This window comes from Lissotriton helveticus, chromosome 10, assembly GCF_964261635.1.
Source record: "Lissotriton helveticus chromosome 10, aLisHel1.1, whole genome shotgun sequence".
Lineage (NCBI taxonomy): Eukaryota > Metazoa > Chordata > Amphibia > Caudata > Salamandridae > Lissotriton > Lissotriton helveticus.
In genome coordinates, this window is record NC_136071.1 from 129105835 (window position 1) to 129177923 (window position 72089).

Genomic DNA, 72089 nt, shown 5'->3' on the forward strand with positions numbered 1-72089 from the left:
CCCAATATATAACTGACCATCCAAGCAAGCGGTCATTTCTAAAAACCATTGTCAGAAAGCGCCATCACGGTGGTTCCTGCCAATGCATACTACTCGGTGAACAGTCTAAATATCGAGTTTTTCATTTCGACCTACAATAATATCGAGTTGGCAATATTGTAGGAACACAATACCAAAATCAAGAATATCGACGACCAGAATATCGACCTGAAGGTAAGAAATATTGTTTTTGTTAATATCGAAGTTAGTATTATCGATAGGAAAAATATTGGTTACTATTAACGATATTTATATTAGCGTTATGTATTTTATTATGTATTTTATAAGTATGTGTTTCTATTTTTGTTAATTATTGTACTAGTTTTAGAGTTAGTAATGTTTTTTAAAGTAAATATGCGTTTTAGTACCGTAGAGGGTTGTGGGTTTATAGGGGAATAGGGTGGGAAGTAATTTAATTACAGTAAATACATTTTATAATAATTAGGAATTAGTAATTATTTTTAAGTAAGTTTTGCGTTTTAGTTTTCTAGCGGGTTGTGGGTTTATAGGGGAACAGGGTGGGAAGTAATTTAATTGTAATTAAGTAATTATTTATTTTATTGTTGAGTATTGACCATTAATTGATTGTTAATTAAATATTAATTGGTAATACCTTTTAAAAAATTATTGTTTTTGTTTTGGAAATTAAAGTAGTGTTCATTAATTAATTATTGGTAATTAAGTTTGATTAATTATTATTTATTGGTATTTATCAATAATGTATTGTTAATTAATTTTTAATTGCTAAATATTTTTAATAATTGTAGTTTTTGGGTATTGGAAATTAATTTTTTGTTATGTAATTATAATTTGTTAATTCATTTTTTATAAAGATTATTTAATTGTATTTATCCCAAATGTAATTGTTAACTAATTATTAATTGGTAATTATTTTTAAGTAATTATTTATTGGTATCGTTAATTAATTTATCGTTATTTAATAATTAGGGGTCCATTAGGATGGCGGACGGATCGCCACTGCCATGCAGGCGGTGGCGATCCGTTCGGCATCCCTGCCCGTCCGCCACCTTTCTTCCCCCTGCCATATTACGATGGCGGGGGGGACAGTGGCGGAGGGGAAGACCATCCGTCGCTTTTCCGCCGCGGTCGGCTTGCGACCGCGGCGGAAAAGGCCTGATATGGTGGCGGTGTCTATCAGACACCGCCAGCCATATTAGGATGGCCGGTGAGGAATGCCTTTCCGTGGCGGCAATGCCGCCACGGAAAAGAATACGGTCTTTGCTTTGGAGGCCCGTTGCGGGCCCCCAGGGTGAAGGGGGGTGGGGGGTGCACATGGGGGGTACCTATGGTACCCCCCAGCATTTCAATGTACACCATGACAGGCACCGCGCGGTGCCTGTCATGTTGTGCATTGAAATGTACAACGTGCATTTTTTGCATTGCGGCGGCTGGTGCTTCAAGCACCGTCCGCCACAATGTAAAAAATGCGGGAATCACCTGCCACTGTGGCAGATGCATCCTAATTGGGGATACGGTTCCTCCGCCCTTGTGGTGGACGGTACCGGCCCCTGACAGGATGGCGGGCGAACTTTGCCCGTCCGCCATCCGAATGGACCCCTAAATGTTTATTTATTTAAAAAAAATGTTTTAATTGTTAGTAAGTTATTTTACCCTACGCTATCCAACACTTTCCCTGCTGTTGCACTCTCTGGAGTGAGAATAGTCATTTTTACCCCTACGCTATCAACACTTTCCCTACTGTCGCACTCTCTGGAGTGGGAATAGTCATTTTTACCCCTACACTATCCAACACTTTGCCTACTGTTGCACTCTCTGGAGTTGGAATAGTAATTTTTACTCCTACGCTATCCAACTCTTTCCCTACTGTTGCACCCTCTGGAGTTGGAATAGTAATTTTAACCCCTACGCTATCCAACACTTTCCCTACTGTTGCACCCTCTGGAGTTGGAATAGTAATTTTAACCCCTATGCTATCCAATACTTTCCCTACTGTTGCACCCTCTGGAGTTGGAATAATAATTTTAACCCCTATGCTATCCAACACTTTCCCTACTGTTGCACTCTCTGGAGTTGGAATAGTAATTTTTACCCCTACGCTATCCAACACTTTCCGTACTGTTGCACTCTCTAAAGCTGAAATAGTAATTTTTACCCCTACGCTATCCACTATTTACTGTTTGAATTAATGTAGTGTATAATTTATTTAAATTATTTTTTTTAGTTGTTATATATATATTTTATATTTTTATTTATATTATTGTTGTATGTGTGTGTATGTATTTATAATTTATAAAATGTTTTTAACAATTTATACGTTTTTACAATAATTAATTGTAAATATTATTAAGTATATATATTATATTTTATTATATTTTATATGTATATGTTTAATTTATTTTTTTACATTATATGTATTACTTATAATTTTAAACATATTTTTAACTATGTTTATTTTAAATATTTGTATTATTTACTTTATTTTACGTTTTTTTAAATATTTTTTATAAAACGATATTTTCAACAACAATAGTTTTGAAAATATTTTGTACTTACCATAATGTAAATAGGACTTCGATATTCTTGATCTCGAGATTTCGGCTCTGATATTTTTGACGTCGATATTTTTGACGTTGATATTCTGTCAGTGATTCTGTGCAATTAGCAGAACACTGCCCTGTAGCACAGTGATTGTTTTTTCTTTAGAAAAATAAAATCCAGAAATCAGATTACTTCTTGTAAAGAAAAAACATACTGCTCCTCTCACCATGGGAGTCTTCTCATTACAATGGTTTTACTTTTCCTTACAGCCAGGTTTTACCTGGTGGTAAGAAACAGTAAAAAAATGACTACATGACCGCCCATCTAAATTATGCAGGCGGACATGTAGCCATGTCTCTGATGGCCCTTACTCCCCAAGGCCATCACAGACATTTAGCCATGGCAGAGGCAGAGTAGTCTTTGCTGTGGCTAAACTGAAGGTCCACCGTCATTTAAATCAGGCAGGCAAACTTCCATGTTGGTGATGTGTATACTCCATTGCCATTGTGATGGAGCATGCATACTGCCAACATATAAAACACCCCGTTGTCTTCGAGCCAACACGAGGTATACAGATAATAAGTGCTCTCCAGCAAAATACATGGCCCTGAAGGACTGGAGATGCATGCTTAGAGTTGTCGTGCCCTTTGTAGAGTGCTGCTACTGCCTACTTATCAGGCTATAAAACCAGGCTAGTTCTTAGTAGAGCCTTATTTGTATGAGCATAGACGCAAAACCATTATACGGGTACTAAGGTGGAGTTGTAGAGACTCATTTAGTACCCCACAGCAGCGGTTCTTGACTTCCTCTGAGCGCCTATTGTGCGATTTTGCTTGCACGTTGTGGGCATTGGGACCATCTGCTGTATGAATAGTGCTGGGGTTGAGTACACACTGTATATGACACAGCTTTGTGGGTTACACCAACTGAGTTGATTTCATTAAAGCTTTTCTGTCCTTGGAGCAACAAATCAGGACTGCACCTAGGAGACCCCACAAATCAGGGGTCTCCCCTAAGACAATGCACTGGCTGAATATGGGTACACTGCACAGGCAGCCCTCATCTCAGCTGTCCCACTTTGAATGATTTCCCTGTGACATATCATTCCACATACTACTGATCATGTGGCGCTTCAGTCTCTCTTCCGAGTAGAAAGCGTAGAAAAAGACCTCCAAAGGGGATCAGTGCTCTGAGTGGCAAATTGTTTGAGCTTGAAAGGGCCTCCCTTTTTTATTGCCACTGGCTTTCTGCATGAGACCCTTGTTTGCCATAAATAGTGACCTTTCAGAGACAACTTACATTGACTTCAGATGCAGCTCTGCAGCATCACCTGAGAGAAGGGCTTGTAAAATGACCAGGACTTTGTGCCACAAGTGATAATAAAAAGCGTGTGAACGCTACTCCAGCGAGGGGGTGATAATATGTCACAGATGTCGGATGCTACCTTGTTCTATTTATTCAAGTTCTTCTACAGTTTTATTTGCCCAGGCTGAATATTAGGAGTCTTTACTCTTCCAACTGCTAGTTGCTGAACCTCTTTGTATACAAAGACGCTATGGGTTATGATCAGGCGAATTGTGTCTATGTAGTGGCATGATGCACAATCAAGGAGCCTCCCTACAAAATGTGATAATTGGTGCCTGAGTCTCCCACAGCTCACAGATATTTGGCATTGGGCTGAATGGTGACCAACTGAAGGTCTGGGCCCCACTGAAGTTTTGAGGGGCCCCTTGAGCCGCAGAGCTCAATTGGGCCAGGTTTATGCTGTTGTGTCTATGTAGCACCCCGAATGCAATTTCGCTCTCAGGTACCGTCTTCATGCTATATACAGCACTTCTGTTAGAAGGGGAAGGAGACATCTTAAGGATTTTGGGGACCCAGGGGCAAACATAATGTGGGGCCCCCTGCTCAGAACACCTTGAATTTATTATCCATTTTCAACTCATTTACACCTTCAGCAACTATGGTCGGATCATTGACAACCCTCTTCATTGGCCAGCCTACATCTGGGTCAGCGGTGTCCGCTCCTGTGAAGCAGCAGTGGAGAGGGAGAGGAGAAGAGGGGAGGGGGTTTAAAAAAATCTACTTACCTGCCGGCCAGCTAGCGGGCCGCTGCCCCTTCTACGTTTTCTTCCTTGCTTCTGTGCAAGCAGGAAGCTCCCGGGCTCCCAAGCTCCCCATAGCCAGTCACAATGCTGCAATCCAGTGTTGTAATTGGTCTGAGCGCCTCGGTTTTGCGCTCATCCAGGGACTGGGGACTGGGAATGTTTTCCACCTAGGCTGTAATGCAGCCTGGGTGGAGAACATGCAAATGTGCATGACTGTTTGGCCAGGCTGTGAGAGCCGGCCAAACAGTCATTGCACACCGTACAGAGTGCCCACCACACCTCTCCTCTGCTCTGAGAGCAGAGAAGCCCCACCCCATCCACAAAGCTGCCAAGCAGCAGGAACAGATAAAATGATAATAACGTCAAGTTATTATAATTTTATTTAGCCTTCTTTGCACTGCGGAAAGAAATGGGGCGACCTTCCTCCGCCTTAGCAGAGGAGCCGCCACTGAGGTACAACCTGGAACAAATAGTCTGTCTGTCTCACTGGCACCAGAGAAGCAGAAAGATGAGCAGCCAAAAAAGTCTGCTGCATGTGGTGCAGTGAACTGGTGCCTCGCCTTTTGAGCCTTCCTTTGCCTATTGGGGAATTTTTTTGTTCACCACACTCCATCAGTGCTCTCTGAGGAACAGGGTTTGAGCTAGGTGAAATCAGGCTGTATCGGCACCGGCCAAGCAGCAGCTCAGCATGGACAATGCGATCTTGGAGGGAACACATTATGTTGCTCTGCACTGCACATTGACACTCGGCCTACTATGAGACCATTTAGCGCTTTGAGACCCTCACTGGTGAGTAGCCACATTTTAAAAACTCTTGATTGATTGACCCTAGCAGAAACAGTCTCCAACTGGACTGCACTAGAAAAGCAGAAAGACTAGTGGTCTGGTGAAGTCTTCCAGCCACAATGTGTGGTGTAGCCAGCCTGCCAAAACCAGGCAGTGCTGATGGGTGCTTTCATCCTGAAGTAATTAAGTATGTGGTCTGTTAGGATAAGGGCGTTTCTAAGAGGATGGAATGTGCCTTTATATAAAGGCTGCCCAGGTAAGGTTACCACACTCAGCAGCTGGTCGCACACACGGTGGAGTCCTCTGCATGCCAACCATGTCTGTCCTAAACTTTCTTCTACAAAGCATGAGCACCAGCTCTCTGCTGTGCTTAGTCACTTGTATAGTACTTTTATTTTATTTTTGGAATGACTCTAAAAAGTCAGTGCTCAAAATGCCCCCAGGACCCGCCCCGCTGCCTTTCATTGGTAACCTCAACGTGGTGGATCTCAAGAACATGCACAAATCGCTAATGGAGGTAAGAGTCAAGTGACTGCGGGAGGAAAAACATGGAGTCTAGAATTTATTATTTATCTTTACCTACATTTAATATTAGCGAAGTACATTTCTTCAGGCTATCACAACACAATGTTTTTTAAACTTATCTTCACAGAAATGGGCGCTGTGATCCTTTCATGTATGTTTAAGTCTGTAGAGTACATCATCAGCTTTCTTCCAGTAGAGTGTACTTGCTGTCAAAGTAAACATTGGAAATTCGTATTCTAGGCACATGAAGTAATTGTCTGCCACTCTGTTGTCTAACCCACTATTTAGTATAGAAACTCCATACATAGGAAATGTGTAGAAACTCCATACATAGGAAATGTGGCCCGCGCCTGATTTTGTATGGGTAATATAAAGGTATACAATTAAAAATATACCCATTCAACATCTACATGGATTTCTTCAATATTGGGCATATTTGTTGTGGATTGTAATAATAGCTGAAGCTAGAGCAGTTTGCAGGAGAAGAAACTTTGTTTATCAGACATCACCTATTTGTTTAAATCCTGTTAAAAATTAATATGCTTGTTAGATACAATGTGATTTGGATCTCAGTGAGGTCTTTTACTAAAGAATTCCATGAAGTCATCTAACTCACTATTACCTTTACCATTTAGTGCACCTATACATATTGTTTTTAAGATAATCAGAGCTACTTATTGGCACGTCTACCTATCCATGTCTGTTTGCATAATGAAGATCAAATTAGGAATATTGAAATCTTAAAATTAAAATATAAATACAAGAAAATTATCAAGCTGTTGCCCTGGATGTCCCAAGTTCAGAAACATTGCATAGTTCTCGTTAGAGGTTGTTGTCTTCGTGAGTATTCTGTTTCCCAGATCATTGAATACTATCAAAATTACTGGTTATGGTTTGGGTCATAAGAATGATATACAAATGTTGTGTGTCAGGATGTACTCAATTCTGCACCAAAGAGGCAAATTATGCTGCATGTTATGCCAATATATTCAAATTATTGGGCATGTTCTAAGACATTATATCAGAATTGTCATCAATTTAAGAAATATAATTATTGACGTTAAAGCGATTGACCATCAATATGTTGCTTAGTAGAGAACCTCATACACATTCAGCAAATTCTATCCAAAATCCTATTAAAAATTAATTAATGATTTTGTCTTGTGTGGAATCACAGGAACGGCATTAGAGCAATATAGCAGCCAGAGGAAAATAGCAAGTATAAACATATATATCATATATACAAATGTGCAAAGTGAAATTGAAATATCCTATTTATTACCCCTGTTGAGTATGGGGAGGACCCATAACTCATAAGAGGTGAAGCCTCGAGTGAGATATGATGCCCCTCCTCTACCACAACAATGCTAATAAATAGATTATACCTTGCGCATCTGCATATATGGATTATGTTATGCTAGTTTTTCATATGTACTTGTTTTAACAAAAGGTATTAACCAGAATCAGGATGCATGGGGTTACATTTGTGCACTATGATAATAGACTGAAGACCCCAGGTGACCATTAGGAGAGTTGTTTCCCTGCGAAAAATAATTGTTACATGCAATCTGCAAAGCAGTCAAAAGTGCTTTTCTCTCATCAATTTTGATAAACTGCGATAATGAACTCAAAATTGACCTTTCACTGTAGTAATAAATGTGTGATTGTACCTTTATGAGTACAGATGGTCTAAATAACATGTTATTAGGTCAAATTTATTCTCACTTCTATGGCTTAAAAAATGAAGTATTGAGTAGAAAGCACGCATAGGTGCACACAGTTCTTGTATTAAAATGTGAATCTATTTTACTACTGGCAACCAAACTACCTTTTAAATCTACCCAGTGGAGCTCAGTTTCAGGTTGGTCTTTCCTCACTCTACAGGGCAACAAGTCTTTACAGCATGACACAAGCACAGTTGTATTGCACATTACAAATCTGTTACGTCACCTTATCACTATGAAGCTTTTTAGGTCAAAACAGTAGACCTTTAAAAGATATGTGAAACGTGAACTGCTGCTTTGAGAAGACAGCCCTGTAAACATGAATTTGAAAGAATGGTAAAGTAAGGCAAACAATAGGTAATCTATTTTTCCATTCTGGTTAAATAAAATGTTATCCTGAAAATCTCACCAGCTGACCCAATCCACACTCCAGTGATAGCCTGACAGTGTCTTCCACTGCTAGAAACTTTGGGCTTCTTTACAGACATCCATTAAAGGGCAATCCTACAGCACGCCTGAAAAAGGTTTTGTATTGAACATATAGAAGATCTTAGAAGGACATGAGTGATTATTGTCCGACTCGCCTAAAACAAACAAATATTATTGATCTTGTATGTCTAATTTCTTATAAATATGTACTTACACATGTGTGATAAATATCACAATGGCCCGACTCAGAGAGCCATCTTTAGTCGGTAAAGTAACTTTCATTTGAGAAATGACAGGATTTAAAATTAGGCATTTCACACTCCCTTGACCATCCCATTTGCAAGAGATTGCAAATTGTACTTTGAGAGTTGGAAAGACATTTTAGACTTGCAGAGTACCATTTGTACAGTGTGACTGCGTTGTACAATAGCAAACGCTGCGATTTTATGAGTCGCAGGCTATCCAATCCCAATACACTTACTTTTAAACATCTGGCCCTTGGTCACTGATATATGTTCATGACATTGTTTCCTGTTTAAAACATGTCTAACTAGAGCATTTCAAGTTCTCTTTATATTTTTATTCCAGCTCTCCGAGAAGCATGGCAATGTATTCACTGTACATTTTGGACCCAAGAAAATGGTGATCCTGACTGGATATGAAACCATTAAGGATGCTCTAGTTAATCAGGCTGACGACTTTGGAGACAGAGCAGAAATACCAATATTTCAAAGAATAACTGGAGGGCATGGTAACTCAACAGCACTTGCTTACTTCAGAGACAAACTGCCCTTGACTTTCATTTCTATTTAATCTTTGTTTCCTCACACAAGCGGTGACTGTTTCATTTCCGCATCTAGACCAGTTCCTACAAGGATCAAGGTGTATTCAGCGGAAGGTGATGATTAAATGTCTCTCGATACAAACTTTTAGGTGGATGTATTTGATTGAAAATATACCCTTTACATTACTTAGTACTTCTGATTCGTCCATGCACATTTTCAGGATATTCACATAAGATACATTTACAAACTATAACTCTAAATGGAGTTTACCTTGAAAATCTGTCGTGGGTTCAGACCTCCTGGATTTACAATAAACACTCTGGTCTAAAGGGAATATAAACTGTGATTTTGCTACAAAGTAAGGCTGAGGTGTTCCTGCTACACACCTTTAGATGAGAAATTTATATTTTTGGGGTTTTGTGAGAAGCCACCACCGCCTTCCTTTTAAAGGTCAAACACCACATGCCCTCTTTTATTCCAGAGAATAGCCTTCCAAACGACTAGGTACCGACAACGTTTTTAACAGAAGAAAGAAGGTCTAGGAAAGGTTGTTGAAGTGAGTGGAGAGTGACAAGTCTTGACTTAAGAGCAGACCTAGGTTATCAGGTTATAGACATGAGCTACAGGAGTTGGATTGGACGGAGTTGTGTGGGCTAGAGATGTGAAAGGGAAGCGGGGGTAAGCAAAGTTGAGCTATTGACTGAAACTATAATAATCTCTGTTTCGTTGGTCCTCAAATTGAATGAGTTACAATTCATCCAATAACAACATCGTGAAGACAGGCTTGTAAAAAATGGTAAGGATCCTCCAAACTTTTGTTGAAGGAAAGTAATAACTTTGGCCCTCATTACAATGTCAGTCGGACGAGCGTTCGACCGGCATCGTTTCGGGATCGGGACCGCTCGACAAGTAGGCGGTGGTTTCGACCTCCAAAGTACAATCCAACCGCCATGTAGGTGGTCAGAAACATGCCTTTTTGTATTGAGGATTGTGCTGCGGCCCAGAAAAGGGCCACAGCACAAGCCTCAAGGCAAAAAGGACTGTTTGGAAACATCCCTACACCTTGTGCAAGGCCCATGTGGTGCCTTGCACAGGGTGCATGAATATTTCAGGGGGCACCATAGCAGAAGCCCTGCTCGGGGCCCCAAAAGTCCCTTTCCGACAGACTTACAATGGTGGTCGGACCGCCATGGAAAGGCTGTCCAAAAGGGACAGGAGCTTGAGCAGGCACTGCCCCTATTGTAGGGTATTAAGCTCCGACCGACAGTCGACGCCTGCTGCCTCCAACCGCCTGCATCATAATGAGGAGGTCTGACTGTGGCACCAGATTTTGTACAGAACACCACCGACAGGCCTTCAATGGCAGTCCATCTGACATCGAAATTGGGACCTTTGTCTCATACACGTAACACATGAACTTGAAGCTATATGAGCGGATAAGATGAGCTTGAGGTCTCACGTACAGGTTATAAGGGATAGGGCTTAAAGCAGACCCCTGTAAAACTCTGGGTGAAAGGGGCTGAAACGTAAATTGGAAGGATCCAAGGGAGACTGCTTGATGTCAACCAAATAGATGAGACCTGATCCATGTTAAGGCCTGGCCTTAAACGCCAGCTTCCTCTAGCCATTGTAAAATGAAAGTGTGAGAGACCATGCAGAATCTGAAAGTACAAGGGCAGAAGTCTGTCCCTGGTCATCCAGCATTCTTGAGCCATCAAGCACTGAAAGCAGAGGAGACCCCATACCGTGACCAACATGGAGCCAAGATGTTGCAGGGTCCAGAAGACTACTGGATTCAAGGAATTAAAGGAGTTACTTATTAATTAATTTTTCCAGCAACTTAATGGGATAGGGAAGTAGGTATTTGGGTCAAACAATGTCTAGTATTGTGGGACCAGCTAAAACACTTTTAAAAAAGGGGGATCATAAGAGCCTTTCTTCCATGTGAAGGGAACACAAGCAGCAGAAATAGATTTGTTACGCAATGTGAATAGCATGTTGATGAGCGAAAGAGGGAACAATCACCAGATAAAAGAAGACAAGGGTCTAAAGAAGACCGAGAAGTCAAAGGCAAGATTAGCCTGCGTAAGTCAGAACTTGGAATGGAAGCATGATCATTTAGGGATGCGTCTGCAGTGAGATTCAGTGGTGAGCCTGATGGGCCCTGATGGGTCCATGGGAGCAGAGGATGGATGAATTATCATTTGATGACTATCATTTGAATCCAGATCCTGAAGTGTGATAAAAGAACTTAGCAGGGGAAGTATTGCAGATCTGCTTAATTGTATCTAAAGACTATCATAGAGAACCTGCAAGGGTGCCAGCTTAGAGGCCGTGTAAGCTGGAGTAGAGAGCAAATGTATGATGTAGAAGATTTCCTTGGTGATATTGCATGCCTTGAGGATCTTCTCCCCAACATAGTATGCTTTGAAAGACAGCACCAGTTTTTATAAGAGCATTGTGCATTGCACAGGTCACTGTGTTTGGCTGTAGAATAGTCTAATATCAATGAGCCTTCTAGTTTTTTGCAGCCTCTCTTGGCATCTCTTAGGGTGGTGCTGTATCAAGGGGCAGACAGGAGGAGGTGATTGAACTTAAAGGGGGTCTGTCTAGAGTTTGAACAATCCACGAATTGAAATCATGAGCATCATTGCCGATGGAAGAGTTTAAGTGGGGGCAGTTCGGATTGACAAGGGCATTCTTGAATGCATCCATACTGATTTTAGACCAGGTGATGTGTGAGACGTGCTAGAAATTTGAGAGGCAATAGACAAATTAATGGCCAATTGGAACAAAAAGTGTTCAATCGAGCTTGCAGATACGAAGAACCACAGTTTACTAAGCTTGGAACAGCAACATTTAAATTGATGCAGTGACCACGGATATGAGTGGGGCCTAAGTCTGTTTGAATGAGGTTAAGGCCATCCAAGGAATGCTTTAAAAGGGCTGAAGATGTTCTCCCTATGGCTTCAGCTCAGATGTTGAAGTAATCTAACACTAAAAACTATTTGTGGATAATGATTAAAGGAACAAGGAAGTCAGCCAATGTTAGGGTCGGTGCTTGGTGGGAGATAACAGAGGAGGCCTGCAATAGAGCTAGATGGAGAAAGGAACTTACAAAAGCCAAGACATTCAGCGTAATGAAAACCCTCTAGGCTTAAGCAAGAGATCTTGAGGAAATTCCTGTAAATTATTGTCTACCCTCCTCCTTGCCTGCCTACAGAGTGGGAATAGAAAGCTTTAAAATTGGGTTGGCAGGATGCCTCTAAATCAGGTGTGGTGGCCTCTTACGTCCAGGATTCAGTAATTAATAGGACATCCAGTCGAATAGCTAAGTTCATGAATCTTGAGTGAGTTTTTGGGTAACAAGCAAGTATTCACTAGTGTGCAGAAGAGGAATTAGTTCAGAATAGACTTTGAGTGAGTAGTTGAGTGACACAGAGATGAGGGAGAAGGTGAAGGTTTCGGGAGATAGGGGTCTAGTATTGTGGAAAACTGTGGCACCAAATTGAGGGGACATAGCGTTTAAAAGTTAGAAAGCATTTAATTTACCTGGATCAAGTAAAAAAAAAGCTTGCTTTTAATGTAGACTAGCCGGTTGGGGCCACATGGGGCAGTATCGCTGGCAATAAGTGCAAAAGTTGTGCTTAAGGGTGCAGATGGGCTTGTCTTAAGTGCCCACTGCGCACCTTCCGCTTCACATACACACAGCCAGCTTATTTAAATGGCTTCTAGTACTGAAAGAGGAGACATGGTCAAGGTGTGTTTCCACGCAACCATAAAGCGAATCTGCAACCGGGGAATCAAAGAGGGCAACTGAAAGCAAACTGAGCCCAGCAGAGTGGCAGAGTGTGTTACCTCATACCAGTTGCACTCATTTTTAGTGCCAGGTGTTTGTCCAGCGTTGTAAAATCAGTGCAAATGGTATCACACGCAGTGCAAGAGGGCACTGCTTCTTTCTGACACTTGAGTAGAAGCGTTGGATTTTACCCAGAGCATGGAGTGCAAAACACTTGCCAACTCCACGAACGGAGTGGAGTTCACCACCCAGGCCTAGTGCCTAGCTCCCTGAGGGACAGACCTACTAGAAAATAATAAAATATCATTACAATAACAACCCACCTGAAAGTGAGAATAAACCCATAAACATAATAAACAAGCAAACAAGCAAGAATAAAATTGCTCCCAAGTGAGAGCATTTGACAATACCACTTGAGCATGAGAGCAAGGCAGGCACTTTACTGAGGTTACAACGATGGCTGAATATAGATTAGAGCAAGGCAGACTGAATGCACAAGCAGACAGACAGATAGATTAACATAAATCCTGGTATGCATATATGCAGGAATTGGTCCATGAAGGCAGGCTTTGATCTCTTGTTTGTGGTATAGATGTGTAGTGCTCCTGTCTGTGGCAAGTAAGAGGCAGCTCGGGAGTGTGTGGCATGAGGGGCATAACCATGAAGCCTGCCCTGGCCATGAGAGGAGTCAATTGAGTGAGTGCTAGCTCTGATCTCTGTCATGAGTGAGGGATGACTAGGCATCTGGGGCAATTAAAGGGTCTGTCTGCCCTGATAAATGACATGGGGCCAGATGTATCAAAGGGTTTTGCCCATTCTGTGTCTATGGGTAAATGTATTGATACATATTGCCCCAGATCACATGCCTTGAGCTCTCACTGCATGACTGTGTCCCAGAAATGTAATTGTTGTATCCCTGTTCTTTGCAGCAGGTGCCCAGTGTCTTCAGAGTGCAATCCTTCTTTGCCGTACTGAATGAAAGAGTATAATCTTCAACAGTACTGGTTAGATACACATTACAGGACCAGAGTTCTCTCATAATCAAGAGTTGATTCATGTGGCTCTTGGCTTGGTTTTCGGCCAAGAAATACAATGCTTTTCTTCCACCAAGCTAATAAACAGGAGTGGCATTTCAAAATATGTTCTGCCTTAGATTTGTTACCACAACCTTATTAGGAAAGATGTTGTACATCAGAAATAATTTGTGTTTAGCATGAGGCTTGCAGATCACTGGTCACTGTAATTTAACTGATGCCAAGTGTGAATACAATTTGGGAAGAAAACCTTAAAACCACAAAGTTTCATTGATTCAGTGGAATCTCTCACAACAACACCCTGCCACCTCTCTCTCTCACACATACGCGCTCACACATGACCACAATGGAGTGTGTATTTAATATTTTAACTCCACTCCACTTTGATACAGGGCAAGCTATATAGTGGATCGAAGACAATGTAACAAACATTTTATGTATTTTTTTGTGTGTAACAAATTCAATTGATATTTTGTAGACATTTTAGTATGCTTTATCATGTTGCATGACATGGCATAAGTCTCATTAGCTCACCATGTCTAGCGGTCACGCCCCAGTGCCTCTATCGCTTGTATATTGTATTACATGTAAAAAATAAAATTTAAAAAAATACATCCCCCCTCTTTCTACCCCACATCTCTCACTCCCGGGCTGCCTTTTGTCCACATCATTTGCAATATTGGAGTCGTTTCTCACCCTCACAATGCATCCCCTGCTCAGACATTTCACCTTGGTGATCAGTTGTGTTGCAGGCCCAATGGAGGGCATAACCCGGTATATACCATGTCATCCAAGAGAGGTGAGGTACGGCTGCAGGGGGGGGGGGCAGATCTTCTCAAATTGTTTACTGTTGTCCTTCAGATTATAGGTTAGTTGTTTAGGGACAGTGTGTGCCACAGATTGTGTATCCACACCTCTGTTGGTGGTGGTGTTTCTTTTTCAAGGTCATGATGGTCAGCCTTTTGGCTGCCCCTAGAAGATGTCCCAGAACCGCCTTGCCTCCACCCCCCATTATAGCCCTGTCCCCTCCCTCCTCTTCCCTTCCACTTGCCATGGCAAAAATACCTGATGTATGCTCTCTGAGGACTGTGACCCCCTGTATTGTGGCTCAGGATGTCTTTCCAGAATTTCTGAATCGTCGGACAGGCCCACCAGATGTGAGTATATTGGTGCCCTTGTCTGTTCCACAAAGCCAGCAGCGATCTGAGGTGGGCGGGTACATGGTTTTGAGTCTGCTGGATGTGAGATACCACTGCATAAGTAGTTTATACTCTGCCTTTCTATGTTGCAGACTCTTAAACTTCTTACGTATTGCTTGCCATATTGAGGACCATATTATTTCTCCATATGCATGTGCCAGCTCACTTGCCCATGCCCCTCTACAGGCCCACTGCAGCCCCACCGTTTTGTCCATCAAGATTTTGTACAGTGATCCTATAAGTCCTTTTGTGGTATCATAGGTGCCCAGTAGTTTTTCAACCTGAGTGAGGGTTCTAGATGAAATTTGATAAACGGTTGCATGACCCAATGACATATTTGTGCGCATTGCAGTCTTTCCATTTGGGACAGCTTAAAATCTTTCCTGCTATCATTGAAGGACTTTATTTTGCCCTTATGAGACATGACCCTTATCATAAGGCACCCCCCTTTTTTCCAGTTCTGAAACCTACCAGTGTCGAGACCTGGAGTGAAGCTAGGATTAGCATGGATGAATGTGTACGGTGCCACAGGTGCGGAGCGACCTTGTGCAGTAATTGCGTTGTCCCATATTTCCAATGTTGTTTTGGTGACCGCAGATGCATAGAGAGATCTAAGTTGTTGAGGTTTGAGTATCTAGGGCCGGTCCCATAGATCTCTGCCCGCTGCTGCCTGGTCCATAAAAAGCCATGGCTTTTCGGATTCACGCATTGACATTCTATGAAAATGCAGGGGTGGGCCACTCGGTAATATTTGGAGATGTCTGGACGTGCCAAGACAAGACTCCCTTCTCTAGTGGAGCCACCAGTGTTACTTTATTGAGTCTCACTCTTTCTCCTTCCTCAACATTTTTAACAATGTGGTTGTGCAGGTCTTGTAGCTCATTGTTAGGTATGGCTGTGGGAATTGTTTGAAAAACATATAGCAGCCTGGGAAGTATATTCATTTTCACCACATTGATCCTCCCTAGCCACAAGATATATTGCCCCTTCCATCTTGTTAAGTCATCAATAATTTGCACCTTGAGTATAGGCAAGATAGCCTTGATCCAGGTGCCTACTGAATTGCTGATTTTAATTCCTAGGTATTGAATTGCATTTCTTGCCCATTTTATGGGACAGCTCTTCTCACATGCAGCAGGGAAAGACAAATTGAGTATCTCTTATTTATATGCATTTAACCTGAATCCCAAGATCATTTCAAACTTTCCCAGGCAACCATTGACCTCTTCTAGGGAAGATTCTGGTTCTATTAGAGTCAAGAGAATGTTGTCAGCAAATAGGCTGATGTTGTGCTCTTCACCTACGAAAAGCACGCCCTTTACCTCTGGGTGAGATTTAATTCTTATCACAATTCTAAAAAGCAAAAAGGAGAGGGAAAGGAGACAGACCAGGCATGTGCCTCTGTGCAGTATGAATTTATCGGAGGGCCTCCTATTGATCCTGATGCCGGCCTCAGGGTGCAGAAAGTTGCCTAATAACCAGCGTTTAATTTTGGGCCTAAGATTTATTCTCTCAATGATGGCTCGAAGATAGTCCCAGCCCACTCTTTCAAATGCCTTCTCTGCTTCTATGGTCGCCAGGATGGCAGGTATCTGGTATTGACTAAATTTTTCTACTATATAGGCAACTTTCTCCACATTATTCGTGCCTTGTCTACACTTGATAAACCCCACCTGATCTGGTTCCACTAGAGCTGGCAGAATGTTAGTGGAAATGTTCACATCAGTATCTAATAGTACAATGGGTCGGTATGATTTACATTCTGTTTTCGATTTACCTGGTTTAGGGTTCACTATCATGGCTGATTCTCTCAGTGTAGGAGTAACCATTCCCATTTCCTGGAACAAGTTATAGAGGGCTGTAAGGGGTTCTAGAAGCAAAGCTGAGAACTCCTCATAAAAAGATCCTGTCAGGCCATCCAGGCCTAGTGCCTTTTGGGATTTGAGGGATTGGATTGCGTTTAGCCCCTCTTGGGGTGAAATAGGCTCCTCCAGCCATTGTTTCCACTCTGAGGGAATTTGTGGCAATGTGAGGTTCTCGATGTAGGAGGAAATTGTCACTGGGTCTTCTCTTCCCGAGGACTAGAGTTATTTATATAGGTTAAGAAAGATCTCCTGTTTTCCTTCCTCGTCATGCACCTCCCTTCCCTCAGGTGTGGTCAGTGTGGGAATGTATTCCTTCATCCATTGTGCCCGGAGTTTCCTGGCACACTATTTATCTGTTTTGTTCTCCCTTCTCAGCCTTTTCAATTCTTAGGGACCTGAGTTGCCCCTGTAGATTTTTTCGCTCCCTTTCTGTCTGCCTAGTGGGTAGACGTTTATGTAGGCGGTCTAGTCTTTACGGCTCAATTAGGAGCTGCTATTCACTAAGTTTTGCTTGTCTCCTCTTGTCGGCCATTACTGATATGGCTGTTCCCCAAAAAGTGGTTTAAATGCATCCCGGTGTGTTCGTGTGGAGTGTCTTTTGGGCTCATTAATATTAACCCCTTCGATGCTCATGATGGAACAGTTCCATCATGAGCATCAGTCACGCTGTGCTCATGACGGAACCGTTCCGTCATGAGCACACCCGCGATTGGAATGTTCAGCACCGGGGGAGAGTCGGCGCTGCAGGCAAGGTGTAAAGTAGTCACAGTTGGGCTAATTGTTCACTGTGAACAATATCCCACACAATATCAGGTGGGATTCTTCAAATTTAGCTTACACCCGATCTGTCTCCCATCCACAGGGCCATTTCGCCATCGTCTGATATTATGCCCCCTTTATTATGAACTTTGGTAACCCGACAGACTAGGTCCCTGGGGAGAAAGAACATGTCTAATCCTGTATATGACTTGTGGACCTGAGAATAGATGGTGTATTCATCTGTGTGTGGATGGAAATGCCTATAGCAATCTATCATACCCAGTTCTTCAAATGTGTTATCAGTGTATGTGAAGCCCCTCTCGTGGCCTGTATGTTGTGTGAAGATCTATCCAAACCTGGGTACCATATCAGATTAAAGTCCCTTCCCAGGATAATGCTCCCCTCTACCAGCCCTACTAGCATGGATAGTGTTGGTTCTAGGAAGGCTTCCTGATAAGGGTGGCTGCCCACATATCAAGGAGTCTATGGAAGGATTAAACTTTCAATGCTAGACTTCCACCTCCCTTGTCTTTCTGTACCTGTTGTATTTGTATTGGGAAGCTCCTCTTGAAGAGGTTCACCACCCAGCTGTTTTAGTTTCCCCTGAGGCCCAGTATTGTGTTGGTTAGTCCTTGTGTTTCATTCTAATCTGATCCTGCTTCAAGTGATGTGTCTCCTGCAGGAGGAGAATATCGGCTTGCTACTGGTTCAAGTGGTGCCAGACTAGGCATTGTTTCATGGTGACCCCCATTTAGTCACCACTGGAAGCCGGGGACCCCAAAGCCATTTGTATCGAATTATTAAAGATTTTAGGATTTTATATTGAAAAAAATTGAAAAAAACAAAACATTTTAATGGGAAGGTTGGTGCTGCATCTCCGTGACTAACGTTTAAATGGTTGGTTTTATTTCGCAGTACGAGGCTCCTGTTCCTGCTCCTGCCAGGGCCACACTGGAAACGCAAAACAGCCCTGTCAAATGATTTCAGACCAGTCCCCATACGGTGCACACCAAGTGCAGTGAGTGAGCCTGACCACTACAAAGGGGGCTTTGGGAGGCTCTTCCTCCAAGAACATTTAGGAGACAATGGTGCATTCTGCAATACATTTATCATTATATATTGCATTGTATTAGCTTTTAAGGAAAAGTGAATGATGTCCTTACTATGCACCAGGATACGACAATCTTTGATGGGGTTCTTCAATGATTCCCTTATTATCACCCTTCAACGGTGCCTCCTCTCCCTTCATAGCCCCTATGTCATATGTGTTTCATTTGTTTTATAGCATCTCTCATACCATTGTAGGATATTAGAACACTTTACATCTCACACATATAGAGACAATGAATCATGGTAAATGAGTGTATAGAAAATATTACATGAGGCAAAGGGGACTGCAAGGTGTAGGATTCACATGTCTTTCAGTCTGGCAGGCATTTTTAAAGAGTGCTTGGTCTGGAAAAGCACAAACTCAGGTTTCAGAACATAGCACAGTGGTTAGCATTGATTTTAACAATAAAAATTTATTTTCACCCAAATAAACCTTTTTAGCAACATCAAGATGATAAAAGACTGGGAAAAAATATGTTACTAACTTGTACCATGCAGTTTGCCAGCAGCTCTTTGATGACAGTTTATATGTCACTGTGCTAGATTACGATTGTCACTTATGAACTGCACAGTAACAAAAGAATCTCTGTGACAAATGCAGTAACCCACTGACCTATGCACATAAAATACTGTTTTTTAAAATGCATGGAACACGTTCTTTGTAGTAGGCATATTAACCCTCTGTGCTACATTAGATAAGTCAAAGCTGACACTGGACACAACTCTCATCTCTGTCCAGCAGGTACATTAATCACTGGTGTTATCTTGGCACTTGTATATTTGCTCAAAAACTGCTAATTATACAAGGAACTTTGCAGTTCTTCTAAAACTGCTGCCTGGGGACCTCTTGGGAATGTGTCATGGACGCCTGGGGGTCTGCGGACCACAGTTTGGGAAACACTGCTTTAGGGTCTCAGGGGTGTTCGACCGGGCCAGTGCCACCTTGGCTGCTCGGGGGTTTTCATAGTCCACTCTTTAGTCACGGGGAGCAGTAGCTTGTGGAGGAGCAGGTCGCAGTGCATCCTACCCCACCGCCATCTTACCCGCAAGTCCGAAGTTTTTTGTTTTTTGCTGCACTCACTCAAAAAGTACCTAAACACACTGCAAGAACCTGTTTCCATGGGGAGCTGGTCCACACAAAGTTAGTATTTTTCTGGTTATGTCAGGGTTTACCTACACTATGGATACCAACATACCACTCTGATCTAGGCATGGGGGAGTTTTGAAGAGAGAGAGAGAGAGAGAGAGAGAGAGAGAGAGAGAGAGAGAGAGAGAGAGAGAGAGAGAGAGAAAAGGTGGGATGGACTGTTTTGGACATCTGAGCCAGGACAGCTATCATCCCAATTTCCAGCCTGGCTAAGGCCGGATTTTTACTCCAGCACAGTTCTAGCATAAATACATTTTTAAGGGTAGCTCATAGACTGAAACATCGTCAGATTCGAAGTAGGTAAATGGGAAGAGCTTTCTCCATGTTTCTCCAGAAAAAAAAAGAAAACAAAAAAAATGTGCAGTTCCAAAGGAGATCCAATGTCCACATGCGTGGTTCTCTGGTATGAAGAATTCCGTTTTGCGCGAGTGGAATTCGGATTGGAAAGCCACGTGACATTCCAGGAATCCTCTTATGGTTGTACTTGGTGCAGCTTTCTGTGCAGAATCCTGGAAATATTTGTGAATTCCAAAACGCAGTACATCTACACTAGGAAGTAGATTTAAATCTGCACGTGTAAAATCACTTATTTTTTTAAAAATCTGACCCAGTGTGTGCGCTTTGCAAGGCTTTTATCCTGCTGATAACCACAAAGCAGTTGCACATCAGACCTTTGGTATGCAATGTGTGTGTGTGTGTGTGTGTGGGGGGGGGGGGGTGATCTGCAGTGTAATATTATATTCAATCCACATGCTGAGAGAAATATTCAAATACAGCTATCATATCTGTTCTCTAGGTATTGCCTTCAGCCATGGGGAGCGATGGAAAGTTATGCGGAGGTTTACTTTATCCACTCTGCGTGATTTTGGAATGGGCAAGAAAACCATAGAAGACAAAATTGTGGATGAGTTACAGGCCCTTATTAAGCATTTCGAATCTCATAAGGGTAAGTCAGGAGAATTTCTCTAAAATTATAATATGGTTACTCTGAGATGTAATGAAGCTACTCAGTACTCTGGGCACAAGTTCTTATTGGATGAAAGAGTCTACGCCTTTAAGGGAACATAGAAGTATTGACTTGTGATATAGGGCCAAATGTATCAAGGCAAAATGGGTTCGCAAACGCCGAAATTCGCAGAATTCCGGCGTTTGCGAACTCATTTACGCTAAATGGTATGTATGAAACATTGTTGGTGCAAAATAAGGAATCGCTAAATTTGCCATTCCTTATTTTGCGATTGCATTTAAGGAATTGAAAATTTTGCGATTCCTTAAATGCAATGTATCAAGGAAAAAAACATTCCAAAATGCCATTAAGGAATCGCAAATTACCACCAACTTCTAGTTGGTGGTAAGTTGCGAATTCTTTTAAAAAAGCATTTTTTTAAAAATCAAAAGGTGCCATGTGACGCTCATACATGCCCTTAGGGCATGTATGTGCGCCATATGCGCACACATGTCATTTTCAGGGGTGGAGCAGGGTGTTCTTGAGACACCCCTGCACCCTTGAAAATATTCACAATTTGCGATTAGCAAATTGCGATTCGCAAATTTCCCCTTCATTCCTATGGGCCTCCTGGCCCATAGAAATGAATGGGAAATTATTCCTTAATTGCGATTAGCAATTTGCTAATCGCAATTAAGGAATTTTAAGGAATTGCTAAAAAGAAGCGATTTCCTACATACATACCATTTTGCGATTTCTAAATAGCGATTCCTTAAAAATCGCTATTTAAGAATCGCAAAACAGAATGTTGATACATATGGCCCATAGTCTTTGAATGCGTGTCTTAAACTTATTTCACTAGGTAAAGATTGGAATAACAATTTTATGCCGATAACACTTCAAAGAAAACTTCTGCAAACTCTACTGCGGTAAATATCAAGCTGGAAGGCTGAGTCTGCCTTCCCAGAACGAGAACATGTGACCTCCAGATCACGACAAAAGTTAACTCACTTTTTATGGCTTATTAAGTAGAGGTGATAGATAACCCGATTTAGAAAAAGATTGATTGTAACAGTAACAAGTCTGTGGTACTTGTGAAGTTATGTTGATGTGTACCCTTCTTTTTCATACGATTACCTAAAAAACATTACAAAAACTATAGTTTACATCTTCTTAAAGGTGAGTGGATGTTACATTTCCCAGATTTGTCAAAGGAATGCCGGAAACAGGGACACCTCTTTTTTTTAAACATCTGTAAAGTCTCAGAAATCAAAAAGGGTACATAAGAATCATTTTAATAGGATGTTCCCCAAGCATGATTTTCACATGACTGAAAACAGACATTAGGCACCCTGGTTTCATCTAGAAATCCTCACGCAAGATCTTGTTAAACCGACAGCAACTTTAAGGTACTCATATCAACATGCAGACCTACATTGAAAATGGTGAACTGGATGGGTTGAAGGATCCTGGCTTAGATAGAAAGGAACTATTTCTCTATCTAAATGTATGCACCAACATCCTAACTTGTTTCCAGCCGGGCCAAGATTGAATAAAGCAGTTTACTCCTATGTAGTCCATGCAAAAAGATGAAAATACGTGCCAGTGATACGGTGGGGAGTTTACCACCATAGTTACCCTCGTCCTGTTTAGTCTCCGTGTAAGATGTATGCCTTTGCTACATTACATGCATGATCTTTGGGCACTGTCTGTCTTAGTCACTTAGGGCCAGATGTTCGACCGCCAATTTGCGAGTAGCAAATTGCGTCTCATTTACGACTCGCAATTTGTGACTTGCAAATTGGGATGCACAACAGTGTCTGAGACACTGTTTGCGATTCCCAATGGGGTCACAAATTGTATACCTCATGCATATTAATGAGGCAAGCACAATTTGCGACCCCATTTGGGAATGGCTGTCACTCCCAGGGATGGTGGCCTGCTGGAGTCAGCAGACCATCATGTCTGGGACTACTTTTAAATTAAGTAGATATTTTTTTTAATGCAGCCTGTTTTCCTTAAAGGAGAACGGAATGCATTTAAAAAATAAAAATGAAACTTTTCAGTTTCATTTTTTAAGGGCAATCAGTGGTCCCTGGGACCACCGCCTGCCCTTAAAGTGCATTTAAAGTGCCACTGACAAAGGGGAAGGGGTCCCCTTCGTGTTTGTGAGTGGTATACCATGCTTCTGTGAAGGGTAGTAAACTGCGACTGTTTTGTGACAGCAATTGCGGTTGCAAAACAGTCATACATAGCATAAGGAGTTTCTATTAGGTGGCACACCCCTTCCTTAGAGGGAGTCGTTAATCCTATTTTGTGAGTCGCAAAATAGGATAAGTACATGGGCCACAGGTTTTATCTGCGGGCACAAACGGGTCTAAACCCATTCAGGCCGCAAAAAATCTTAGTACATCCTGCTTCAAGATCCCATAGCCCTGCACTCCTCTCAGTGTTATGGATCATCAAAAACTTAGGACATGGAATTCATACATATGGCACAGAGTTTGAACTCTTTTTCCATTTATTTGAGGATAATTAAAAATGGCTTCTTCTTCAAGCCAGACTTGATGAGCAGCCAGTTTAAGGATGCTGTCGATCCCAATGTTTTGAAGTTAGTGGGTTTACAATTCATTAGTTTAAATAAGACACAAATGGGCATATTTACGAGGAAGTGGCAAAGAGTGGCGTTAGCCACCTTAGCTTCACGCAGCTTTTCGACACTTCCAAAATACAGGGCTGCACCGTATTTACAAGGATTTGGTCAGCACTGAGTTTACCCCTTCCCTGGCGCTACTTGTAGCCACCTAGCGCCAACGCAGACAACCTTGCACCATAGTGCAAGGATATCTGCCTTGCGAGGAAGATTGTTTATGTGCAGGAATGTGTACCTTCCTGCACATAAACAATCTGAAATGGCATTTTGAAACTTCTATGTATGCTGCTCAGTGCAGCACACATAGAAGTTGCAAAATGTCATTTTTTGAATTGATTGTTTATGTGCATGAAGGGTCACCTTCCTGCACATAAACAATCAATGTCATTTTACTGTTTCTATGTGTGCCTGCAAAAACGATGAGGAGAAATTAAACATTTCCCCTCCATGAGCCTGTTTAAGACCATGTATTCCTTGGTCTTAATTTGGCGATTCCCCATATTTACGCTGGCCATGTACATATAGGGCAGTGTAAAAATCATTGCCCACCCCTTTCACGCTAAGTATGGCATGAAAGGGGGAATTATTCACAAGGCGGAGCTAAGCCACATTAAGTGGCTTTACGCTGCAGTTGAATAAGGCAAAGCCGCTATTGCCAACACAACATCAGACAAAGTGACTTGTGGTGGTGATAGGGGCTTATAAATATACCCCAATGTCCTTCTCCAATTTGAGGGACGTGGTCCAGCAGAAATGGAGCAATCACATATTGGTAGTATCCATGGCAGACGAGCCCTAAAAAAAATCCTTTGCATCAATGGGATTTATCAACCATGCTACAAAACAACAGCGTGCCGTACAAAGAAGGTGGAATACAAGAATGGTGGTTATAGCAAGAAGGGGCACACTAGACCAAATTCCAGAGGGCTTGGGAGTGAAGTGAGTTGGTCTCAATTCATTTTCAGCAGCTTAAACCTATCTACTCAACCTGGCTTTCTTCGAGGTTGTCCGTTCAGTGGCGCATGATCATTTTTGCAGCTCAGATCTTTCTCACTGGAACTAAATTGAAACCATCAATGAATCTGCATTATGACAATAACACAAAAGCACATATTTTTATTTTTCACATCCTAATGCTGCTACTAGTGCTTGGGTTAGGCTAGAATCTTATCATTTTATGTAGGAAAAAACTCTTCATCTCCCATGATTGACGAGCCACTACTTGCACCAGGTCACATTGAGCATTGCTGGTTATATTCTCAATACTGCCAGACATGAAATAACTGGAGCATTGATCTGTGTTATTGTGTTCTGGTATTCAGAGGAGTACCCAGAAAATTTAAATTGGCCCACTTAGATCCAAACTTCGAATGCCAAGGGTGAACAAAGCGAATACGTCCTATTCACTCTAGACGAGGTCCCTTCATTCCATCTTCCGTCCATCTATCTCTCTATCCTTTACACATTTCATGAATCCATCCATTGATCCATATTTTCATGCTTCCATCCACACTTACACTACTCTTCTGTTTATCCACCCTCTCATCATTACACTCTTCCATCCATCCTTTTATCCTTCAACTCACAGTTTCAGCCATATATCCCTCCTTTTACCATCCACACATCCTTTCTTTTTCATCCCCCACTTCACCCTCCTTTTAACAATTCAAACAATCCATTCAGACTACCATTCATCCAGGCTTTCATCATGCAAATGTTGTTTTCGACTTCCATCCATCCGGCCTTTCACGTTTGTCTTTTCTTGCTTTCTGCCCTTCCTTCTTGTTCTTGTTCTTGTCTGTTTCTTTCTTCTTTTCATGTGTCCTTCGTTTCACTCTTTTTTTTTTTCAGAGTTTTATATAGCGCGAACTAGAACCGAACCGAATCAGTTATCAGAGCGCTTTACATAGCACCAGTTACGTTACACGAGGACACACTTTCATTTGAGGCACGGGGAGATTAAGTGATTTGCCCAGAATCACAGGGGTTTTTTGGCGTCGTTACCGAGACTCGAACCAAGTTTCCGAGGTCGAGCGCCTTAGCCGTTAGGCCAACCCCTCTCCAACTCTACCATTCATATCTCTCTTTCTCTCTCTCTCTCTCTCTCTCTCGCTCTCTCTCTCTCTGTGTATCAAGATACCTAGTGCAAAGAAGGAAATGGGCCCCCAGCTGCTATAGGAATGATAAAATACAGAAATAACCATGTTCCAGTGGGCCCCTCATGTCTCTGGGCCCCTCTGCCACATCGCCTGCTGCCCCATTGGAAGCTACTCTGCACTCTACCTCTGCACATTCTGTCCTTATTTTTCTATCATCACTTCACCTATTGGGCCTCTTTTACTATGACTGGCTTTGCATGCCGGATCTCTGTTATGTTTTTCCTTACTTTGGTTTTTAAGAGATATGGGGCCAGATGTGCAATACATTTTACCGGTCGCAAAGGGCCCATTGGGCTGTTTCCGATGGGTAAAATCCATTTTCCTAGGTACCAAACCTATTTTGACTTGCAAAATATGGGTTGTGAGTCGCTATTAGGAAGGGGTATGTAAAGGGCGTCCTTCCCTAATACCGAGTCACACTGGAATGTATGAATGTTTTGCACTTTGGAATGCGATTGTACAATATTTGAGGATTACCACCAATTTCAAATTGGTGGTAAGCCATTCGCCAATGGGAAGGGGTCCCTAAGGCACCCCTTCCCCTTTTGAATGGGGGGTGCCAAAATCTTTTCAGAGCAGGAGGTGATCCCACGGACCACTGCTCACTCTAAAAAAATGAAAACAAAACTTTTCATTTTCATTTCTAAAATGCATCCCGTTTTCCTTCAAGGAAAACAGGATGCATTTCAAATTTTAAAAACTGCTTTATTTAAAAGCAGTCACAGACATGTCACAGTCACTGACCCCAGCATCCCCCATCATTGTGAGTGCCAGTCATCCCCAATAGGTCGCAAATTGTGAACTGCCTCATGAATATTAATGAGGCAGGTCCCTTGCAGCCCATTTAGGAATGGAAAACTTGTACATCTGGGTTTGTGACTCGCAAATTGCGAGTCACTAAAAAACACAATTTGCGAGTCACAAACTGACGGTCATACATGTGGCTCATGGTCTGCAAAGCTGCAGACAGAATATGTTCATTAATATTTATAAGTGCCAACCTCACCCTCGCTTAAGCTGTAAGAGCGGGGGGTTCACAACGCCACTGCCCTTTTTGAAAGAGAGCATCCATGAACATTTGCAAAGTGTCAACTCCAGTGAAAACAATACCTCTACTTATGAAAATGACGGCGGGAGATAAAGAAGTCAGTATTTAAAATGTTCAAAGTGTTAAAGAATTTTCTGAATATGTTATTTGTTGTTTAAAATCTAGGAAAGCCCTTTGATACTAGGATTATACTGAACAGCGCTGTATCCAACGTTATCTGTTCCATAATATTTGGAAAGAGGTTCGAGTACGAAGATCCAACATTTCTGACTTTGATCCATCTTCTGGCCGAAAATGTCAAACTGCTGGGTGCTCCTCAGGTGCAGGTAATTCTCAGTCTCATCATACAATATAGGGGTTTTCCAGTTTCTTAAATGTTAATGTGTTATCTCTATTGTGGCTAAATAATTTTTATACACATTCCCAGTTATTTTCTACGGCACATATTCTCTGGAACCAAATCGTCTTTGGTGATAAATTTTCTTATATATATATAATTTTCTTTGGTGATAAAATGTCTTATGTTCTCCTTGATTGCTCTATTCTGTCCACCATGTTTGGACTGTACTGTTATCAGCCATTATATTCTGGGCTTAACATTAAGGGCCTGATTCTGATGGGGCTAGGAAATCTTCCCGATCTAATCGGTTTGTAAATAGTTCCAGACTGACTCTGATCGGGAGAGTCCGACCGACCGAGTATGATGCATCCGTATGCTTCCAGATACAATATGGTTAGACTCCCATTGACTTCTATGGAAGCCTATGTTCCTAACCGCATTGTAATCTGGCCCTCGGTAGATACGTTCCTAATCTGATTTGGAAGGAGCAAATGCCATTAGGCGGCCTTCCTAACTGCAATGTAATCGGACCCTAGGTGGGAATGCTTTCCTAACCGGATAGGAATCAGGCCCTATATAGTTACATTTTCTTCCTCAGACTCATAGAAAAAACTCTGCTCTTCTCTCACCCATCCATGCTGCCTGAACTGAACTTCTGTGCCTAATATTCACTCTCCAACCAGAACTACCCTACAGATGCCTGTACTCAGTGGGTCACTTTCACAAAAGAAGATAATATGGTTGCCCCCTTAGGTTTACATTCTCATATGGGAGACCATTTAGGACTTTCTGAAATTCACAAAATGTTCCAGGTCACGGTAGGAAAGTTGTGCCAATGACAACTTTCCGAGCGTTCACTAAGGAATATTTTCTGAATTCTTGGCTACAATTTTGTGTAGGTATTTCTGCTGGCGTAATTGTACATAGTATGTAAATGTGCCAGCAGAGATGTCATCACTTTTGTGCAATCGCACAATTTTTGCTCCTCAAGAAAAATATTTTTCCCTGTGTAGAAACTCCTACCCTTACACCTGGATACATTTGAGAGACAGTGCCTTCCCACCATGGAGAACCGACTGCATAGCCCCATAGAGGTTGGTTAAGGCCTTAATTTAAAGGTCGGTGCCACAAAGAGGGCCTATAACAAGGAAGGGGTCCTAGAACTGCTGGTACAGCTAGAGGCAGAAGGCATATAATGCTATTAGAACATTCCACACACTGGGAATAGAATATTCTATATTGTGCAGGGTGAAACAGAAAGGTAAGCAGTGGAAAGTTCGAGTATAACTATTTCTACATCATGCATTATAGGCTCTCTCCAATTCTACTTTCTTTATTGAAGCTTACAAGATTTCAGTGCTCTCATCAGTCTTACAACACAGAAAGTTCATAAATACACACAATACAAACTCATGCCGGCACACATATGGACACACATCCACAGACATGTGTTGGAACACCCCAGCAAACCAATACATGCACACCGCAAACACATGTGCCGACCCTTAGTCCATGTACATACATAGCATGCCCTTAGTCATCATCATCATAAATGTTTATTTCAGATAAGTCATCATCCATAAAACATAAGCAAACACATAAAAGCACAGGCAAATACATAACTAGAGAACATATATAACAAATAAGGGGCTAGCCATTATATTTCTAGAGTCAACACTGTTCTCTTCAAAGCAACCTGTACTAAAACTAAATGTGCAAAGGTATAAAATATACTACAATATTAGTTTTTGTTGCATTGGAACTTTTTACATCAATATTTAATATTATGTGGACGATCTTTAAATGTCAAATAAATATAAGTACAATAATTACAAAGAAAAAAATTGTAGATTAAAAGTAACATCAATTTTAATTCATGTATTAGATCACGATATTCCTTTGAAAAAAACACAGTTATTACTCCTCACAGGTCCTAATCATGCCCAGCTTCCTTTTCCTTACTAACCATTATTTAAGCTAAAATCTAATCAGGTTAAAACAATAAACTGATGTCTATCCGCTAGGCCTGGGCTGCAAATTTTGTTCTGCTTGCAGAATTTGCGGAATGTGGGTAATTTCGCGTTCTGCACAGAACACAGAATTGCCAGAAACTCCACAATCCGCGGCTACGCGGAGTTTTTTGCTTCTTCGTGCTTTCAAAATGCGTGTTCGCAAGATATTTATCCCCGAGCACGCAAACAGTGTTCGCCAACAGGAAAAAAGCATTGCGAACGGGCGGAACAAGCAATTCTGCGTGTTTGCTGAACTTTTGCGTGCTCGCAGAGATTTTATACTGTTTCGCAGAGCTTTGCGTAGCGCGACTACGCAAATTCCACCCACCATTCTTAATGCTAACCGATAATTCCATATACCCAAATTTAAGCAGATCAGGGGCAAATCCCCTTCCTTTGAATGTGCCTATACATTGGGCAAAAAAATAGTAAATCCCTCCACAGATTCTATTACATGCTCACAGAAGGGGCAGTTGGCAGAGTTATTGCGCCTTGAAAGCCAATTGACAGTAAAGACATTAATCAGAAAAGTGCAGAACCTAAGTTTAATATAAAGACATTTAGGATAAGGGGGATAGGCATTATCCAAATATGGCCCGCATTTCATAGTCATTTTAACATTCAGATCTTTTTCCATGAATCCACTTTCGTCTGTCCTCACAACCCATTGCTCTGGGAAAAAAGTAATATTGCGCCTTCAGGAGCTTTACAGAGCTACTATTAATTCCATTTGGATTATCCCAAAGGCTATTTAACCCTAAATTGTATGACCGATATTTCACATACTTTAGCCAAGAAACATTATTTGAATTGGACATCCCCATCTACTCCACTAGTTCAAATCTATAGGAGACCAGTTCAGGCGTATGCCATGTCTTTGTGATCGCCCTACCCTTCCCTTCATCTCAAAAGTCCACGGTCACTAATCACATAATAGAAAGAAGCAATATTTATAACATTAACCAAAAGTATCTAATGCTCCAATGAAAAAAAATTGATTAAGCTCACCATTAGTTAAAAGTACTAATTTAAACAATAGCTAGGAAAGATCTAGCATTATAATAAATGTGTTGCTGTTTTTCATGTGAAGTGTCAACATATATCACCAGGCATTTTCCCTGGTTAGTGAATCTTACTTTTGGTCAGAAAAACATAGCTTTCAAGAGTATGATTTAAAATAATACTTAGGCGCATGATTCATTCTAATCTGTACGTTTCATTTAAACACGTTACCCATTTACAGCTCTTGTATTGTATTTATCTATACGTATGGAATGTATCCAAAAGAAAAAAAAATATTAAAAATGGCAAAAACAAAATGATCTTGGTACATGGAAATGCAAATTGGAAATATTAAAAAAATAAGGGTTTGATTTAATTAATTCTATTGATTTTGATATTGGCTGGAAATATAGGAATATCAGATCAGTGAATAGTATTTTAGGGTTGTTTGGGCAAAATATTGAGTACAAAATGTAGTGTGGACATAATATAGTGTGAAGAATAGAGGATAAGAATATCCTGAAGATAAGTTTCTATGGGTATGCAAAGGTTTACTTAACTGCTCATACATGTACCTTCTGATATTTTGATCCTCATTATTTTTGACACTATATTCTGTCCACACAATATTCTTGTCTGCAGTATTCTGTCAGTAATCCTGCTGCCTAAAGAAAAATGTAATTTGGATAACCAGCTGCCTGTCTCTTTTTTAGCTGTATGGAAATATCCAATATACAGTTTAATTCTATAATAATCTTTTCTTTCTTATAGCTGTTTAATTTTTATCCTAAACTTGGATTCTTACTCGGGGCTCAGAAGACTGTGGAAAGAAACTCGGACCAGCAAATTGCTTTCTTTCAGGGGTTCTTCAAAGAACACAAAATGGAATTTAATGCCAACAACATCACTGGATTTATTGATGCATACTTACTGAAGCAGGAGCAGGTATTTACATTCATGTATGTTCATGGCCACTGTTGCTCTTGGGCGTTTTATGTACTTGATTCTTCACCAACAAATGCATACATTTACATAGCCTTCCTCTCAAAAGTATTTTCTTTTATTTAGTTGATTTTGCCTCCATTAAGACTTTGTCTATCTAGACATTGGTAGAGGACCAAGGTAGCCTTCCAGACTTCAATGTCCCTCCCTTTGCTTCTTGGCCACCAATTACAAAGTGGTAACGCAGGATTGGAATGCCCCAGTTAGATGGTGGGACATCTTCCAACATCTCTTCCAACGGTCTTTCAAGGACTTGCCATGTCGGAATGTGGTTGTGGAACTCACTGGTTAGTTCTGACAGAGCACCACAGCATGGAAGAATGGGAGCGGGTTGGTAGTGGGGCCTGAAAGGTCTAAGGGAGGGGTAGCTCCATACACCTTGATCCTGGGCCCAGGCAGTGCCTGCTCAATCTCCTCTTGCCTACCCTCCCCTAGACTAGCTGTGCACCCAGGAGGGGCAGCTGACTCCCATCACTCATGCACCCTGAGGCATACTAGTAATCCTTAGGTTTACCTTTCCGAGGGTATGCAAACACTCCCAGGCAAACAGGAATCCTGGTGATTCACTTGTGGCTGCTGTAACGGAACCATCAGGATTACCTTTTTCTGCTAAGAGAGTGTTTTCACACCCCCAGAGAAGGTAATGCTAAGGTAATGCTAAGGGCTCACAATAAAAAGGCAAAAAGGCAGGCCCTGGAATTCTTCACAGCATTGCCATGCATACACACCATTAGAGGGGTGAGTCTGAGGATTTCATGGGGGTGTCTACTAGATACCAGTTCCAACATGGAGCCCTGCAGGTCCACCTGGCAGGGCAAGGATAAAATCAGCATATTGCTAATGTGCACCTCCAATCCGTCATTATAATTGAGGGGGGAAAAGTGGTCATAATAGGAGGAAGGCAGGTTGGAGGGGATCAAAGATGAGGGGGGTGGCGTCATGTCCTTAAAGGTCTCTGTGCTCATGCAGTTGATTGTGATGAATATGCATTTGCTGTGCTTGTCCCATTTAGTGCACCAAAGCATTTGTTGTTTTACATTCACTTCATGTGGTAATTGAAGAAAGTCTAGTACAAGTGGTATCTTCAAGTAGTTTATTAGGTGATGAAGTAACAAACCCCAACAGGAGCAGCCTCCTTGCTGCTTAGCCCTACACTCAACTGGCTCTCTCACCCACGCATCCAACACTCTATGACATCATTACTAATACTAGCATTCTATACACCTTACTGGCTGAGCAGCAGGCTGGAAGCAGACACCACATTTCATTTAGCATCAATGATAGTGGGTGCAGTCTCTCAGCCCTTGACTAGTTTTTGTGTGCCTCTGATATGCCTGATACTAGTTTTTGTGTGCCTCTGATATACCTGATACTAGTTTGTGTGTGCCTCTGATGTGCCATTGTTGATGCACTTTGGTCCAGGATAATTATATTTAATCGTCCATGGCATCATCTTCAGAGGCTTTCGGGTTCTCTGTAAATACACCGTGATCTCCACATTCTTGTGGACTCCCTGCCCCGGTTCACTCCAAAACAAGGACTCTGCCCACAATTCACCATGGTGCAGGACTAACAAGGTCGCCGGTCTTCAGGGCCTACCTCACTCATTGATAGACAATTTAATATAAGTATCTTGCACCAGTGGTCCCACTTCATGAGGATTTCAACCAGTAATTGCTTTGTTTGCTACTTTCGGGCCTCCTCTACAACATGGTACTGAGTATCCCTCAATGGGAGTTTTTTTGACCAACTGTCACTATTGATGCCTAAGAGGGCTGACTAGGATATCCATCTGACGTGCAACATACAAAATATCGGGTGCTCATAGCCCTGTCCTGATGATGACCTTTCATTAACTTGAGGTCAAAACATCATAGACCCCAGACATCTATAGACTCCACTCCTTAAACCAAAACAAAATAAAGAAAAAAACAGGAATTATATGTCTTTTTAGCTTTCTTGATGCAATGTTTTTCACTTGTCACTTATCACTGCACATTTCCTTCACATGTTTGAGCATTTGGTTATCTGAAAAGTACTGCAAAATTATATTGTTTTGCTTTAAAAATTAAATGTTATACAGTTTGATTGGTTTCTGTCTTATGAGTAGTTGAATCATTTTTATTTATATGCAGTTAACATATGCACATATTAAGGTTTTCTTAAAGGACATTTTTCTCGGAATCATAATAACAACATCAAACTTTTTGTTCAGATTATTCCCTATATATAATATAGAGTTTATTGTTTTGTGATTTATACCATAGTGCACCACTGTTTTATAAATATATTGTATCACCCCAGGTTCTCAAAATGTTTGGGGTTGCCCTTTATTTTAATATTGTTGTTGCTACACTTGCCATTCACAGGGAACTGTGGTGGAAAACTGACCACTTCATGTCAGTGACTGCATTTCCTGCAGGATTGTCAAGGGGTTTACTCCAGTCCATTAACTTAGGGTTTAGGGTGATGTTCCCATCTGCTTATCCTCCAACAAGTGGCATCTTACTGTTTCTGTGGAAGCTACTGATGGGTTAAGACTTTAGCAGTCCTGCACTCAAGGAGGGTTTCTTTATTACTCTTCTATGGTGTTTTTCAATTAATAACCCTAGGGTATTGAGACTTCCTAGAAAGTCTGCAGTACACTGAACATACTCTCCAGCCTACTGAGTGCCATTAACAGGTTCACTCCCTGTGCCTAAAAAATTCATCACACTAAATAATGTTCCTATCATCCTAGCTCCCGTCCCATTCAGTGCCAACTTCTATGGGAAGCCTACAGCTAACTGTAAGTCCACCTCTCTCACCCTCACTTAAGCAGCATCAAATGTGCAAATAAGCCCGCTAATGTCCTGACCATTGAACATTCCAAGGGCCACAAGAGTACTACATTCCTCCACCCTAATCCCTACACTGTCCAAAAAACACTTGAAGCATGCCAGTGCTCAGATGGACTTCCAGTCCCATCTGCATACGTGTATTGACTACTAGCAGCCCGTCCCGATGTTGTCCGGGAGCAATCAGGCTTCTGGGCCCCCGCCCGCCCCGACGTTGTCTCAGGCTTCAGGGCCCCCGCCCGCCCCGACGTTGTCCGTGGGTCCCCCGGAGCGCACCCGCCACTTTCAAGGCCCCCAATGAGCCGCACACGGGCTGCTTCACCTACCTCAGCCACCGCTCCTCCCCGCCTGTCCGCCGCTCCTCACCGCCTGTCCGCCGCTCCTCACCGCTCCTCCCCGCCTGTCCGCTGCTCCTCCCCGCTCTCATGTCCGCCGCTCCTCCTCGCGCTCCTGTACGCCGCTCCTCCCCGCGCTCCTGATGTCAGCACGCACGTCGCGGCCGGCGCTACTTCCAAGGGACTACTTTTTTTTTAATCGTAAATATTTTAAAGAACGTATATTTTATTTTTTTATATAGCCTATGTCCATCTGCAGACCCTGACAATTACAACGATGTATCGGGTGTTTGGATTGGTGCTGTGGTTCCTGAGTTTACCCGCCTCAAAGGTTCAAAGTTCTCTCTTTATAATAGTAGTATAGATAGATTATATATATATATATATATAAGTCTAAACAGGAAGCCCCAAATTAAAGCAAAGCCACACGAAGTTCAGATCAGCACGTTTATTTGCATCCATTTCACTGCTAGCTCCTTGACAGCTTTCAGAGCAATCTTTGAACATGTAAAGCCTGACGCGTTTCAGGAAATACTCCTTTCTTCAGAGGCATTGTTCACGAAGGGCTGGAAGAGCAGTTTTTGGCCGCGTCTGCTCATATAATCACTGGCACCTGCCACAGTGGGCGTGGCTAAATCGCAAAGCCTTCTGTGCCTTGTAGTACGCTGGCCCTCTTCCCACAGTGGGGCCACTCAACAGTCCTTGCAATTTGAACCAAGTATTCACCAAGTGGAGTAAAGTAAAGCGCTGTAAGCCCTCAGATTGCGCTTTGCAGCAGTGAATTCGTGCTCAAGGCAGCACCACCTGCATTGGAGCTGCTCTTGTCTTCGTTCCGTCTTTGCAAGCCCCTTCTCAGAGCCTGCACGAACCCTTCTTAAGGTGGGCCTCGCTTCTCGACTGGGCAAACAGCCGATATCCATAAAGTCTAAACAGGAAGCCCCAAATTAAAGCAAAGCCACACAAAGTTCAGATCAGCACGTTTATTTGCATCCATTTCACTGCTCGCTCCTTGACAGCTTTCAGAGCAATCTTTGAACATGTAAAGCCTGACGCGTTTCAGGAAATAATCCTTTCTTCAGAGGCATTGTTCACGAAGGGCTGGAAGAGCAGTTTTTGGCCACGTCTGCTCATATAATCACTGGCACCTGCCACAGTGGGCATGGCTAAATCGCAAAGCCTTCTGTGCCTTGTAGTACGCTGGCCCTCTTCCCACAGTGGGGCCACTCAACAGTCTTTGCAATTTGAACCAAGTATTCACCAAGTGGAGTAAAGTAAAGCGCTGTAAGCCCTCAGATTGCGCTTTGCAGCAGTGAATTCATGCTCAAGGCAGCACCACCTGCATTGGAGCTGCTCTTGTCTTCGTTCCGTCTTTGCAAGCCCCTTCTCAGAGCCTGCACGAACCCTTCGTAAGGTGGGCCTCGCTTCTCGACTGGGCAAACAGCCGATATCCATATAGTCTAAACAGGAAGCCCCAAATTAAAGCAAAGCCACACGAAGTTCAGATCAGCACGTTTATTTGCAACCATTTCACTGCTCGCTCCTTGACAGCTTTCAGAGCAATCTGCGGCCGGCGCTACTTCCAAGGGACTACTTTTTTTTTAATCGTAAATATTTTAAAGAACGTATATTTTATTTTTTATATAGCCTATGTCCATCTGCAGACCCTGACAATTACAACGATGTATCGGGTGTTTGGATTGGTGCTGTGGATCCTGAGTTTACCCGCCTCAAAGGTTCAAAGTTCTCTCTTTATAATAGTAGTATAGATTTCTACAGCTCAGATGTATAATTAGTACTTAATGCACCTCAGCTGGGCAAACTGTAAAATGAAGAATGTGCAGAATGTTTTATCCTGCCAGTGGAATTCTGCAGAAATGTGGAATAAATACATTCCACCAACTTTAGAGATTTCCACCTGCCTGGAAGGGATCTCTGTACCTTCATCAGGGGTGTTTCCATTGCAGAACCTCTGTAGGCACCATGTTCATCGTGCTTACACAGCACAGTTCTTTTTTATCAAAAAGAACCATCAAAGTAGAAGTTTGTTGTTGAAAAACTGTACTCACCACCAAATTCTAAGTAAGCCCATACGTCTATCATAAGATTTTAGTTAAGCCCAGGTCCAAGCAAGGCTAAAATAAGAGTGCACGAGGTTGGAAAGAAATCAAGTCTTTGGCTGATTAACAGATCTTGACAACTCATTCCAACTGCCCTATATGCTGGTCAACAGCTCCTAAAGCCCTTGCAGTACTTTGCTAATCAACTGCATAATCTTCCAGTGGGCATTGTGCGCACTTTGCACCAGGATATCTCCCCTATTAATAGGCTAGACATTATTAAATCCGGCAGCTTTGCTTTAAAATCCATAAAGGCAGTGATGTAGCTAGTTCTTTGCCGCCCTTAGTGGTCCCTGTCTTTGCCACCCCGTGGCGGGCGCAGGTAAGAGCAGGGTGTGGGGGTACTGCCAATCCCTGCGTTTATGACCCAGCGGGCTGCAAGTAAGAGTGCTCAAAACTTGGACCCCCCCTTTGCAACACCACTGCATAAAGGCACGTTGCAGCACAGGTGCAGGGCCCTGAAAAAGTGCGGGTCTTGAGAAATAATGACCCCTCTGCTTCTCGCTTTTGACAGGCCTGTCTGTGAGATGAGTTACAAATGTTAGAGTGGATGTAAGGCAGGCCGGCAGGCAGTTGGGCAGAGTGCTTCTGGAGGCAGAATGGTCTAGATCAGAGAAACAAACAGGCACAGGCATTGCCCCAGCTATAGTGGTACGCTAAAGGACATATACAGAATTTAAATGCATTATAATGCATGCACGTAGTCAAATTTTTGTCTCTGAAGGTTGTATTTCAAAATCCCTTGATGAGAGTCTTGTCTTAAAATTGGATTGCATGGCCTTTTGTCCTGCCAGTTGTGCCTTCTCTTCATTTAAAAAAAAGTGTTTTGGAAACAAAACTCAGTAGAAACACCTGCAATTGAATGCTTTTATTTAACACTTTCTATGGGTGTTTGTATAATTATCAAAGTTTAACACTGTATAGTTTTTCTTTTTCTTGAATTTTGTATCTTTTTATATGATACTGCAATCCATTAGGTTGAAGGAACTCAGCCACTGCTATAATGTATCTTATTAATTCCCATGCTGAAAAAACTGCCAATGCTGTGTTATGTTTATTCTTTGCATTAAAGAGTTAAAAAAAACTGAAAGAAATCCATTAGGTTATTTGCACTCTTGACTCTGTAAGCATTATGTTTTTTTTCAGGAGTCCAATAATTCTAGCACTCATTTCCATGATAAAAACCTAGAGTATTCAACACTGGACCTATTTGCTGCAGGCACAGAAACAACGTCCACAACTCTTCGGTGGGGTCTTCTATTAATGATGAAATATCCAGAGATACAAAGTAAGAACTGAATGTTAAAAGTCTGCATAGTGTTTTAGAGCAGTACTGATTCTGAAAACAGCAGCATGGTTGCTGTTTGTTTTTTTATGTTTTCTCTACAAACAAATTCCGCACATATGTGAACCTCAAAATGGGCTCAGTTTTTGGCAACTGCTTAACAAATAGCCATCACACTTTCTGGAAGTTAGTCATAATTGTAGCTACTTTCCATGTACAGTTAATGTCTACCAGGATGTTCGAATGAGTTCATATATTTCCCCCAAATTAATGTTTTAAGATTAACCCTTTTTTTTTTTAAACATAACTTTAGTTGCCTGCACACTTGAGGCTGTTTTCAGTCCTTTAGTCCACAAGTTCAATCCCATTGCTAGGACCAAACGTATGGAATCCAATGTGCAGGCAACAGGCGAAGTCAGAGGTGTAATGTAAGTTGTAATAGGTTTCCAACATAACCCACACACAAGGAACTGCAATCAATTTTACCTGAGACTACCATTGTTTCACCAGTGGGGTTCTGGCCGGAGTACCCGGGCAACCTTCAAAGAAATGTTTAACAATCCAACCAAAAATGCTATTTAAGAAATTAAGGGGCAGATTTATGATGACTGGCGCATCCCCAGGGATGCGCCAGTCATCCTGCGCCGCTGCTCCGCCACCCATGGTGCGCCGCATTTATAATGCGGCGCACCATGGGGCAAAAACGGCACGCATCTGTGCCGTAAAGGTGGCGCATTGCTGGAGCTGCATCGCAAGCGCGACGCAGCTCCAGCAAGGCTCGGGGGTGCCCCATCTCCACAATGCTGCGTCAAGACCTACGCCTGCTTCAAGCAGGCGCAGGGTTTTGACGCAGCATTGTCCTGAAAGTGACTGAGTGAAATCTCATAGATTTCACTCAGCCACTTTTAGGAGGCGTTCCTGCGCAGGAACGCCCCCCCCTGCGCAGGAACGCCTCCTTATGGCGCAGGGCTTTACAACGTGACGCATCTCCTAGATGCGTCACGTTGTAAATAGGGCGCATTGTTTGCGCCGCCGTTGCGTCAAATAAAGTGACGCACCGGCGGCGCAAGGCCTTCATAAATCTGCCCCTAAAAACATAAAATTACAAATGAAGTAGAACTACAGACCTATAAATATAACGAGTACAATGCTACAAAATAAGAAGGAAATCAGATAAGAGCTTCAAGAGACAAGATGGGACCAGTGTAATTCCTCCAAAAATGGCTAAACAGCTTACATGGGCTTTGCAGAACTGTACTCCATTCCAGCAGGCCAGCCAAAGGACGTACCCGTTGCCTTGACAAACTACATTCCATTATTTTAGTGATTTTCTCCTGCCTGGAAAAGATCTCTGTACCTTCAGCAGTGTCGTTTCCATTCCAGAAATTCTAAAGGCTCTGAAGCTTTGTGGTGTGAGCACCATGCTCTGCATGCCCACACAAAAAATGTTTTGTTTATCAAAAAGAAACTAACACAGTGGAAGTTTGTTGTTGAAAAACTACCCTGTCCACCAAACTCTAACTGAGCCCATAAGTTTATCATAAAATGTCAGTAAGTGCTAAGGACCAAGCGGGGCTAAGCCAGGAGTACATGAGATCGGAATGAAACTGGGTCTTTAGCAGATCTTGAAAACTCATGTCAATGTCCCCATAATCTGGTCAACAGTACCTAAAATCCTTGCAGATCTTTACTAATCATCTGCAAAGTCTTCCAGTAGGCCTTGTGTGTCCCTTATACCAGGACATCTCTGCTTTTAAATGCAAAAACAACAGTTGATGGACAGAATGTAGAACAATGTCATACATTCACCCCAGTACAGAGATCTGGGCCTAAATCCATATTTTTTGGCTCACCACACCACTTTTTTGCTCACCACACCACCCCAGTTCAGACATGGCCATATGCTTTGAAAGCATGCTACACACTGGGTTGCTGTGCCCCTCGCCAGACTGAGATACCAGTGTCTCTGAAAGAGTGCTCAAGAAAGTTTGTTCTGCAGTTTTGGGACGTGTCCATTCAGGCAGAATATCAAGTGGAGATTAAAACAACTCCCCTCCCATTTTCTCACTCAGGCAGCATTATTTGTTGTCTCTCTTTTCACACTTGAACTCAGGCAAGAAGATCAGGCATGGATTTTTAAAGAAAAAAAACACGTTATTGTTAAGTACCCCAAAAACAATCGTTAACTGACCAAATATGCCCTACCACCATTTTCCCAACATTGATATGTTACTGTCTGTGATGTCTCTTGGTTGAGGCGGTTCATGTGGTATATAGGGTCCAAACAACATAGCAGAGTTTAATCTTACCGAGCAAGGCCTATTGTGGACAGTGAATACCCCTTACACTGTCACATAACTTAACACCTTCTTGCTGAATAACTGACCGGATATTTCCAGTTTTTCATGGAGCCTTGGTGCCCAGTGAAGGATTCCTTGAAACAGGCAAACTGTATAAAACCTAGAAATATCTAAAATAAAAAAAATCATATTATTAATAAAAATAGGTATTAAATCATACTAAAAAATAAGATACTAACATTATTTTAATTAAATTTACGTCTTAACACCAAAAAACAGGCAACATCAAAAAACATTAATTACATAATAAATTAAACAACATTTATTTTAAAATATTACTTTTACAAAAACAACACATTTTTTATAAAAAGAACACATTTTCCATACATTATTAAAAATATACCTAAATTATTTAGAAAAAACTTAATAATGTATGTAACATTTCCAACTTCAAAAAACATAAGTTAATAATGATCAATTAATCAGTTTCATTTTGTTAATAATTCATTTGAAAAAATACAATAATTTCAGTACCTCCCACCCTATCCCCCCACAAAACCAACTATCTGCTTCTAAAATGTACATTACTAGCAAAAATGTAAACATTTAAATATACTGTAACATGTAAAAAACACATTACTATAAGAATTACAAGGTAACATAATTGATATCATTATTTATAAATTACATAATCAATGAACAATTTAAAATTAATGTGTACTTTAATTAACTTCCCACATTATTCACCCTACAGAACCAACATTCTAATGCTAAACTATAAATCACCAAGAAAAAGAAAAATATTTAAATAAACTGCTAAAGTTTAAAAATAAAATAAAATCCAACAATTAATAAATACAATATATTTACAAAACAAAATTCATTAAGAATAAAGTTTAATAATTACACAATAGTAAATAAAACTATATTATTTAAAACAATATTATATACCAAATAAAACAATATTCTTGACAGCCATATTCTATGACTCAATATTTCTCTACTAACGATATTTTTGACACAATATTTATGTATCACAATATTAAACACTCAATTTTCGGACAGAACGCCGTCTTGGTTGGGTTGAGCATCAGGTAGGCACTGAACATCCAGGTCTTGATTCTGTGTGAGCAATGTGTAAGGCGTGGGATTTCTGACACAGAGGAGACTTAATTGGAGTTGTGTATCATCGGCATATTGATGATTCTTGATGCTATTATTTGGGTAGAGCACCAAGGGACTCTATGTATAGGTTGAAGGCGACAGGAGTCAGTATGGAGCCCAGGGGGACTCCAAAGGGGACATGGATTTTTTGTGACATGGATGTACCCTTGGGAAAAAATTGGTGTTGGTTGGAAAGGTAGGAGGAGAATCAGTAAAGGACTTTGCTTGTGAATATCTTTAGAGTTTCCAGGGTTTGTATGAGGGTTGGATGGTCGACTGTCTCAAAGGCAGCTGAGAGATCCACCAATATCAAGGGGCATGGGTCATCTTCATGTGTTCAATGTGCAAATGCATAAAACCTGATGGTAAACAATTCAATTATTTCTCTAAGGTAAAATTAAGAAAACAATTTCTATAAATATATCTCCTTTCTGGCTGCTGTTTCTGATATTGTTGTTATTGTACTACTTTATTCGATATTTCCTTTGAGGCTTTCATGAGTGCTGACTTCCTGACTTATTTTAGCCTTGCAAGACCAGTCAAGAAGGAATCCCCAGCACTGAAACACTTATTATTCAGTGTCGACTGTGATAACATTGCACATATTGGTACTGAAACCTTTATCTTAATTAAGCATAAATAACCCCACTGGAGTGTCTGTAATCTGATGTTATCTGTGTTGCTCGCCAACTGCTGACTAATTCTTCATATCAGGCACACAGGCACACAGGAGCTTTGAGGGCAAAGACAATGCGAACCTAATAAAATATCTTCGTGCTCATCATGCCTATAGGCGATAAAAATATATAGAAGATTAATCTGAAAACATAATATTAGTGACCAGCTTATGCATTCTAATATACAATAACGGTTGGTAATAATATCTTTACTCCTGAAAAAGTCATAGGTTCATGTGCACTACACAACTATTTGTAAATCATCCTTGTGCTTTGTTTTTAAATCTAAAATGTTGACTATAATATATATAAAATGTCTCATACAATGTGTCTAACCAGTCAATCAAGTTCTCCCACCTTGACCTTGATTATTTTTCAGCCTTCCCTTTCTCTGTGTCACGTTTAGTTTACTTGTTCTTCCTTTGCCTTCTCCTTCCAGTTCTGAAGGGGACATTCTCTATCTTCCTTTGATCCTCCTACTTTGTTTCCTTTACCCTTCTTACTATCTCCTATTTCACCTTCTGTTCTTCCGTGCCTTATTTTGGCTTATGCTCCGTCTTTCCTCCTTTTCGTTTCCACATGCTTCTGGCACCTTGATTTCATCCTCTCTTTGTGCCTGTGTGATTTTCCCTTAGATCCACTTTCTATTCCTCTTTTTTGAAATAGGAATGTCCTTTTAGCTCTTCCTAGGCTTTATAGTTATTTTCTATCTGCACAGTTTACAGGCTTGTTTGCTTTTCCAATGAGTTCCTCCCTTTCTACTGCATTACACTGCATCCAATTACTTCCTTTGTATTCCTTGTTTGCTTTCATGTTCGGTCATAATTTGTTTTATTAATTTGGCCAATCGTGTTTCTTTTGAGGCATTAATTTTAAAGACGTTTCTGCTTTTATATAATGCCTGTTGTCTCTCCCCACAGAGGCAGTTGTTCTTTACTTATTGCATAATGTTCTGCAATCAAATAAAGGGTTTCATTTAAATCTGTTGGTACTTGCTGTTGGTACTTGCTTAGTCATATCAGATATTGCAGCAGTTGGAGAATTCTGATTGTTAAAATGATGTTCATATGACCATAAAATCTAATGTTCAGCCACGTTGCTTAACATCAGGTGACCTTCACATAACATCTGTCTGCAAATTATATGTCATCATTATGTTTTTTACTTTATGTTTTTATGGTTTCTTGCATGACATTTTTCTCTGCACTGGCACGGAGATTTACATAAAACCTTCCATAATGAACCAAACAGCTTTTAGTTTGGATTATCTCTGAACATTTATTTCTACAGTTCATATTTCCAAGTATACCAAAAGAGGATTTAATCAATACGTCTTGGTGATTTGTATTCCTATGAGTTTATTAGCTTCTTGGTTTTATTAATCAATATATGGGCAAACTGTGCAGTTTTGTCATGTCGCAATGCAATTTGGGTAAATACTCAATACATTTGCAGAAATAAAAATTACCAAGACCTAATATTGATTAAATCCTCATCTAGTTGAAGATATTAACTGATAAAATAAATGTATTGATATGGGTTAGAAGCTGCCCGGGAGTGGGGGAGTGAGGGGGCGAGGGGGTATAATTTAAACTAAAATAAATGTGAAGATTTCTGTATTCCATGGCTGAGGAGGGGTTTTCCCCAGCATGCTAAAATAGTAAATTGTGGTCTAAATTGATATAAGTATAGAGGGTGAGATATTGTTTTTGGGTGTTTCTTAAAAGGTTAAAACTTCTTTTTAAATTCAGGTTTAATAGTAATTGACACAATACTTTTAATGTTACAATATTTTCTTTGAAGACCAAGGAATTGAAGACATCCCTTACAAGAAAGGGAGTCAAATTTCTCTTCAAGCCTATTTATTTCACATGTCCATTTAGGAGACATCTAAACAATTTGCAGATATTCTAAATTGATAAAATAGTTTGTTTCAGATAGTAGGTACACTATTGAGCAAAAGGTATAACTGTCACCCGGAGTAGGACTGAGCCTACCAATCACATATCACATATTTTCACTGGACAAGACCTGAGAGATGAAGATAAATCCCATTGGCCTTTTAAGTTTTTTAACCTAAAGCCAATTTCTGTTGAGTCACTGATATTCCTTAAACATTATCAATTTTTTAAGTACTCTTCATATTGTTCAGAGTTCTCATGCCATCCTTTAGGACAGCACCACATTAAAGACCTCACTTACAAGAAAAATTAAATAAACATTTAGCTAAGTATTTTTTATAAGTGGCAATTCTGGACTAAATCAGAATGTAAGCATACTTTGTTATGGCACTAATGTAAAAGAAATGCACATTTTTGTTTGAAGGAAAGGTTCATGAAGAAATTACTCGTGTTATTAAACCAGGGCAAGTGCCCGGTGTGCAAGATCGGAAAAACATGCCCTACACAGATGCAGTGGCACATGAAATACAGAGATTTGCAAATATTCTTCCATTGAATGTATCTCGTGCCACAATGACTGATGTGCACTTCAGAGGATACTGCATACCTAAGGTAAGTTTAGGTAGCGTGTGAACTGAAGAATCATAGATAAGAATAATAACAACAACAAAAATAGTAATATTAATAATAACAATAATAATAATAAAAATACCAATCGTAATATTAACTTTTTTTATTTAGCGCTTCATAAAATATCTATTGTTTCATAACACTGTAAATAACAGATATTGCTTTTACCCAATATGACAATACTAAATTTACGAAGAGTATTGGTTTCAAGATTAATGAAGATGAGATGACTGATGTATCAGTGTATTGTATATTGTTGTAGAGGTTCCCTGTTAAACACTATGTAATTCTTGCTTTGGAGATGCTGATAGCTACAGCTGTAGAGGACCCTGGTGAAAACCTGGGGGCATAGTTTCAAGCCCCTAATGCCACCGAAGTGTCACTTTTTTGATGTTCCAGTGGCCTTGTGCCAATTCACATATTTATAAGGTGGCGCTAAGCCACTTAACGTGGCTTAACAGCACCTTGTAAATATGCCCCTTTTTGCAGCAGTCTGCACCGGCAAAGGGACAGGCAATGGGTGTTGCTTTGGGTGTTCCATTGCATCACCCATTGCTTTTTGATGCTGGCCCATATTTACAAAGCAGGGGCACGCCAAAAACTAAGGCCAGGTAATACCTGGTCTTAGGATGGCAATACGAGGATAAATTATTAATTTCGCCAAATTTTTTGCTCTTTCTATGAGTACTGCATTCTGCAGCACACATGAAAGAGGAAATCGCCATTATTGATTGTTTATATGCAGGAAGGTGTCCCTTTCTGCACATAAGCAATCGCCCCTGCAGCGCAGGCATTCGTGCTACGTGGCGCAAGGGTGCCTGCGCTGGCGCTGGGCAGCTTTTTCGTAAATACGGCGCTTACCTGCGTAAAAAAAAAATTGGGAACGTGCTGTTGCCAAATTTGGTGTGACACAGCGCTCTGGCATTTTTGTTGTCAATATGCACCCAGGTGTCTTGTGTGCTGGCTGGTATTATCTCAGCCAAATGTCTCAACCCCTCCCAATCAGATCCTGGTTTCTCTAATCCATTTTTAATGAGACTCCACAAACCAAACAGTATAAACCCTAATCTTTTGTCCATTTCTATTGAAGGCTATTTCTATTGAAGACCATGCTGTAAGTCAAGAGGCACAGAGTTGGGAGATCCTTATGAGAAAATAGTCAATTCCTGGAACGTTAAGCTCAAATACTCTATCTAAAATAAAGTCTTAAGTGACCCCTTGAGACTGTGGTTGTCTCTGTTCCCTGCAGCGCTATGGATAATTGGACATTCATACTCACAAGCAATCACCTACCAGAGTGCAGGTTGTTTCTTTTGGAGTCTATGATCCTTGTACATTCTTGAAACTCAAACATATTGTGTTTCTTCATTTCTAATGGGAGAGTACCAGAACTTTTCTATTAAAAACAGCTGTCCATTTAAACAAGTGATGTTGGGGATTCCAACTGGCGGGAACCTTCTGTGAGAATGGTGGATGTGTTGTGACCTCCCCTGCATGTTCAAGGCAATCACATCTTGCTCTTTCCAGATTTTATCGCTGAGACTCAGTTCAAGAGGAAGTTGTTTTGGAGCCCCAACAAATACTGTGAGGCTTGGCTAGTCACATTCATCTTGGTGTGTTGACAAGCTAAGATGGTGTTTGACGGGAGTTCAGGTGTTTTCACTTGAGTTGTTTGCCACACAACTGTTTGAGTATTATTGTCCCTTTCTTTCAGACATTGCCTGTCTAACTGACTCTTGTTGTCAGAACCTGTTAGAACCTGAGGTTCAGCTCAGTGGTCATGACTTGTTGTGACACCAAATCAAGAGTCTTTGGAAGAGGCCATCGGAGTATGATTGTTGTACCGGGACATTAGCCACTGCTTCTCAGATGTCTTGCCTTTCAATCATCATTACTTCCACAGCTATTTTATCCCCATCTTGCCTAAGTTATTTAGGTGTGGTGTAATGGATGGTTAGTTTTTTAAATTTATTTCATATTGAGGATTACTTCTTCGTGTGCCTCAATTATTAGGCATCTGACAGATTTTACTCTGTAAGGGTTTGATTTAGCCCCTCAAGAGTACATTTGTTCTAGTTGTTCTTAGAGCTGCACCAATTTGACTAAACCGTTCTGTGGGATTCATTCAAAGAAACTTTAAAGTGAGTACCCTCATTCTGGGTTAAATGTAGTAAATCCATTGTGGCAATTTGTTGGTGACATAAAGTGGGATGTGGGCCCTTGGGCTTCTATTGATATCAGTCAAATATTAAAAAATATATATATATAAAGGATGAAGATGGCTTTATAAATAATATAATTCCATCAAAGACTCCTTATAGGCTGTGTAAGATATTTTTCTCCTCAAGAAACAAATTAAATATAGGATCGGGTGAGCTATGCCTAATGTGCCTAATTCATGTGAAATACAAAGTTATGGAACCTTGGATTAGAAACAGACTGAATAAACAGAGTGTTTGGATTTTTTATGAGCATTAGGGACATGGGACAGGAGAATGGCTTGAGGGACAGCCATAGTTTCTTCAAACATAGGAGAGGGACTTGGCAGATGCCAGCTTCACAAAACATTCATATGGGGGCATTAACTGTAGTTACTTGCAGACGTGCTTCTTGAAGAGTTATTGTTAGTTCCTTCTAGAACTGAGGAAGTATAGTCACTGTAAATTCAGCATTTGTAAGCTGTAGTTACTTGTGAAAAAGGGAGCTCCTTGAAGTTGAGTGTCTTCAGTTCCTCCCAAAGCTGAAGGAGTCACGCGACTTGATGGTCTGTGAATTCTGGAAGATTTGTAGAAGAAGACCTATTTCCTAGTCCTCTACTTTGTTTACATCTTGATCTCTGGCTGGATTATATTATTGATATTATTGTTGCATGTGCTGTGTTGTTCACAAGAAACATTGATCTTATCTACCAGATATGTTAGCATGTTGGTGCTTAATACTTTGAATGAGAGGCAGAACTTGAGTGTGATGAGAATGAGAATTGAAATATAGAGGAGTTTCAGAAGTGTGGGTTTGATGTGTACACGCTTTGTTTAGTCCCTTGATCTGAGCGTGTGGCTACATGGAGGTCACTTTTTCAGCGCTTTCAGGTGTTGTCAGGGATGGCAAAAAGTCTGTCATTGCCTCTGTAGAGGTGAGACAGGACCAACACTGGATTGCCTTTCCGAAGTTAGAGTCATGGAAGTGGCTTTGTCAATAGGCACTATCAGGAAGGAACATGTTGGCTAAGTAGTTGATGAGGGTAGTGGCAGTGATGTTAAAGAAAGAGCCAACCAGGAGGTGGTGTTCCCGGAGGTCCCTTTATGAAATTGCACCTGTGGTCAGTTAGTCTCTGCCACAAAAGGATCTTATTGCTGGAGAGAGTGAAGTAATGGATCACTTAAGGGAGGACATTGCATTGTGTGATACATGTCTCATTTTTAGAGTTGTCATTAGTGAAGACCTTTTGATTTTTACCAAAGGTACATTCAATATATATTTATGTATTGAAACTTTCAGTCAGACCTTTTCACCCATTGGTCTGTGATTGTGTCATTCACATTTTTGTTCCGCCCACTACAGAATACACCATGGGGCTGTGGATCAGCCTGCTTTAGCCACTTGTTAACTTCACTGTGCCATTTCAAGAGGAGCACAACCACAAACAGACTAATTTCTTCCAGTGCCTTAGACATCATATTGTGTTCTATGATACCAAACAATAATTTTTGCAAAAACCATGACATTAGAAAGCAAGCATTTTCTAAGGCAAAAGGCTGGTGGGCAAAACCAAACCTATTGGCTTTGTGAATGCTTGTTAGGGCATAGTTTATATATTATGCTCAGTTACTATTAACTCTATTGATAATGAGGGTAGGATAGCCTTCCAGAATTGCTGTGTTAAATTGGGATAGACTTTTTTTCTCACACAGGTTTAGACGACAGAGTTAATTGTGATGTGCCTTTGTATTTAAGTGATGGAATTGACCATTATTTAAGTGGCATGAGCATTTGTGTTAGTTGAAATTGTTGGTTGGTGGATTAACAACCAAACTATTATTAAAAATCTTTGCCATTGGAACAGATTTTTTGGTAAGGTGTCATTATTGTACGTTTCCCCTTAAGTGCCTGGCTAAACTCTGCTGTCACTGTATACAAGAAAAGAGGCATCACTGATTAATGAGAAAAGAGGCATTTAAAATGTTTTTTCAAAAGTGGACTGACTTAATTAGGAAAACAATTGGAAAACACAAGCAGCTCTGGCGTAATTAGAAAAATAATCAGCTGTCATAGGAATTTCTTTTGATTGCCAATGGAGAGAGGCATACAAAGGAAGGATGCATTTGACAGAGGTATGTCTGCCAATGCCTGTTCAAGTGGTATGTAAAGATATTTAGTGACAGTCTTGCTTTGGCATTCTCTATATTTATGAAGGGTTTTGTAGCCTGCTTGCCATCGATATCTGAGCGCAGAAGATGTGTCATAGGGTATGTTTTGTGGCATCAGGGAAGATGTTAGTGTTTATTTGGTGAAGTGGGTCACAATTTGCCATTCTTCAATCAGTGCACACAATGCATGAAGGTTCAGATTTAAGCAGTGGGAAACAGTTCTCTTTTCAAGTATTTCCTGAAATGCATGCAGATGGGCTCTGCAGTTGTGCATGGGTTCAGAGCACTGAACAGTCTGGGCCCCTGGGCCCCCAGGGTTCTACCTCGCTGCTGGATGTGACTCGAGGTTTCTTAAATAATTAGATCTGCCATGTAATCTGATGTCCATTTTTGTAAGTATACTGGACTATTGGTACAGAATGCTTTGTGAATGGAGCAAAGACATGATCCTCACACCATATACAGGGAACCACTGATGCAATTTCAGTACATAACACTGAGGGCCTGATTAAGAGTTTGGCGGTCAGTGGACCGCCAAACTTACGGTGACGTGGCGGTGGTGGTCCGGCCATCGCTGCACCGGAAGTCCGACCGCTGTATTACAACTTTGGCTGTTGGACTGCCGCAACCTTCATGGAACCACATTCCCTGGCAGTGGTGCAGCGGTCAGGGGCTCACAATAATCAGGCAGTACAGCTACGTCACCGACATGCATATTACAAGTTTCCTGACCGCCAGCGATCTCATGGAGGTTCTTACCCCATAAAACAGCTGATGAACAGGAAACAAAGGGGGCCCTAAAGGGCCCCCCTTGCCCCATGCATCTTGGTGCATGCGGGGGGCACATGTTGTGCTCTCCTATGTGCATGCAAACCGTAGTTCCAGCACAGCCTGGACTTCACAGTCCATGCCGTGCTGGAAAGCATTGGGGCGGTCCAGCAGCGGTGCAGCATTAAGGCTCACATTTGAGCCTTTTTAATGACTGCTGCTAGTCCAGCCTCCCGCCTGCCAGACCATGGAAATACTCACAATATTGCAGGCGGGCTGTGGCCCTGTTTGGTGGAGTGGGAGTACAGATGTGGTGTGGCGGTCTGCTCCGACACAGCCAAGCTTGTAATCAGGCCCTTACTTGGGTTCAAGCGTAAGCCGGCAGCCTAATTCTGAAGCCTCTGTAGCCTGTGAATGAGCTTATGTGGAAGACAAGAGATGATGCTGTTTCAACAGTCTAGCCATACCGCCAGCAAAAAATCTCATCAACGCCACCCAGTGATGATGTGTGGAGGAGCCCTATTCATAAGAACGTGGGGATCCCAGCATACTCATGCCGCCCCCTCTCAACTCAAAAGTAATTAAATATTTACACTTTACGAGCCCCAAAACACTCTTAGAGTAATGAACTTGCAGCACTGTGTTTTTGAGAATGCCAGCTGTAGAAGGAGAGAGTTAATAATTTGTCTAATAATAATTCTCTCATCCAGCCGGTCCGCTCCAGTAAGATTTGCTTAATATCAATCTTTAAAATCCCGGTCAATCTACTCAGATGCTCACCATTCCCCAGTTGATAAAATGATTTCCTTTTATAAATAGTCCACATGTAAGGGTGTAATAGATAAATATTGAAATTCCGGTCAGAAACAAGGAAAAGGGGGAGATCAAGAGTTCCAGAAACTTTTCCCCTTTAAATGAGGTTAAAAATCATTCTCTAAGACATTTGAATTGGAAGTACATTTTTAATGATAGTATTGAAGAGGCAAATCCCAGACTTTGTTTTGTACTTGTCATTATTCTAATATAAATGGAGGTCATCAGCTCGATTGACAAATATGTCTTCTGGAGATGCCTGTGAGGAGCCCCCCCATATGTTGCAGCCATATTAAGCCATATGCACAAAGATTTGCACCAGAGTAAAGACAATGATGTATGTAGCATCACCAGGGTGTACCTGAACAAATATCTGTGAATTCCATTTTCCTACTAGCATCTCAGAGGCCTTTTAGCCATCTCCAAATATGCCCCTCTAAAAAGCCTTTAAAAAATATGGCAGCAGTTGTCAATCTTGGATGTTCCCTGATGCTCCAAATTTACTCAAGAGAGATGTATCCTGTGAATCAAATGTTAAACATATTAGTGGATTGAACACATCAACCTTTCGTGATAAAAACCATGTTAGGCTAAAATTACTTCAATGGAAGTATGAATACATCCATGTGAAGAGCATAAGAGTGGTGGATGCGCAGCAACTGGTCCACTCCACCACCATCCCCCACAGATGTGTGCAGAAATAAATCTGCAAACCACTGAGAAGAGGGTGAAGTTGGACTGTTCCACACCACTGCTGCCATCTCACGGTTCTAAGAGTGCTAAGTGGATCCTAGAACGCATATTTTTGACATGGAAAGGACATGTGACATGTGGGCTTAGATTACAGTGAAGGCTTGAAATTATATTAGGGAACCTCTATATTTAGGGATCTATGACATAATATCGACAGCCAGAATATCTACATACAAAAATATCGACACAAAAATATCGACATCAAAAATATCGGAGTTATATCTTCATAAAGGTAAGTACAAAAATATCGAAAAAATAATATCGTAGTACAAAAATATCGAAATTAAAAATATCGTTTTTCTAAATGTATTAATAATAATGTAAAAATAATTTAAAAATACATATAATTTTACAAATATTAAATAAAAACATTAAAACATATTAAAAAAACTTTTAACTAATACATATACATTTAAAATAAATTAAAAACTCTACATATAAATAATATATATACTTACTCCACATATTGCAACAGAAGGAAAAGCGTTGGATAGCGTAGGGGTAAAAATTACTATTCCCACTCCAGAGGGTGCAACAGTAGGGAAAGCGTTGGATAGCGTAGGGGTTTAAATTACTATTCCCATTCCAGAGGGTGCAACAGTAGGGAAAGCGTTGGTTGGCGTAGGGGTAAAAATTACTATTCCCACTCCAGAGGGTGCAACAGTAGGGAAAGCGTTGGATAGCGTAGGAGTAAAAATTACTATTCCCACTCCAGAGGGGGCAACAGTAGGGAAAGCGTTGGATAGCGTAGGGGTTTAAATTACTATTCCCACTCCAGAGGGTGCAACAGTAGGGAAAGCGTTAGATAGCGTAGGGGTAAAAATTACTATTCCCACTCCAGAGGGTGCAACAGTAGGGAAAGCGTTGGATATCATAGGGGTAAAAATTACTATTCCCACTCCAGAGGGTGCAACAGTAGGGAAAGCGTTGGATAGCGTAGAGGTAAAAATTACTATTCCCACTCCAGAGGGTGCAACAGTAGGGAAAGCGTTGGATAGCGTAGGGGTAAAAATTACTATTCCCACTCCAGAGGGTGCAACAGTAGGGAAAGCGTTGGATAGCGTAGGAGTAAAAATTACTATTCCCACTCCAGAGGGGGCAACAGTAGGGAAAGCGTTGGATAGCGTAGGGGTAAAAATTACTATTCCCACTCCAGAGAGTGCAACAGTAGGGAAAACGTTGGATAGCGTAGGGGTAAAAATGACTATTCCCACTCCAGAGGGTGCAACAGTAGGGAAAGCGTTGGATATCGTAGGGGTAAAAATTACTATTCCCACTCCAGAGGGTGCAACAGTAGGGAAAGCGTTGGATAGCGTAGGGGTAAAAATTACTATTCCCACTCCAGAAGGTGCAACAGTAGGGAAAGCGTTGGATAGCGTAGGGGTAAACATTACTATTCCCACTCCAAAGGGTGCAACAGTAGGGAAAGCGTTGGATAGCGTAGGGGTAAAAATTACTATTCCCACTCAAGAGAGTGCAACAGTAGGGAAAGCGTTGGATAGCGTAGGGGTTTAAATTACTATTCCCACTCCAGAGGGTGCAACAGTAGGGAAAGCGCTGGATAGCGTAGGGGTAAAAATTACTATTCCCACTCCTGAGGGTGCAACAGTAGGGAAAGCGTTGGATAGCGTAGGGGTAAAAATTACTATTCCCACTCCAGAGGGTGCAACAGTAGGGAAAACGTTGGATAGCGTAGGGGTAAACATTACTATTCCCACTCCAAAGGGTGCAACAGTAGAGAAAGCGTTGGATAGCGTAGGGGTAAAAATTACTATTCCCACTCCAGAGAGTGCAACAGTAGGGAAAGCGTTGGATAGCGTAGGGGTTTAAATTACTATTCCCACTCCAGAGGGTGCAACAGTAGGGAAAGCGTTGGATAGCGTAGGGGTTTAAATTACTATTCCCACTCCAGAGGGTGCAACAGTAGGGAAAGCGTTGGATAGCGTAGGGGTAAAAATTACTATTCCGACTCCAGAGGGTGCAACAGTAGGGAAAGCGTTGGATAGCGTAGGGGTAAAAATTACTATTCCCACTCCAAAGGGTGCAACAGTAGGGAAAGCGTTGGATAGCGTAGGAGTAAAAATTACTATTCCCACTCCAGAGAGTGCAACAGTAGGGAAAGCGTTGGATAGCGTAGGGGTTTAAATTACTATTCCCACTCCAGAGGGTGCAACAGTAGGGAAAGCGTTGGATAGCGTAGGGGTAAAAATTACTATTCCCACTCCAGAGGGTTCAACAGTAGGGAAAGCGTTGGATAGCGTAGGGGTAAAAATTACTATTCCCACTCCAGAGGGTGCAACAGTAGGGAAAGCGTTGGATAGTGTAGAGGTAAAAATTACTATTCCCACTTCAGAGGGTGCAACAGTAGGGAAAGCGTTGGATAGCGTAGGGGTAAAAATTACTATTCCCACTCCAGAGGGTGCAATAGTAGGGAAAGCGTTGGATAGCGTAGGGGTAAACATTACTATTGCCACTCCAAAGGGTGCAACAGTAGGGAAAGCGTTGGATAGCGTAGGGGTAAAAATTACTATTCCCACTCCAGAGAGTGCAACAGTAGGGAAAGCGTTGGATAGCGTAGGGGTTTAAATTACTATTCCCACTCCAGAGGGTGCAACAGTAGGGAAAGCGTTGGATAGCGTAGGGGTAAAAATTACTATTCCCACTCCAGAGGGTGCAACAGTAGGGAAAGCTTTGGATAGCATGGGGGTAAAAATTACTTCCCACACTACTCCCCCTTTAACACACAACACACTACACATACAAAAAAACACAATTAATATAAATTTCAATTAATCAATTAATAACAATTAATATTATTAAATTGATGTAATTATAAATGAACTAATTAACACATATTAATTACCAATTAATTAACTATAAATACCAATAAATAAATACAATCTCTTTAATTACATTTAATTATATCACACCATATTCCCCTATAAACACACAACCCACTACACATAAATAAATCACATCATTTAATCACCTAATAATTATTAATTACCAATTAATTATTAATTACCAATAACAAAAACTAAAATATATTAGCACATTAACCCTAATTAATTTAATTAAATAATTAATATTATTTAATTAACAATTAATTATTAATTAACAATAACGAAAACTTAAATATATTAGCACATTAACTCTAATTAATTTAATTAACTAATTAATATTATTTAATTACCAATTAATTAATTAACAATAACTAAAAATTAAATATATTAGCACATTAACTCTAATTAATTTAATTAACTAATTAATATTATTTAATTGCCAATTAATTATTAATTAACAATAACACAAAATTAAATATATTAGCACATTAACTCTAATATTGTAATTAGCTAATTAATATTAATTAATTACCAATTAATTATTAATTAAAAATATTTACTAAAACATATTAATTAATTATTATTAAATTACTTCCCACCCTATTTCCCTATAAACCCACAACCCGCTCTGATACTAAAACGCAAAATGTAAACAAAATTACTAATTTTCAAACATACATTACAAAACATATTTAACAAACATATAAACAACATAATAAAATACATAACACCAAACAAAATTTCGATATCAGTAAATTTCGATGTTAGTAACATACATACCTTAAAAAACGATATTCTGTCTGTCGATATTTTGCACATCGATATTCTATACCATCGAAATTAAAACATCGATATTATTGTATATCGATATTTTAATTTCAATATTTTGTCTCACTACCATATTTAGGGCACAATCAAACTGAGAAAACTTGTATTATGAATTGTATCTTATTTGTGAAACCAAAATCCCTGCTGTTTCCAAAGCATAGAGACCACCCACCATTACTAGGGTAGAGGTGCTTGTTGATCCTCATCTTGACAGTAGTCAGGATTATACCTGGATTTTGTAGAATTCTGGACATCATGATACATTTTAAAATTATTTTAACGCTGATGGATATCTGATCTGATCAAATAAATAAAAAAATAAGCTTAAGCAAGAAGGATAAGACAGAATGTGCCTCAAATCTGAAAATTGGTTAAATGTGAAAGTATGAATTTCAAAAGATTGAAACCAGAGTAGGAATAAGAGAGAGCTGTGGATGAAGTTGCAAGATGGGTCCATGTCATGAGAGTATGATGCCATTCTGCAACAACACTTAGCTAAAAGGTGGGGGAGACGACCTTTACCACACGCGAGTTTCACCGCGGTAGGTTTACAACACTGTTTTACAGCGCAAGTAGCAGGGCGCTGTAAGCTAAGGAATAGTACGATTCACTATCCAACACCTTCCCTACTGTACGTAGACTGGTGTTGGAATAGTAAATCGTACTATCCCGAAGTCCAGCGCCCTCCAGCGCAAGTCGTTGAAAGAACTTGCATTGTAAAACCTGCGTTGTAAGATACCGCGATCAACATGATCGCGTAGTATTGTCATAGATTCAAAAGGTGGACCAGCTGTCCATTTTAAACAAGCTCACACTGCCTTATTTATTTCAAGATTCACTGAGTAATCCTGGTCATTTTCCATACCTTGAAATTACCTTTAACAGGTGTCCTAGTAATTCCTGCGGTGTGAAAATAACATGAATTCTACGTTCTTGGGAATAACTTGAAATCTGTGTTTAATGATGATCCTGTCATGTTTTCTCCTGGTATTTCACATGGAGATTGTGGCTGCTTTCATCAGGCGAAATCTCTTTGTGAAACACACAGAATTTATACTTGTGCGGTACTCAATCACTTTTGTTAATAGGCTCATTGGAAATAATAGCCTCTTGTTAAGAGGGGCTATTTCAGTAATTATACATGTAATGCACTAGCTGCATGCAGTACAGCTCATAACTACTGCGCGGCATCGGATCTCCATGTTTGAGAGCTAAGCTGTCAGGGACAGGCCTAACTTTTTATGTGCAGAGTCGTCGCAGTTGTAAATATACTATTAGAAAAATTAAAATCATAGTTTATGAACACCAAAAAATAGTGATCTTAAACAAAAGTGTAAGTTTACCTTTGTGAATCAGGCCCTAGGAAGCTATACATTATCATGCCTCTACTCATGCAGGGACTTTTAGAGTTATGCCAGAAGCTGGAATCTACTCAGACTCAGTGGCTTGGCTCTCGCCCTCTAGGGTACTACTGTGCATAATAAAAAGTATTACATCTGCACCCATTTGTAGGAGCACTTTTGATGGTGAATAATGACTACTTTATGGTGAATTACCCCTGTGGTGCCCTGAAGACACAGAGAGATAGGACAACTCAAGACAGTCACTTTCTGCCAATACTTTGTACAAATTAATGCTTGGGTGTACATTTTCTGTATATAATATGTGTCTTGTTCCAGAGAAATTTGTTCACATAGAGTAAATACATATTATTATTGGCACCACCTGCAAAGAACCTCCACTCCATTATCTCACGTTGTTGACAATTGGTTGACATGTCCAAATGAAGAAGTCCCCTCTTCCCAACCTTCCCCTTTAAATTCTTCCATGAAACCCTAACCGTTTGTTGTTGGCCCAAACCTTCCATCTGACCAAGCCCCACTCCCCAACAACTAGAGGTCCTACATTAATCTTCCTTCTTTCTGTGAAACCTCCCTCTGTCTTGCTTGGTTAACCGTACAATGTATCATCATCCAGAACCAGATCTTGATCCTATCCCGTGTGTCTTCTTATACACTCCTGTGCAATAGTATTCTCTATCATTCTTCTTTTACAGTATTCCATTGCTTTGTAGCTATGTTTCCACTCTATAAGTGTCCTAAATGCAGACTTACTAATGCATTTCCCTTATCCAACTTGTCTCAGTGGTCCTTTTTCACAATGAATGTCACTGAACTGATGTTGAGAATGTATATTTGAATCTTCTTTAACATTGTCGAAGACAGTTGAAAAAAGACGGCAATGTGGGTCATCAGGGGAAGTAAAGCTCAAACATCCATGACACCTGAAGAAGGACATGAGTCTTACCACAGGTGGATTTTTCATGGGCAACTAACATTGTATTCTTTTGTCAGGGAACGGAGGTGATGCCCCTGCTGATCTCTGTGCTCCAAGACAAGACCCAGTGGGCGACCCCCTACGAGTTCAACCCTCAACACTTCCTCGATGCCAATGGCCGATTTGTGAAGAAGGATGCTTTTATGCCATTTTCCATAGGTAATGAAAGTACAAGTGTGCAGCAGCAAAGTTCTTTTTTCGCCTTCTTTTCACATTTCCACAAAAAGTACGAAAATACGTGAAGGTCGTAAAGCTCTACAAGATAGTACATTCGCAGAAAATGGGTCTTTCATTGTGCTTTTAATATTACATGATTCCTATTTTAATTAAAAATCAATTCTGCTTTTGAGAAATGTTGCTGGAAACCCTTGGACACTGCTGTGTACATGCTTTTCTTTTTCTTATGCAAGTGTGATTTTGTGTATCTTTCTCTCACAATTGGGAAAGCTACACATGAGGCAAAGCTTAGTAAGGTATACACATACATTCAAAGTACCTGAAAACCAACACTTGTGAGAAATATAGTAAAAGATACAGGAGAAAAAGCTAACAAAGGCCAATTACCAAGAACTTTGCTAAATTGTGTTCACATAATAAAACTTTGGATATTTCTAAATAGGAGGGTAACTTGTTCATAGTTATTTGGAAACCTATAGTATGCTTGTGGCAAAAATGTAATGGGGTGCATCGAGAGCGAACCAAGCCTAGACAGCTGCCTAGGTTGCTACAGGCAGAGGTATACCGTTTAATTTCTAGCTTAAACAATAAGAAGTTCCACTCTGCCAGTTAATTTGAGCCAGTCGTTTTCTGTGCTCAGCACTGGCACTTAATTGTCAACACCGGTGCTTATGACAGTCTGCCACATGATGCAGTTGTTTGCCTAATTTAGAGATGAGCACAACAACAGTAGTTAATTGATATAATATACATTACAAATTACTGTTACCAGCTGCCCTAGCCATTCCTATAGCTTTGGGGGCCTGGAAGGTCTGAACTGTCACACTTGAAGGAGTGTGATATTAGTAGTTGTGTTGGTACTGTCACTGGCAGGGCGGGTAGGGGCAATGGGTAGTACAAGCTGCAGTAACCTTCTGACGAGGGCCCTGGCACTTATTGTTTTTGCAAATTAGGTACTGCACTCAGTAAATTATTTCAGTTTTAATTATCCCATACTGAGGTCCCTGTAGTACAAGACCAACCAGCCTGAAGCCTACTAAGAGGACACGCAACTATGAACTTAGCCCGAGGGCAATAGAAAGACTTACAGTCTGTTTATTGCTTTTTAAATGTAGTTGTTCCTGCACAAATTACAGGATATAAGATAACTCTGGTGATTAATGCAGTTGCTGTAGACAGCTGAGTTTTGTCGAGACCAGTTTTCACTCACCATAAAGCAGCATAGAGGGTGTATGTGCCTGCTGCAAAGCACAACATGTAGCATGCAGATCACAGATTTGTATTTTATGTAGAAAGCCTAGTGGGTTACTGCTTTTGTCACAGAGATCCTTTCTTGCTTTCTCATTTACAGTCCTTCTAATGTAGAAGCTATGAACAGTATCAAAGAGCAACATGCAAACTGCAAGGCACAGGGTAGAACCTTATTTTGTTTTCTTCAGAACCTTTCGTTATTATAACGTTGTTAACAGTGCTTAAATTGAGCCTGGGGTTTCCGGTGCTCTGCACTGACACTTAATTGTACACAACGGCGCTTGGGAAAACTTGCCACAAGATGGCGCTGTCTGGCTAATTTAGAGATGACCACAACAACAGTTAATTATTAATTCAATATACATTAAAAATGACAATTTCCTGCTGCCCAAGCCATTTTTATAACTTTGGGGGGGGGGGAGGGGGGGGGGCAGCGGAGTGTGAAGAAGTCCGAACTGTCACACTAGTAGGAATTAGATGGTTAGTAGTTGTGTTGTTACTAGCAGGGGCAATGTGTGGTGCACGCTGCAGTAGCCTCCTTACGAGAGGCTTGGCATTTATTTTTATTTGTTTACAAATTAATAACTGGATATTAAAAAACGATCCTTCGGGTGGTAATAAATTCTTATTAGTGCAGACCATTCCAGACACAGAGTTACATTTTCAGACCTTACTTTTTTTTTTTTTCTCCAGACCAAGTACTCTTAACAAAAAATACTTAATATTATGGATGCTATGTGACTCCTACACACTTTTACCCTCATTGTCTTATATAGCATTTCCTATATGTTGCTTTATGCACATGTTTGATTCATTGTCTCAGTATAATACCTCTGTGTGATGTAAAACACTCTGACAGCCTACATTGAAATTAAAGGTGATATAAAAGAAATTAAGTGAATGTGAGAGAGGGGCTATGGAGAGGTGAGGGTCTCCTTTGGATGGTAGTAGTGATGGAATCTGTGGACGAGGAGGCCATGGGAGGGGGTGCCTACAAAGAATATCACACCAGGCACCACCAGCCCCAGAGTTGGCCCTATAAGTGATACTACAACAATGTAGGGCCTGATTCACGAAGGTAAATTTACACTTTCGTGTAGGTTTACAGACTACAAGTTGATAGTACTTTTATGACTGCAGAGACTCCCCTGTTGGGGTGTAGAACTCCACATGTAAAAAGATAGACCTGCCCTTTATTTTTATGGGTGGAGTTCTATGCCCCCTACTGCGGAGTCTCCACTGTCGTGAACTAATAACTCCTGGTTTGCGGATACAAAAAAAAGTTACTTACACAAAGTGTAAATTTACCTTTGTGAATCAGGCCATAACAGTTTCATCGTGTTCTTGCCTAGGTCATTTGAGAAAGTTTTAATAGATGTTGCAGTAATCAAATTTTCAATCTCAAATTTGGAGAGCTGAAGAGGAGAAGGGCTAATCTCCAAAATATCAGAAACATAAAAAATGTAAATCCCTGCAGATAAGGGAGCAGGTTAGACAGGTGATGGGGTACATCCAAAATACATCACTATTAAAATACTCACATTCAAAGTTATACCACTTGCATGCAGCACTTCTTTAACTACAACACTTTACCTTACTGCACAAAAAACGATTTTTTTTTCATTTTGCAGGGCGGAGAGCTTGTGTGGGTGAAAGCCTGGCCAAGATGGAGCTGTTTCTCTTCTTTGCGGGTTTACTTCAGAAGTTCACGTTCCACCCACCACCTGGAGTGACAGAGGCGGAGCTTGACCTGACCGAGGAGGTTGGCTTTACTTTGGCCCCAAAGCCTCATGGGGTCTGTGCTGTGCCTCGAGAACGAACAGTCTAGACAAGAGTGATTGCAGCAGACACGCAGTCTCTGAATAAACATTGCTTGCAGGGGGGTGGCTTCTAATTTCCATGCATATGATAAATGTGCATCTGATGCTTTGATTATAAGTAAGGCACCCAGTTTTCTGTTCTTACGGATTTTTATAGATAAATACAGACAGAAAACAAGATGTTTCCTGTCTGTATTTATTTTTAAAAGCGGAAAAATACAGAAAATTGTGCTTCATGTGAGTGACTCTCCATGCTGTCTTTCATGAATTCCAGGACAACAGCTGAGCAGATAGCATCAGAAGTTAAAAAACAGGTTGAGATTTTCATAAATACAGGCATATGTTAACATATAGTTGTAGTATAATGCTGTATTTACCTGCAGGTGTAGTGTTTTGCTTTATTTGGCTGCATAATTTGCTAAAACATGACAGGCATCCAATTAGGGGCGCATGTTTATCAGTTAAATGAATGTGGAAATATACCATTTAACGGCTCCATTTATTCTCAAAACACAAAATAAATATGGATAAATCCCAATAAGATGGCCAAAAAGTAAATATGGATAAATACAGATGGAAACGTTAAAAAAAAACGTAAAACCGGGAGCCCTAATATAAGTAAAGTTGGAATATAGCACAGTTATCACTGCATCCTCAAGTAATGATCCGAAAGATATCAGCGCTTCTGTGTTTCAAGAGTACCAGGCAAGTACAGGCTTACCCCTGAGAATGGGGAATAACTTGCAGAATCAGAGTTCTTTTGTCAATTCCATCATCTTTTTACCATTTACTGGTGTGTCTGTCTCCCACACATTCACCTTTTGAAATGTCCTGAGGTCAAGACTTTAGGCATGCAATGTTCTCCCATTACTCATAATCCCATTTCGATTGATATCTATTGTTACCAGTTAAATCTGAATAAATAAATGAACCTGAATACATTTTTGATGGGACTCTTAAGCAGTTTTACCATGTGTTTAAAGAAGAATTGGACTCCACAAAAGAACAAAAATGAAGACAGAGTGTTGCTTGACAGTATATAAATTGCCTGTTGGACCCATTAGCTGTGCCAATGCTGTTTGTCAATGATGTGCAACAATTATTTGTAAAAACGTGACTTAGGCTCCGCTGCGGGGCTCGCTGCCGCCGGCAACAAGGGTTGTGTTTCAGGTCTGGAGGCAGGTGCTGCAGAGGATGGGGTGGTGGAATACACTGACACTCCCTGCTGGAATAATGGGCGCCTGACGCAACTGGCGGCCCTGCAGGGATTCCGGGGGTGGGATCATGTAGGTATCTCTGTCTTGGGAGACGTCATGAAGGGACTGTCTCTGAAATCCTTCCAGGACCTTCAGACAGAATGTCACATGCCGAAATCCCAATTCTATCAGTACCTTCAATTTCGGCATGCCCTATCCCCCAGCCTAGAGGGTTTGGAGTCCTTGGCAGAGTTCAGCCCGCTAGAGGGGAACGTTTTCATGGGTGATCTTCAGGATCACAAGGTCTCCAAGATCTATCAATCCCTAGTTACCCATTGCTCTCCCACGCTACAGAAACTACGGGGGGATTGGGAGGGCGATGTTGGTCCCTTAGACGAAGAGGACTGGATGGAGGCCCTGGCTGCTCTGCGGGGCGGCCATAGCGGTACAGCTGCACCTCGTCCAGTTTAAATATTTGCATAGAGCTTACTTTACATGGGTACGTTTGTGGAGGGCGGGGCTGATTGCCTCTCCTGTGTGCCTTAGAGGTAATTGGGAGGAGGGCACACTAATACATACTGCTTGGCATTGTCTCTCCTTGGACCGCTTCTGGAGGGGGGTTCTCACATGTTTAGCAGAAGTACTGGATTGGGATCTCCCCCGCTCGCCGAAACTTGCTCTGTTACATGTCATGGAGGGGATAGGAGGCAACATCTATAAGCGCCACTTATTGCAGTGGGGCCTTGCTCTGGCGAAAAGCGATATAGCAATGGGCGTGGAAGCCACCAAGGGCCGCTTCAGTAGCAGCATGGAAGAATGGATTGGACTTCTCGATGAGCCTGGAGAAACTCATCTTCATTGCTAGGGGGTGCCCGCACAAACACTTTAAAATCTGGAAAAGGTGAGCGGACAATCATGGACTGCTGCTAGAGCCGGTCTCAGTGGCAAGGGACCCCCACCTAACGTGATTCCTCTTCTAGTGCTAGGATTACGGGGGGTACTGTGTGGTTGGGAATTCCAATGGATGGACCAACTGTACTATCATAATGGTTCTGTCTAAACATGGGTGTTCTGTGCGATCGGGGGGGTTGGGGGCTGGGGGAGTTAGATTTTATTTGTATTGCTCTTCAATTTCCTGTGTCTTAGGAGGAAAATGTATAAGTCAGTATAATACACTTTGATTGTGCAGATGCCTCTGGGGTACAGAGCCCTGCTATAAATGTGTAACTTGACAAATAAAATCTGTTTAAAAAAAAAAAAACGTGACTTAGGCTGCTGCTGAGCATGGTGTTTCGTAGGCACTTGCATGCTTCATCACTTAAGCAGGGAAACATCCTTTACAACGCAACTTTTACCACGCGGTGCCTTTACGACGCAACTTTTACAACGCAAACCATTACAACGCATTGCGCTGGGGGGCGCTCTAGGATAGGGAATAGATTTAATTTACTATCCAACACCTTCCCTAGTGTCCACGGGGACTGGAGTTGGAATAGTAAATTAAACTATTCACTATCCAGCACCCCAAAGCGCTATGAGTTGTAATGGTATGCGATGTAAAAACCGCGTTGTAAAAGCATGCGTGGTAAAAGCATGCGTTGTAACGTCATACATCCCACCTGTGCGGTCCTACAGTATGACATGGCTGCCATTTTCTTTTATTTCCCAAAGTGAGATGACCCAATAAATAAATTAATTAATTTAAAAAAATGACATTTAAGTACCGCGAAGGCACTTTCTTTTTTAAGGCAAATGGGCCAGCAGCAATTTACTGCCTGGACATACACAAAAATAGAAATATATGATAAAGGGGGCTGTAGCAGAATGGGCCAATGGAGGAGTGAGTGGAGAGATAATAGAGGAAGCAGTGAGGAGTGCAAGGGCAATAAAATAAAAGTAAGGCCAGGTTGAGGCAAAAAAGAGCACAAGGGGGAGAAAGCAACATGGGGACATTTGGCACGGTTGAACCACACGGTGAGACAGCAAGCAGAAAATGAGGGTGAGAACAACACTGACCGCGGAGCTGATATTTGGGGGAAGGTAAAGCATATGACGGATGGACACTGGAAAACAAACACACTCACATAGAGTGCTTAACCAAAAAGAAAAAGTTAGTTCCCAAAAGTGAGCGGTAAAGGATGTAACGAGGCTGTGCTCCAGGGAGGGGCATAGATGAAAAGACCTTGAGCTGTTTGGTAGGGAGCAAAAAAAATGGAAATTATCATATTTTTTACATAGTTGTTAACTGTCCCTATTTCATGTGAGTCTCATTCAGGCTGTCCTTTTTTTCCAGCCAATTGCAATTGAAGGGTTCAACTCACAAGTTTCTGATAAAAACTTGAAATCTCCATGCTGGTTTAATCGAACTTGTTGAATATAATAATGGCTTGGGTGTTCGTGTTGGTGTTTCCTGCCCTCGTGGCCGGGCTTAGCTCCGCCCCCCGCCCTCAACGACCGGCCGGGCTTCGCTCCGCCGGTCCAGCGCCACTTTGCCAGACTGCAAGCCCCAGGAGCCACAGGGGCACATCGCGCATTTTCCACGCGCCAGGAGGCGCTTAAAGACTCGCCTGCTGCGGAGTCCTTTGGTGTTCGTGTTGGTGTTTCCTGCCCTCGCCGCTGGGCTTAGCTCCGCCCCCCGCCCTCAACGACTGGCCGGGCTTCGCTCCGCCGGTCCAGCGGCACTTTGCCAGACTGCAAGCCCCAGGAGCCACAGGGGCACATCGCGCATTTTCCACGCGCCAGGAGGCGCTTAAAGACTCGCCTGCTGCGGAGTCCTTTGGTGTTCGTGTTGGTGTTTCCTGCCCTCGCAGCCGGGCTTAGCTCCGCCCCCCGCCCTCAACGACCGGCCGGGCTTCGCTCCGCCAGTCCAGCGCCACTTTGCCAGACTGCAAGCCCCAGGAGCCACAGGGGCACATCGCGCATTTTCCACGCGCCAGGAGGCGCTTAAAGACTCGCCTGCTGCGGAGTCCTTTGGTGTTCGTGTTGGTGTTTCCTGCCCTCGCAGCCGGGCTTAGCTCCGCCCCCCGCCCTCAATGACCGGCCGGGCTTCGCTCCACCGGTCCAGCGCCACTTTGCCAGACTGCAAGCCCCAGGAGCCACAGGGGCACATCGCGCATTTTCCACGCGCCGGGAGGCGCTTAAAGACTCGCCTGCTGCGGAGTCCTTTGGTGTTCGTGTTGGTGTTTCCTGCCCTCGCGGCCGGGCTTACCTCCGCCCCCCCGCCCTCAACGACCGGCCGGGCTTCGCTCCGCCGGGCCAGCGCCACTTTGCCAGACTGCAAGCCCCAGGAGCCACAGGGGCACATCGCGCATTTTCCACGCGCCAGGAGGCGCTTAAAGACTCGCCTGCTCCTTCGTCCCGCGAGGACGTGCGCCGGACGCGCCGGGCTAAGCCCGGGCAAAGGGCGGGCCATCTGTGGCCCTCAGAGGCCTGAGGAGGACGGGACGGGCCACCCCCCTTGGCATGTCATGAGGAGGTAAAGCTACCGATTGACTTTTTCGTACTGGACATTAGCACCTGCCTTATAAACTCTATTAACCTGTTTACCTCCATTCCATACCATGATCTGCAAGGGGGTTACCACCAAAACTGCTCTCTGGTCGGATTCTTGCCCTAGGACGAAAGACATGAATACAATTAGTACACTGTTACCTACGCGCAGAGATGTTGAAAACATTTCCAACCAGCCCATAGACAGGCTAACAAGTAATCAATCCTCTTCTGAGATAACCAGTACAGGGTGTAGCCTCTCACTGTTGGAGGAACTAAACAGTCTATGTAAGACTAGGTATGCCCCAGCAGGATTACCCTCTCCGCCAAACAACATTAACCCGTCAACCCCTAATGAGAGTGTGCTGGAACCCTTCTCTATTTTCACAAAAGCCAATATACAAAGTACAGTACACGTTCGGGGTACATCTGCCAAAAGGAAACATGACGGGGACAAATATAATGAGAGTCAATCTAAAATACTAAAATTACAAAATGGGCCCTCTAGTCCTACTTTGTCTCCTACCAATTCCCCCCCAAACCCAGAGGTGGCTAATAAATCAGACGACCTAGCACCCATTTCCCAGATGGCTTTATTGTCTATGATCGAACAATTGATCAAATCTATCATATACCCCCTGATTGACACAATTAACACCTTGGGGGATAGACTGACAGGGATTGAGGAAACAATTAAACTTAATTTGTTACCTTCTACCACAGTTGCAACATCTAATCATCCCTTGACAATTCCCCCCTCGAACGTACCTAAACCAACTATACAAAACAAAGCTGCCCAAACCCAAGTAATAGTTTCCTCCTCTTCGCCCCCAAATGTTCCTAAAGCCCCTCTTAAAACCACTATAGTGCACAATACCAGAGTAGACCGCAATAGGGTTTCTCGAATCCATCTACCTCCAGAGGCCGCTCCATTCGTGTGCGTCTTCTCGGGAGTCCCGCAACTCAAACAGGGAAAAACAGAGAGACAACATGACATGTTAAATAAGGTCAAGTTTTGGCTAACAAAAAATAGACCCCTGCCCCATGATCTTGACGGAAGGATCATGAGTGCGAGGAGAGTGGGCTGGTTAGGTCCCCTCCCAAAAGACATCACTGGTGACCTGGTACTAATAAGATTTAGGAGTAGACATATTGTTCCATACCTCAAAACTTGGACACCCAGAGAAGGTGATGGCCCCATATCTATCTGGGACCTTCACGATTTCTACCCAAGCACTTCATACATCCCAGCCCCTAGACTCGTGGCTGAGGATAATACCAGGATGGGCAGAGGAGTTTGCGTACCGCAGTATCGTAGTATACCCGCGCTTAACAGTATTGATTTAATATATAACAATCTTAAGTACTGACGTATTGTAAGAACTGTTTCATGAATCCTGTAAAGTATGTTATTACCAAGATAGTCACTTCTACAGGGTGAGCAAATGTTTTTAATTTTTTAACTTGCAGATAATTTGTGACTTCATATGTATGTTTCTTTTTAATCATGATTGTATTTTTTAACTGTACGCTTTTAAGATTTTAAACAAAAATCGAATAAAGCAATTTGAAACATAATGGCTTGCTGAAGACTCATGAGAATCCATTAGTTGCTCACTAACATCTTTGAATGTCCTTCAAAGCTAGATGTGCCTCTGCTGCCCTGTACTTACTTCTGCAGAGGGATCTGCCTTCAAAGCACCAGCCTTACTGTCTGCATGATCCACTCTGATCCCGCCTCCTTTGAAGCATTTCAGGTTGCTGTTAATATGTGTACATCATGTAATAATAATTTAATTGTACATTAAAAGCAAGATGATCTTAACTAGAGGAAACACCTGTTGACTTTTTTCTGACATAAGTCGTGTGTGCACTTACAAGGAACAAGGTCATTGGGACTAAAAAAATTGCAGTTTTATTTCAAAATCTTCTAAAGAAATGATCACAATGAAAGTCAGTAAACAGGCTGAGGCTTGAACTGTTTCCTTTTCTAGTCACATGCAAACTGTATTCTTGGATTTAGCATAATTATTGCTTGTTTACATTTGTAAACTTAGTAGGCTTAGAATTGTGACAGTAAAAAGGATTTCTTTAAAATAGTTTGTTGCTATTTTATTTCTTCAGTAGCACACTCTTTTAGATCTTCTAGCTATGGCACTGCAGAATATAAAATGATCAAAGTTGAAGAAGAAAGAGTTTGACACCTATTTAATTGTTTTTAATTTTAGGTTAAACCCCCAGGTCATGCAGTATTTAAGATACACCTCTGCGTCATGCGCATCCAGGAGCACACTCATGTGGTGTATTATGTGTTCATTTTATTTCATTTTATTTCTCAACATCTGCACTGTGGGCCCCATTAGGATGGCGGGCGAATTGCCCCCGCCGGGCTGGCGGTAGCCACCGCCGGCCCGGGGGGGGGGGGCAATCCGCCCGCCATCCTCACTGACATGACCCCCCGCCACATTAGGATGGCGGCGAGGTCCGCGGCGGACGGAAAGACCGTCCGCCGCTTTTCCGCCAGTCGCCTCTGCGACCGGCAGAAAAAGTGCGTACATAAAGTGGCGGTGTCTGCGAGACAACGCCAACCATATTACAATGCTTGCGGCCTCATCCCATGCTGCCGTGGAAAGGCATACGGTCTTTGCTTTGGGGGGCCGTTGCGGGCCCCCAGTGTGAAAGGGGAGTTGGGGGGTGCACATGGGGGATACCTATGGTACCCCCCTGCATTTGCATACACAATGCGGCATGCACCACGCGGTGCCTGCCGCTTTGTGTATGCAAATGCATCAAAATCATTTTTAGCAGTGTGGTGTGGTGGGCGGTGCCGAGAGCACCGCCCGCCACAATGTTAAACATTCATGATGCGCCTGCCACTGTGGCGGGCGCATCATAATACCCCCCAGGGGACCCCCGCCCTTATGGCGGGCGGTCCCTTCCCCCGATGGGATGGCAGGCGGACTAAGTCCGCCCGTCATCCTAATGGACCCCTGTGTTTGGGCATTGACCTTGGTGGTGCACAGATCTCCTTGATCAGTCCAATGAAAATCATGCTTCGTTAGGTCTCTCAGCTTCTGAATTTGTGTTGTTTTTCAGGTAAAATTGAATCTAAAATTTACCAATTTCCTTTTATGTAAAATTTCTGAAAAACATTTGCACCACGAGATTTAGTATAATAGCAAAAGCGATTGTTATGCTATTTGCCAGTTTTCATATTCATATTTTAACTAAATCTTCACAAACCTTTGAGAAATGTAATGAAAAAAACATGACACAATTTTGTGCATCTCTTTGCATAATCCAAATAACCATCCTTACCCTTGATCTTTGGAAAACTGTCAGGTTTGAGGTCAAAGTACACAGTAAGATCATATAAAAATTATTTTAATTGATTTGTATCTCCGGAAAAAAGGGGGTAAAGCGGCGATAATGGGCTTAATAATATGGCCTTGTGAATTCCAATAGAAACCCATGCTCTGGTGTGAACATGGGCTTCTATTGGAATTCTCCAGGGCATATTATCCATATTATCAAACTGCCGCTAAAACTGCGATAATTTTACTGCCCTGCTTGATCATATGCCCCATATTTCTGCAAGATGAGGCCCCAATCTAGAGGAGGAGCCAGGAACAGAAAAACAGCCAAAGTCCAAGATGATCAAAAGAACTCCAAAAGAAGAACAGCAAAGGATCAGGAGGAGAATTCCAGCAGGCAACAAGGGCAAAGGGGAAGAGACTGAACTTCCAGGAGGACCAGCACAACAGCATTGAAGAGAATAATAATACTGGACTGAAAAAGTATTCTTAACTAGCACAAGAGGGGAAATAGAAAACAGAGGTGCATTGAACCTGCTGAAAACTACTAGACCGTGCTAAGATGTAGCTAGAAGACCTCAGAATCCTCTTTGTATTAGGAAAATTCAGAAAACAGAAATTAACTGGTCACTTGGCACAGTGCCAGGAGGTCCCGCGGGTGGACTATACAAGACCAGATAATTGATTGGTTGACCTGACAACTGATAGCCATCTTTATCTTTCATTGGGTTTTTCAAAAGAATAATATTCTCCATCTTGGATTGAGGAACATGATACATTTCAATTCCTGCCCACGATTTTTTTTTGTAATATGCTTTGGAAAAGAATATGTTCCTTTCAATTCCTTACCTAATGACAATGCTCAGCCTCACTGTCCCACACTGCCACTCAGGGACTGCCACCACTTGGAGGAGAAACATTGTTTTGCATGTGCTCCCCTGGCTCCCTGAGTGGGCATACCAGAGCAGAAAGAGACCAGTGAGCCTGCCAAACCTTGGAAAGGATACTGGCCCAGCGTCCGGCAGCTTCAACAGAGCAGATAATAAACATTTGAAGGTACAAAAGCCTGCGCCAACCAAACAAACAAGCTAAGAAAGTCCCACACTAGAAAAGCCATGCAGACACAACTCAACCTCACACAAGAGATAAGGGATTTTTCTCTATTATTTTCACTTTTCAGAAAATCTCACTAGTCTTCCTGCTAGAGATGGAGTAGATGAGAGTGAAAATAATGAGTCATCTATCATCCATTCAAGCTAGTGTCTGCCAAAAGAGAATTCCTAGACTAGCGACCTGAAACCTCAGGAACGTTTTGGATCTCTGAGCAGAACTACTCCTTGTTCCCAACCATCCTCATCATTGGAAGATTCTAAAGTGTCTCAAAAAGACCATACAAAAATTTGTCTCTGTCTTATTCAGATTGCTTTTATCTTCTCACTAATCCCCAATTGGATGTGCTCCCCCTTGGGTCTTCCTTATGCTTCTTTGGGGATCTAAAGCTATCCAGAGCTGCATGACAGTGGGATTAATGTAGCATCTCTCCAGTAGACTCTTTAGGACATGAACCAATTACCCATTATGTTGATTGACCAAAAGCTTTTATTAAACTGAAGAGAATAAACTGAAAGGACATATACATTTTATTTTGCAAAAAGGTAGGTCTTCATAGGTTTCCTGAATACCGGATGGGTATCCAGGTATCATCATGTTTTTGGCAGTGGGTCCTTGCGACATGTCTACTAGCCATATCCATCAGGTCGGGTTTTACTGAGTTTGCAAATTTGTAGCAGGGAATGTGAAGCTGAGGGAAGGGTAAAATGTCACGCTGAAACAGAGCTGCAAAGATGCCAAAGTCAATGCTCCAAAAAACCTGTACACAGTGCACACAATTTCAATTGAATTCATTGATCCATTGGCCTCAAGATCCTAAGTGGGACCTCTAAGATTCTAGTAACAAAGGAGGGATGCATTTCCTTAGAAATCTGTGCTGATTGAAGCACAATTTCAGAACAGACTCAAGATCAATATCAAGCTGCACATTTAATTTATTTTTTATACTCCCAAATTTTAACCTTCAGTGATAAGACTAGAACAAGTCACCAATATCTCAAGTTGATACTCCGAAGACAAGGACATTTTTAATCTGTTACAATCTAACATCCTGTACACTTTAGGAACATTTCTAACATATGTTGGTATAAGGGCAGTTAAGTCAATAGGCTTTCCAACCAATCTTCTTAAATATTTGGGTGTCATCAGTTTAGCTACAAATGTGCAGCTTAAATTAGATTAGTAGCTCAATTTACTTATTAAAAAAACATAGTGTAGGATTGACCATATGGCAGTCCAAAGCAACAAAGTAAATCAAGTGTGAATGGTCTTATAAAAAAGAGTTGATTCATCAACGGACTGGAGCCCAAGATCCTATTTGAGAGAGCCATGCATATAGAATCCATTCAATTACCATTCTTTACCTAAAACCGGTCATAAACAAGGTGTAGAAGAGGGAAAGCTTCTGTGTACAGCCCAAGCTCTTAAGCCTAGAACACCAGTGGGCTAAATGACTAACGCAAGGCCCCCCTTGTTAGCTTACCTTCTTTATTGAAATATGGCACCAGATCCATAATGTTGGGCCTCCACTGTCATATAGGGCGACCTTGGACTAGCGATTATATCACAGAATCAGCAGGTGACCAGCAAACCCCACAGACTGTCCCAGAGGCATCAGCCGTACTATATCACCCTCTATGTAGGCCTCTAGAGGTCAACAGTGGCACATGACCCCAAAGAACTAGGCATGTATCTTTACTCCATTAAAGTTTTTTTGGCTCAAGAACACTTATTGGCAGTATCCCGATTTCCCATTTTTTGTCGAGGACATTATACAGGCGATACAAAGCATGCCTGGTGACAAGCAGAGACCCCCCCACATTTGCTAGCTATCTATGAAGAAGCTCTCCAAGCAGGAAGCCTGCCCCCTACACTACACAAAGCATTAATTGTAACAATCCTGAAACCTAGGAAGCCACGCTAGCGGTGTGATTCTTACCTTCGGCTGTCGATGATTATTATGGATAATAAAATCCTTGCTAAATTGATTGCGAACCAACTGGCGCCATTGATGCCAGACACTGTTCACCCAGACCAACTGCTACTTGTTCCTGGGCACAACACTTCCCATAACCTTCACACAATGTTTGCGCTCATGTACTTCTTCAACCACAGGCTTAAGGTGTCAGCAGTCCTTCTTGAAGCCACTAAGGCATTCGACTTCTTGGAGTTGCCCTGCCTTTTTCAATTTCTGTAATGCCTTAGCCTTAGCTCCTGCTGGGTTAAGCTCCTATATATATTGCTGTGCGCTAGATCACACATAAATAATTAAGCTACGGCCCCCTTCCCTGTGCCTAGGTGAACCAGACAAGGGTGTCCCCTATCCCCCCAAAATATTTGCCATTGCAATGGAACCCTTGGCGGAACGCCTTTGGTAATACCACTCACGATTTGGACTTGCCTTTAATGAAAGAAATATCCTAGTTTACATGTTTGGGGATTATGTCAAAATATATTTGTGTGACCCTCAGACTAACATACCCCATGTGATCCGCAAAATCAGAAAATTTGGCGGCCACTCTGCCATCCTTATAAACTGGTTCAAATCAGTGCTCTTTCTCCTTACCTCTGTGACTGACCGTTTCACCACTGAACACCCACTACAGTCGGTGGATGGAACTGTTTGTTACTATTTGGATCAGCAGAGGTATTGAAGAAATCTCGCAAGCTAATTATGGTACACTGATGACATGGCTCGGGGTGCATCTGCTTGTCTGGATATGCCTATATGATGCATCATGCAGGAGAAATCACCCATTTGTACTCCCAGTGCCTCAGCTGGGAAG

At 41.7% G+C, this 72089-nt stretch overlaps 1 protein-coding gene across 1 annotated transcript; it reads left to right on the forward strand.

The window, feature by feature from the left end:
* Positions 1-5769: 5769 nt before the first annotated feature.
* Positions 5770-60333, forward strand: LOC144786011 (cytochrome P450 2K1-like). Its single transcript, XM_078664925.1, has 9 exons — positions 5770-5970; positions 8720-8882; positions 20626-20775; positions 26801-26961; positions 30761-30934; positions 37427-37568; positions 44032-44219; positions 56964-57105; positions 60006-60333. The coding sequence occupies exons 1-9, from the start codon at positions 5770-5772 to the stop codon at positions 60200-60202; spliced, it is 1518 nt and encodes a 505-aa protein (XP_078521051.1). The 3' UTR covers positions 60203-60333.
* The last annotated feature ends 11756 nt before the right edge of the window (positions 60334-72089 follow it).

Excerpts from the sequence above, each read along its gene's own strand:
- LOC144786011 (XM_078664925.1), top strand. The coding sequence starts at position 5,770 with ATGTCTGTCCTAAACTTTCTTCTACAAAGCATGAGCACCAGCTCTCTG. Across the intron at positions 30,935-37,426 it reads ACTTACTGAAGCAGGAGCAG|GAGTCCAATAATTCTAGCAC; the intron begins GTATTTACATTC and ends GTTTTTTTTCAG. Across the intron at positions 57,106-60,005 it reads TTTTATGCCATTTTCCATAG|GGCGGAGAGCTTGTGTGGGT; the intron begins GTAATGAAAGTA and ends TTCATTTTGCAG.